The sequence below is a fragment of the Lissotriton helveticus genome, chromosome 1_1, assembly GCF_964261635.1.
Source record: "Lissotriton helveticus chromosome 1_1, aLisHel1.1, whole genome shotgun sequence".
Lineage (NCBI taxonomy): Eukaryota > Metazoa > Chordata > Amphibia > Caudata > Salamandridae > Lissotriton > Lissotriton helveticus.
In genome coordinates, this window is record NC_136057.1 from 101,875,758 (window position 1) to 101,947,846 (window position 72,089).

Consider the following 72,089-nt stretch of genomic DNA (forward strand, 5'->3'; position numbering starts at 1 on the left):
CCCTTGTTTTATCGTCTCTCGATTACTGCAATGGGCTATTCCTTAACGCCCAGGTCAGGGTCACAAGGAAATTACAATCAATACAGAACGCGGCCGCACGTCTGCTATCTGGAATAAATAAATTTGATGCCATAACCGTAACTATAAAAGAACACCACTGGCTTATGATCCGAAATAGAATAAAGTTCAAGTCCTTGTGCATAGTTTACAAGGCACTTAACAATCAAGGACCTCACTATCTCAAGGATCAACTGAAACCCTACATTCCCGGCAGACAGCTTCGCTCCTCCACTCTACATCAACTAGTGATCCCACAATCCAAAACAGTGTCTTGGGGTGACCGCCGCTTTTTAGTGGCAGCACCCAAGCTGTGGAACCCTCTTCCTCAAAACATCAGGACGAGCTCCTCACTTCTTCAGTTCCGCAGACTTTTGAAGACATGGCTGTTCGACCAATAAACCTATTGTCTCCCTACCCTTCATTGTGAACAATTCTGAATTGACAGCGCCGAGACGCCTACGGGTATTTGTTGCGCTTTATAAATGCCAAAAATAAAATAAAATAAAAATAAATAAAACTCAGGCACCAGCCTCATCCTCAATCCAAAAGCCTGCATGCATAGCACATTACACCTGAAAGACCTTACAAAACTCAGCCACCAGTCTCGTCCTCAACATACCAGCCTGCATGCATAGCACGTTACACCTCACAGACCTTACAAAACTCAGCCACTAGCCTCATCCTAAACCCACCAGCCTGCATGCATATTACGTTACACTTTACAGACCTTACAAAACTACGCCACCAGCCTCATACTCATAGCATGTTACACCTCATAGACTGTACACAACTCAGCCACCAGTCTCATCCTCCACCCACCAACCTGCCTGCATAGTAGGTTACACCTCACAGACCGTACAAAACTCAGCCACCAGCCTCATCCTCATAGCACGTTACACCTCACAGACCTTACAAAACTAAGCAAAACACGTCGTTCTCAACCTTCCAGCCTGCATGCATAGCATGTTACACCTCACAGACCTTACAAAACTCATCCACCAGCCTCATCCTCAACCTACCAGCCTGCATGCATAGCACGTTACATCTCACAGACTGTACAAAACCCAGCCACCAGTTTCATCCTCAACCCAACAGCCTGCATGCATAGTAACCATGGGCGTAGTTCGCGAAGTAGCGCTATGCGTAACTATGCGAAGTGCACTTCGCACTACGCCAGCTACGCATAGCACTACGTGAACTGCTCAATACCCTGTTCGCACTGTGCAAGATGCCGTTTTCAATGTTTGCACAGTGCGGACAAGCATCCGGCACTGTGCAATCATTGAAAATGGCATCTTCCACAGTGCGAGCTGTAGTTTTCTACCGCTCAAGTAGATTTTTACCCGAGCTGCAGCTTTCTCAACGCGGACTGATAGTTTCTCATCGCGAGCGATTGCGAGCATTCGCTACTGCTCGCAATGAGAAACCTGACCTCCCCGCGTTGAGAATCTCACTGGGAGGTTTATTTTTCACGCTCGCGATCAGCAACTTGATGTTGCTGATCGTGATCAAGAAATAAAATCTCACCGGAATGTCATTTTGCTTGCTCGCGATCACCAACTTGGCATTAAGGACCGCGAGCAAGCAAAAAAATGACAGCTGCACTACGCTACGAGTGTTTCCACTGTGCTACGTGCAGTTCGCATAGTGCAAAGTAGCGGAAACTTCACCAACTACGCGAGAGTAGCGTCGTGCTTCGCCCAGGGTTAATGTATAGCACATTACACCTCACAGACCTTACAAACTCAGCCACCTGCCTCGTCCTCAACCTACCAGCCTGCATGCATAGCACGTTACGTCTCACATACCATACAAAACTCAGCCACCAGTCTCATCCTCAACCTACAAGCCTGCCTGCACAGCACGGTACACCTCCTAGACCTTACAAAACTTAGCCACCAGCCTCATCCTCTACCCACCAGCCTGCATGGATAACACGTTACACCTCACAGACCTTACAAAACTCAGCCAACAGCCTCGTCCTTAACGTAGCAGCCTGCATGTATAGCACGTTACACCTCAGACCTTACAAAACTCAGCCACCAGCCTCGTCCTCAACCTACCAGCCTGCATGTATAGCACATCACGCCTGGCAGACCGTACAAAACTCAGCCACCAGTCTCATTCTCATACTACATGCCTGCCTGCATAGCACGTTACACCTCACAGACCTTACAAAACTCAGCCACCAGCCTCGTCCTTAACGTACCAGCCTGCATGCATAGCACGTTACACCTCAAAGACATTACAAAACTCAGCCACCAGCCTCGTCCTCCATCTAAAAGCCTGCATGCATAGCACGTTACACCTCAAAGACCTTACAAAACTCAGCCACCAGTCTCGTCCTCAACCCACCAGCCTGCATGCACAGCACGTTACGTCTCACATACCATACAAAACTCAGCCACCAGTCTCATCCTCAACCTACAAGCCTGCCTGCACAGCACGGTACACCTCCTAGACCTTACAAAACTTAGCCATCAGCCTCATCCTCTACCCACCAGCCTGCATGGATAACACGTTACACCTCACAGACCTTACAAAACTCAGCCAACAGCCTCGTCCTTAACGTAGCAGCCTGCATGTATAGCATGTTACACCTCAGACCTTACAAAACTCAGCCACCTGCCTCGTCCTCAACCTACCAGCCTGCATGCATAGCACGTTACGTCTCACATACCATACAAAACTCAGCCACCAGTCTCATCCTCAACCTACAAGCCTGCCTGCACAGCACGGTACACCTCCTAGACCTTACAAAACTTAGCCACCAGCCTCATCCTCTACCCACCAGCCTACATGGATAACACGTTACACCTCACAGACCTTACAAAACTCAGCCAACAGCCTCGTCCTTAACGTAGCAGCCTGCATGTATAGCACGTTACACCTCAGACCTTACAAAACTCAGCCACCAGCCTCGTCCTCAACCTACCAGCCTGCATGTATAGCACATCACGCCTGGCAGACCGTACAAAACTCAGCCACCAGTCTCATTCTCATACTACATGCCTGCCTGCATAGCACGTTACACCTCACAGACCTTACAAAACTCAGCCACCAGCCTCGTCCTTAACGTACCAGCCTGCATGCATAGCACGTTACACCTCAAAGACCTTACAAAACTCAGCCACCAGCCTCGTCCTCCATCTAAAAGCCTGCATGCATAGCACGTTACACCTCAAAGACCTTACAAAACTCAGCCACCAGTCTCGTCCTCAACCCACCAGCCTGCATGCACAGCACGTTACACTTCACTGACCTTACAAAACTCAGCCACCAGCCTCATCCTCAACCCACCAGCCTGCATGCATATTACGTTACACTTTACAGACCTTACAAAACTACGCCACCAGCCTCATACTCATAGCATGTTACACCTCATAGACTGTACACAACTCAGCCACCAGTCTCATCCTCCACCCACCAACCTGCCTGCATAGCACGTTACACCTCACAGACCTTACAAAAGTCCGCGATACACGTCGTTCTCAACCTTCCAGCCTGCATGCATAGCATGTTACACCTCACAGACCTTACAAAACTCTGCCACCAGCCTCATCCTCAACACATAAGCCTGCATGCATAGCACGTTCCACCTCACAGATCTTACAAAACTCAGCCACCAGCCTCATACTTAACCTACCAGCCTGCATGCATAGCACGTTCCACCTCACAGATCTTACAAAACTCAGCCACCAGTATCATCCTCAACCCCCGAGCCTGCATGCATAGCACGTTACACCTCATAGACCTTACCTTTGGAGAGGTGTGGCGCCGCGGCCAGGGCGACTGACGCTGGAATCTGGGGACCACGGTTCGATCCCCGGCTCCGGCGGCAGGTTAGCCCAGCACCATGTGACTCTGGGCAATAGCTCGCTTAATCTTCCCGACGGCCCCCAGCGCCTAGAGACCCTTACGGGTGATTGTGCGCTTTACAAATGTGGACTTTACTTTACTTTACAAAACTCAGCCACCAGCCTCATACTTAACCTACCAGCCTGCATGCATAGCACGTTCCACCTCACAGACCTTACAAATCTCAGCCACCAGTCTCATCCTCAACACACCAGCCGGCATGCATAGCATGTTACACCTCACAAACCTTACAAATCTCAGCCACGCGCTTCATCCTCAATCTACCAGCCTGCATGCACAGCACGTTACACCTCATAGACTGTAAAAAACTTAGCCACCAGCCTCATCCTCAACCTACCAGCCTGCATGCATAGCACGTTACACCTCACAGACCTTACAAAGACCAGACACCAGTCTCATACTCAACCCACCAGCCTGCATGCAAAGCACATTATACCTCACAGACCTTTCAAAACTCAGCCACCAGCCTCATCCTAAACCCACCAGCCTGCATGCATAGAACGTTTGACCTAACAGACCTTACAAAGTCCAGCCAGCAGTCTCATCCTCAACCTACCAGCCTGCATGCATAGCAGGTTACACCTCACAGACCTTACAAAGACCAGCCACCAGTCTCATCCTCAACCCACCAGCTTGCATGCATAGGACGTTACAGCTCACTGACCTTACAAAACTCAGCCACCAGCCTCATCCTCAACCTACCAGTCTGCATGCAAAGCACGTTACACCTCACAGACCTTACAAAGACCAGCCACCTGTCTCATCCTCAACCCACCAGCCTGCATGCATAGCACGTTACACCTCACTGACCTTACAAAACTCAGCCACGAGCCTCATCCTCAACCCACCAGCCTGCATGCATAGCACGTTACACCTCACAGACCTTACGAAACTCAGCCACCAGCTTCCTCCTCAACCTACCAGCCTGCATGCATAGCACGTTACACCATTAGACCGTACAAAACTCAGCCACCAGCCTCATCTTCAACCTACCAGCCTGTATGCATAGCACGTTACACCTCACAGACCTTACAAAGACCAGCCACCAGTCTCATCCTCAAACCACCAGCCTGCATGCATAGCACTTTACACCTCACAGACCTTACAAAACTCAGCCACCAGCCTCATCCTAAACCCACCAGCCTGCTTGCATAGCACTTTACTCCTCACAGACCTTACAAAGACCAGCCACGAGTCTCATCCTCAACCCACCAGCCTGCATGCATAGCACGTTACACCTCACTGACCTTACAAAACTCAGCCACCAGCCTCATCCTCAACCTACCAGCCTGTATACATAGCACGTTATACCTCACAGACCTTACAAAACTCAGCGGCACGCCTTGTTCTCCACCTACGAGCCTGCATGCATAGCACGGTACATCTCACAGAGCTTAGAAAACTCATCGGCACACCTCGTTCTCCACCTACTAGATTGCATGCATAGCAGGTTACACCCCACAGACCTTACAAAACTCAGCCACCAGCCTCATCCTCATATCACTTTACACCTCACAGACCTTTCAAAACGCAGCCACCAGCCTGCGTGCAAAGCATGTTACACCTTGCAGACCATACAAAACTCAGCCACCAGTCTCAGTCCCAACCTACAAGCCTGCCTGCAAAGCATGTTACACCTCACATACCTTTCAAAACTCAGCCACCAGCCTCATCCTCAACCTACCAGCCTGCATATATAGCACATTACACCTCACAGACCTTACAAAACTCATCCACCAGCCTCATCCTCAACCTACCAGCCTGCATGCATAGCACGTTACACCTCACAGAGCTAACAAAACTCAGCCACCAGCCTCATCCTCAACCCACCAACCTGCATGTATATTACGTTACACCTCAAAGAGCTCTACTGACTGCCTATCTGCAAATAAGCATCAGCCTTATGTACCTCAACAACATTATCTACCTGCACAAACCTGCCAGACATCTCTGTTCAGCCAGACTCCTACTTGCCCTCCTCCTCCTTCAGACACAGGACTAGATCAAGAGTTTGCGCCTCATCCCATCTCGCTGATAAAGCCTGGGACGATTGCCCTTGTACGTTAGCTCTTGAATTCCCCAAGAAGCGGAAGCCCTGCCTCTTCCCTTAGCCCCGAGCCTGGCTCGGCCCATATAACTGCAGCTTTAGTGGCAGAATACCCTCCAATGTTACTTGTGTGCTGTACACATAACATAACTAACATAACATGGGATACCACAACACAACCTAACACAACACAACATAACATAACAACATGACATTCCTCTGTGCATGGCACAGCATAACATAACACAACACAACACAATATAATATAACACAGCACATCATAACAACATGACATAACACAACTGAGCTAACATAACTTTGCACATGCAGGGATATGAATTTGATAATGGCAGTGAGGCGAACAGGAGCAGTCCCTGTGGCAGGGAAGTGGTAACTGCCCCTAATTCTAGTCTTATTGACCATGTCAAACCCCTGCAGTCATGTGGAAGCAGGATGGTTACGAGACATTATTTATTCCACTGAGAGGATAATGATGAACACTGTCTGCAGCTCCCAGCCAGCTTCTGGCAAGCCCATGCTGCTGCACCACTGGTGAAGCAGGGAGCGTGCCCACACTGAATTTCCAAGGTTTTACCCCCTCTATGGAAGAGCAGCTAGGGAACCAGCTTCTAATTTTAATATTTTCCCAAACTACCACCAAGTATCCTGTATTTGCAGACATTAAGGTCTTCAGCAGTAGTCACAACGGGCCCGATTCACAGAACTAACTGACGACAAAATCATAAACTTGGTATTCACAGAAGGCATTTAGTAGTAGTAAAGTTAGGATTTTGTCTTAAGTTTGACTTAAGACAAACTTAAGACAGACTTAAGACAGATTTAAGCTAGGATTTTGTCTTCAGCTTGTCTTAAGTCTGTCTTAAGTCTGTCTTAAAGTCTGTCTTAAGTTTTTCTTAAGTCTGTCTTAAGTTTGTCTTAAATCAAACTTAAGACGAAATCCTAACTTTACTACTACTAAATGCCTTTTGTGAATACCAAAGTAGTAAGTTTAGGATTTTGTCTTAAGTTAGTTCTGTGAATCGGCCCCAACATCTCTGCCCCGACACACAAGATAGTGGTTCAGCACTCAATTCTAAAGTTGTTAAATGTGTATAGTGAAACTCGAGTCTATTGTACACAATTTGTAACTTCAAGCAATGTCATCATCTAGTCTCAATAAACAGATGTGAAGATAATTTCTTCTTTCAGTAAATCTTTATTCATCTCCATTTTTCTTAAAATCACCTCAATCGAACAGTAGCCAATGTATTTCGTCCGCCAAGAACTTCTTCAGGGCTCAGTACACATGTTGTCATCATTTATACTTCTTAGTTTGATGAGTTTTGAAGTTGGTTGTTGTATATACAAGTTTAGAGTGCAATTGCTCCAGCTGTTTGCCAGTGTGGCGTCCGGTTCAAGTAAAGGACCAGGGAAATGAGGCAACCTTCTGGCATTGCATCCACGCTGTATTACAGATGCAGTAAAAGAGGCAAATACATAGTAATTGTGCACTGTGAGAAATCAGGGCATGTTTGCAGCGTCCCCCCCACCTTTAGCCCCCATTTTGCCTACTAGGTGCTGGTTTTGTGACTTTGACAGCTCCATGGGCTCTGCTAACCAGCCTCTGTTTGGATTGAAAGTATGTTATAATTCCGTATAATTAGAATTGGCAATGAGAGACCCTGCAAGTCCCTAGGATATAATACGGTAAGGGGGATTCAAACTACCTATAAGTGCCTAGTCACTAGTATATAATGGAGCAGGGAGTGTAGATGCCCAGTAGATTTGCTGCACTGGAGTGTGATTTCCTAATTGCGACAAATAGCACCTCGCAATTAGGAAATCTCTATTCAGAATGCACAGTAGTAGTTGCATCAACAATTTGAGAATCAGTGTTTGTTTGGTGCGCTACTAAGGTAATCGCATTCTTCAACTTCAATAATTGTGAGTTCTGTCAGAATTAGTGGCCGTCGTATTTTGACATAGCCTGATGACCTCACAACTGAACATTGATGCTCAATTGGAAACAGCAGCATGTGCATGCTGGAGATTGTGGACAGTATCCAAACAACATCGACCTGTGTGTGTGGCATCCACCGATAAAGACATCGAATGTCAAGAAAGGACACAGAGAAGGAGGCTGGGGCCAGGAAATGTAAAATAAAATATTCAAGACAAGAACTGTAAATATTGACAGAGCAGTGCGCTGGGCACCATGACAAACCTTTTGGGAAATCATCCCTCACAGTGCCTTTATCACAAAAGAATTAAATATGGAAAGCAATACAGAAAAAATCAATTCTGTTGGTGTGATGTGAAGATCAATTGAAGGAAATCAGAAAACGATGTCAAGATCTCAGATCAAGGTTGCAAACTGTCTAATCGAGGCTAGAGCTACTGGAGGAGGTCCGCCACTGCCCCAAACCAACTGCGATAGATGAACTTGTAAAAACGACTCTGAAATCCGAATCAGTCAATGGATCAGTAAACCTGATGCACCTGACATTCCAGGAGCCTCTCTAGGGAAGTATAAGATAGCATTGTTGCATACAAACATATATGTGGTTAGGCAGTGTCAAATCACATACATTATACAACCTTTTTAATTCTTGTGTGTATATAAATAGGGAATGGAATCCAAATAATAGTGTACATTAAAAAAGCAGTGATTGTTCGTAGTGTATCATGGTGGATGTAGTAAAAACACATTAACACATTAGCTTGAGTACAACAAATTTATGAATCGTGATTCCATTTTCTAACAGATATCCAGGCTCATGGAAGTGATGTGTCAGAAAGCAGAGGGACTTGTGAAATCTCACGGACCAATTAATCTTCATAGCCAGGGCACAGCACTCTAAGCGGAATATATAATTGTCAGAGTCATTGAGCATACACATTTAGTGCAAGAAGTGTGTGGAAGAGACACACAGCGTGTCACCCAGGAAACTGTAGGGAGGCTAAGGCAAGTTCGGTTGATGTGGAGCTCGCACTCGCCATGTTGCCAACACAAAATCCCAACAAATTCTGAGAACTGCTCATAGTGACGAAAATGTGCAACTTTTTGGAGGTTTGAAGGTGTCAATGCTTAAGGTTCAGTACCTGGAATGAAAAGACAAATATGAAGAAAATCATTACATTTGGTTTTCAAAAAATTCAACGTCCTCATGCTTGAACCCAGATTTCCATGAAGGAAAAGCTAGACATTTTATTTGTCATTGGTTATTTTTGGTGCATTTAGTGTAACAACACACATGGTATACCTTTTATTTTATATTATTATAAGGGATGTATGACATTACAACGCATGCTTTTACCACGCATGCCTTTACAAAGCGGTTTTACAACGCAAACCTTTACAACGCATAACGCTTTGGGGTGCTGGATAGTGAATAGTTTAATTTACTATTCCAACTCCAGTCCCCGTGGACACTAGGGAACGGGTTGCATAGTAAATTAAACTTATTCCCTATCCTAGAGCGCCCCCCAGCCCAATGCGTTGTAATGGTTTGCGTTGTAAAAGTTGCGTCGTAAAGGCACTGCGTGGTAAAAGTTGGATTGTAAAGGATGTTTCCCTATTATAAGGCACACATATACGTATTGTACCTTATCATTTACATTTTGTGTTATAGAGCAATGTTAAGTTACTTTGCTTTCATACGTTATCATATCTGAAAGTAAAGCGAGACTATGCTTTACCAACTACGAAGCACTTGTATTATTATGCTAAAATGATTTGGTTCATTTATAACTTACCCTTAGTGAGGCGTCCGCGGCCTTGGGCTGTCCTTGAGTCATCATCTTGTTGAGGTGCTGATGGCTCTTTGCCCTCTTCATCAGACTCTGACTCAGACATCCAAACTTCCAATTCTTTCTGAGTCACTATATTGTGAAGAATTGCACGTGTTGACACCATTTTACGACTGATTTCTGGAGAATATTGCAAGACATCACCACACCTATGGAGACATCAGACTTTGCTTTTTAAAAGTCCAAAGCTCCTCTTGTACTTCTACGTGTTTAAATACAAGGCTTAAGTTCTTCTTTTAATATATCATTGTGCGGCAGGTTTCCTTGATTTTGCGCTGCAGCTATATCCTCACATTCTTGTGTCTGTGTATCTTTGCATTTTTTTCGTTGTGTTTGCAGATTCATTTGCCAAAGGCAATAAGTCCATTGTTGAGGTGGGTGATGGATCTTCCCCGAAAAGCCAGAGATTTTCATAGAGTTCCGATCATTTTGTTTTTTTTTTGCAATGCACTGTAGGCATATTGTTAGAGTGTGACCAGGCTCCAGGTGTGAAATTAGAATGCCCCACGTGGCAAATGTTGGTTTTTGTATCGTAATGCAGTCAAACACATTCTGGTATTATTTTTCCATTGTTATGGCTTTTCTTCTTTCTCCTTTCAATGCAGAAAGAAATGCAATTTCTTTATGGATTCTTCAGAAAACAAAATTGGGACATTCTGGAGATGCGTTAGGAGTTTGAAAATGTTGCCTTGTTCAAGTAATCATGTTCTCTCTAAAGTTGTATTGCGGTTGTAATAGAATTAAAAAAGACTCAAGCTCTGGGTTACAGCTGGTGGACTTGCTGAAAGGGTGTTGACTTTTCTCCTGTTTCACCTACTGGGTGTTCCTGGCACAGATACCGTCCCTGTCATGTGCTGTCTGTGTGATAATCTTGCTGTTGGTTTGGGATACTCCCTATCTCAAAGGCTCGGAGACATGTACAAGTCAGGCGCATCCATGTGTGGGGGATGAAGAGAGGGCTCATCCCCAGATTTAGCTAGTGTTATTTGATGGACTGGTGAGGACTGAGGACAATGCTGGCATAGTTTGTTGAGCTTTTATCATTATGTTAAATGACCCTGAACACGATGTGGACTATCAGTTAGATATCTGCATCTGCTCCGCTGGGCGAAATGATGGAGGGGCAGATGGTGGCTGCAGGGAATGGGGGGAGCGAGGACAAAGCTGAGAAGGTTCCAGTAGAGCTTCCAAGGTCAGAGAGGACACAACAGGCGGGTTGGGGAGGCCAAGCAGTTTTAAACCCAGACAGCAAGGTAGGACGGAGGGACAAGGAGATGGGGGGTTCAGAGGGGAGTTATTCACTTAGCTGCTACCATTGGTCTCAACTGACCGCGTCCACTCCAGAGTCTCAGAGACTCCAGGAGACATGGGAAGCCAGACAACTGGGTAGATCAAGAGGAAAGCAAAGCGTCTCACTATGTATCTAGACAAAGCATGCAGCGGAGGGGGCAAAATAACAGCTTTGACCTGGAATATAAATGGACTTGGGAAAAAAACAAAGAGATGCATAGAGGTTCACAAGTGACATGAAGGGGCAATGTTACAAGAAACACACCAGAAGGGAACCAACTGCGAGGCACTGAAAAGGGGGATATAAAGTGCTGGCACATTTGGCACATGCATCTGACTCAAAGGGAGTAGGACTGCTAATTAAGAAGTCAGCACTCATCATACGTGTGTCGACGTGCAAGGGTGATAAGTTGAAGATTCGGGCTGCTAGGACAGCATGCAAATCAACCTTTGCTCCCTATACGTCCCACCTAAACTCCTTGCATAGACCTTGAAGACGCTGGGCACCCTCCTATTGCGCCTACCTGACTGGGTACTAAATTTAGGCAACTTAAATCTGGTGGTGAGTGATGGAGAGGATAGATACCCACAATGACAGGGACGGGCAAGGGAGATTCCTTTGGTGGAATTCTTTTGGGCCAAAGCTCTATCTAACATCTAGACAACCAGCACACCAGGGCGTGCCAAAAGACTTTCCACTCCAGATCATGCAACAGTTTATCAAATATTGATCATTATATAAATCACTACACTAGACTGATTGCGAACGGGATCTCAAATCACTCACAGATGTGGGCCTAGCTGCAGGACCCATATGTGGATAGAGACATGGCTTGGACTCAATAACTATGGTACCTCAAAGATAGAGGCATCACTCAGGAGTTGAGAAAAGGCACTGTCCACTACTTTGAAGAAAACTTGGATAAAGGAACCTCAGAGCTCATAGCAAGGGAAGCCTACATGGTGGTCCTGAGGGGCTTCAAAAGTATGTAAATAAGAAAGTAAGCCATTACTGAGGGTTCGAGAGCAAGATTAAGGGGACCCGGCTGATAATAAAGAGAGAACCACCACCTTGACCTCGCAGTACTGAATAAACAAGGTAGGCAATAGACCAGGGAGGTTCTTGTATGGCTGAGCAAGAAAGGGATAGAAATTTGGCATAGGAAATCGTCGAAAGAAGGAGCCGCTCGTCAAGAAGCAAACAGAAATAGTGGGAGAAATCGCAAGTTACTATCAAGACCTATATCGGTCAATCATGAGCAAGTTACAAAGTGACACAGGAGGCTTCCGCAAACATATACGCCTCCTGGTCCCGATGCCAGAGGAAACAAATTAACTAGATGGAGACATAGTATAAAGTGAGACAGTTAGGACCATCAAAGACATTCATCTGGGAAAGCTCCAGGGCTAAACAAATTTCCAATAGAACTCTATAAAAGTATGGCTTATCGCCGCACAAGAGTAAGATGTTCCCTGAAGCCAATTAAATAAGCCAGATACCCTATGACCAGCAGTTATCTATGGTAGTGGCAGTCCTGAAAGACAGGAAACCAGCAGATAGTTGTGCCTTTCTATAGGACTATATCACTGCTTAATACTAGCAAAAGTACTGGGCACTCGACTAAGGCAGTTCATCCTGAAACTGGTGCACCTAGACCAGTTGGGCTTCATGCCTTACTAGGCTAAACCTCAAACACCTATATGGCAACCTTACTAGAGTTAGAGATCACTGAGAAGATTTAGCCATGCTATACCTTTATACAGCGAAAGTCTTCAACACTCTGTAAAGGACATGCCTACCTGAAGTGTTGGAAAGGGTGGGTCAGAGGTCAAGATCTGAAACACTCCGGAGAGGACATACCTACCGGAAAGTGTTGGAAAGAGTGGGTCAGAGGTCAAGGTTTTCAACACTCCGGCGAGGACATACCTACCGGAAGCGTTGGAAAGAGTGGGTGAGAGGTCATGGTCTTCAACACTCCGGCGATGGCATACCTACCAGAATCGTTTGAAAGAGTGGGTCAGAGGTCAAGGTCTTCGACACTCCGGCAAGGACATACCTACCGACACGTTCGAAAGAGTGGGTCATAGGTCAAGATCTTCAACACTCTGGCAAGGACACACCTACCTGAAGCGTGGGAAAGACTGGGTCAAAGGTAAAGGTCTTCGACACTCCGCGGAGTACATATCTACCTGACGTGTGGGAAAGAGTGGGTCAAAGGTCAAGGTCTTCGACACTCCATCGAGGACATACCTACCTGACACGTGGGAAAGAGTGGGTCAAAGGTTAAGGTCTTCAACACTCCTGCGAGGACATACCTACCGGAAGCTTGGGAAAGAGTGGGTCAAAGGTCAAGGTCTTCAACACTCCGACGAGGACATACCTAGATGACGGGTGGGAAAGAGTGGGTCAAAGGTCAAGGTCTTTGACAATCCTGCGAGGACATACCTCCCTGACATGTGGGACAGAGTGGGTCAAAGGTCAAGGTCTTCGACACTCCGGTGAGGACACACCTACCTGAAGCGTAGAAAGAGTGGGTCAAAGGTCAAGGTCTTCGACACTCCGCGGAGGACATATCTACCTGACATGTGGGAAAGAGTGGGTCAAAGGTCAAGGTCTTCGACACTCCGGGAGGACATACCGACCTGACGCGTGGGAAAGAGTAGATCAAAGGTTAAGGTCTTCGACACTCTTGTGAGGACATACCTACCGGAAGCGTGGGAAAGAGTGGGTCAGAGGTCAAGGTTTTTAACACACCGACGAAGACATAACTACCGGACACGTGTGAAAGAGGGGGGTCAAAGGTCAAGGTCTTCAACACTCCGGGAGGACATACCTAGCTGACGCGTGGGAAAGAGGGGATCCAAGATCAAGGTCTTCAACACTCGGGAGAGGACATACCTACCTGACATGTGGTAAAGAGGGGGTTAAAGGTCAAGGTCTTCGACACTCCGGCAAAGACATACCTACCTGACGTGTGGGAAAAAGTGGGTCAAAGGTCGAGGTCTTTGACACTCCTGCAAGGACATACCTACCTTACGTGTGGGAAAGAGTGGGTCAAAGGTCACGGTCTTCGACACTCCTGCGAGGACATACCTACTTAACGCGTGGGAAAGAGGGAGTCAAAGGCTTCGACACTCCGGTGAGGACATACCTACCTGACGCATGGGAAAGAATGGGTCAAAGGCTTCGACACTCCGGTGAGGACATACCTACCTGACGTATGGGAAAGAGGGGGTCAAAGGTCAAGGTCTTCGACACTCCTGCGAGGACATACCTACCGGATGCATGGGAATGAGAGGGTCAAAGGTCAAGGTGTTCAACACTCGGGCGAGTGCATACCAACCTGACGCGTGGGAAACAGGGGGTCAAAGGTCAAGGACTTCGACACTCCGACAAGGACGTACCTACCTGACGCGTGGGAAACAGTGGGTCAAAGGTCAAAGTTTTCGACACTCGGGTGAGGATATACCTACCTGACGCGTGGGAAAGTGTGGATCAAAGGTCAAGGTCTTCAACCCTCTGGGAGGACATACCCACCTGACGAGTGGGAAAGAGAGGGTCAAAGGACAAGGTCTTCGACACTCCTGCATGGACATACCTACCTAACGCATGGGAAAGAGTGGGTCAAAGGCTTCGACACTCCGGTGAGGACATACCTACCTGACGCGTGGGAAAGAGGGAGTCAAAGGTTAAGGTATTCGACACTCCGGCTAGGACATACCTACCTACCTGACACATGGGAAAGAGAGGGTCATAGGTCAAGGTCTTCGACACTCCGGCAAGGACATAACTACCTGACGCATGGGAAAGAGTAGGTCAAAGGGTTCGACACTCCGGCGAGGACATACCTACCTGACGCGTGGGAAAGAGGTGGTCAAAGATCAAGGTCTTCGACACTCCGGCATGAACATACCTACCTGAAGCATGGGCAAGAGGGGGGTCAAAGGTCAAGATCTGCAATACTCCGGCGAGGACATACCTACCGGATGCATGGGAATGAGGGGGTCAAGGCGTTCAACACTTCGGCGAGTACATGCTTACCTGATGCCTTGGAAAGAGGGGGTCAAAGGTCAAAGTCTTCGACACTCCGACAAGGACATACCTACCTGACGCGTGGGAAAGAGTGGGTCAAAGGTCAAAGTCTTCGATACTCGGGTGAGCATATACCTACCTGAAGCTTGGGAAAGTGTGGGTCAAAGGTCAAGGTTTACAACCCTCTGGGGGGACATACCTACCTGACGCGTAGGAAAGAGAGGGTCAATGGCCAAGGTCTTCGACACTCCTGCAAGGACATAGCCACCTGACGCATGGAAAAGAGTTGGTCAAAGGCTTCGACACTCTGGCGAGGACATACCAACCTTATGCGTGGGAAAGAAGGGGTCAAAGGTTAATGTCTTTGACACTTCGGCGAATACATACCTACCTGAAGCGTGGGAAAGAGAGGGTCAAAGGTCAAGGTGTTCGACACTCCTGCAAGGACATACCTACCTGACGCATGGGAAAGAGTGGGTCAAAGTCTTCAACACTCCGGGGAGGACATACCTACCGGATGCATGGGAATGAGGGGGTCAAAGGTCAAGGTGTTCAACACTTCGGCGAGTACATACCTACCTGATGCCTTGGAAAGAGGGGGTCAAAGGTCAAAGTCTTCGACACTCAGACAAGGACATACCTACCTGACGTGTGGGAAAGAGTGGGTCAAAGGTCAAAGTCTTCGACACTCGGGTGAGCATATACCTACCTGACGCTTGGGAAAGTGTGGGTCAAAGGTCAAGGTTTACAACCCTCTGGGGGGGACATACCTACCTGACGTGTAGGAAAGAGAGAGTCAAAGGTCAAGGTCTTCGACACTCCTGCAAGGACATAGCTACCTGACGCATGGAAAAGAGTTGGTCAAAGGCTTCGACACTCTGGCGAGGACATACCAACCTGATGCGTGGGAAAGAAGTGGTCAAAGGTTAATGTCTTCGACACTTCGGCGAATACATACCTACCTGAAGCGTGGGAAAGAGAGGGTCAAAGGTCAAGGTGTTCGACACTCCTGCAAGGACATACCTACCTGACGCATGGGAAAGAGTGGGTCAAAGTCTTCAACACTCCGGGGAGGACATACCTACCTGACGCATGGGAAAGAAAGGGACAAAGATCAAGGTCTTCGACACTCCGGCGAGGACATACCTACCTGACGCGTGGGAAAGAGGGGGTCAAAGGTCAAGGTCTTCAACACTCTGGAGAGGACATATCTACCTGACGCTTTGGAAAGGGGCAGTAAAATGTCAAGGTCTTTGACGCTCCGGCGAGGACATACCTACTTGACGCATGGGAAAGAGGGGCGGTCAAAGTTCAAGGTGTTCAACACTCAGGCGAGGACATGCCTACCTGACACTTGGGAAATAGGGGGTCAAAGATCAAGGTCTTCAACACTCCGGCAGAGACATAGCTACCTAACGGGTAGGAAAGAGGGGGTCAAAGGTCAAGGTCCTCAAAACTCCGCCAATGACATAGCTACCTAACACGTGGAAAAGAGGGGGTCAAAGGTCAAGGTCTTCAACATTCCGGCGAGGACATACCTACCTGATACGTGGGAAAGAGGGGGTCAAAGGTCAAGGTCTTCCACACTCCTGCGAGGACATACCTACATGACGCGTGGGAAAGAGGGGTCAAAGGTCAAGGTTTTCAACACTCTGGCGAGGACATACCTACCTGAAGCGTGGGAAAGAGTGGGTCAAAGGTCAAAGTCTTCGACACTCGGGTGAGCATATACCTACCTGACGCTTGGGAAAGTGTGGGTCAAAGGTCAAGGTTTACAACCCTCTGGGGGGGACATACCTACCTGACGTGTAGGAAAGAGAGAGTCAAAGGTCAAGGTCTTCGACACTCCTGCAAGGACATAGCTACCTGACGCATGGAAAAGAGTTGGTCAAAGGCTTCGACACTCTGGCGAGGACATACCAACCTGATGCGTGGGAAAGAAGTGGTCAAAGGTTAATGTCTTCGACACTTCGGCGAATACATACCTACCTGAAGCGTGGGAAAGAGAGGGTCAAAGGTCAAGGTGTTCGACACTCCTGCAAGGACATACCTACCTGACGCATGGGAAAGAAAGGGACAAAGATCAAGGTCTTCGACACTCCGGCGAGGACATACCTACCTGACGCGTGGGAAAGAGGGGGTCAAAAGTCAAGGTCTTCAACACTCTGGAGAGGACATATCTACCTGACGCTTTGGAAAGGGGCAGTAAAATGTCAAGGTCTTTGACACTCCGGCAAGGACATACCTACTTGACGCATGGGAAAGAGGGGCGGTCAAAGTTCAAGGTGTTCAACACTCAGGCGAGGACATACCTACCTGACACCTGGGAAAGAGGGGGTCAAAGATCAAGGTCTTCAACACTCCGGCAGAGACATAGCTACCTAACGCGTGGGAAAGAGGGGGTCAAAGGTCAAGGTCTTCAAAACTCCAGGAATGACATAGCTACCTAATGCGTGGAAAAGAGGGAGTCAAAGGTCAAGGTCTTCAACATTCCGGCGAGGACATACCTACCTGATGCGTGGGAAAGAGGGGGTCAAAGGTCAAGGTCTTCCACACTCCTGCGAGGACATACCTACATGACGCGTGGGAAAGAGGGGTCAAGGGTCAAAGGTCAAGGTTTTCACACTCCGGCGAGGACATACCTACCTGAAGCGTGGGAAAGAGGGGGTCAAAGGTCAAGGTCTTTGACACTCAGGCCGAGGACATACCTACCTGACGCATGGGAAAGAGTGGGTCAAAGGTCAAAGTCTTCGACACTACGCTGAGGACATACCTACCTCACGCGTGGGACAGAGGGGGTCATAGGTCATGGTCTTCGGCACTCCGGCGAGGACATACCTCCCTGACGCGTGGGAAAGGGGGTGTCAAAGGTTAAGGTCTTCAACACTTCGGAGAGGACATACCTATTTGAATCGTGGGAAAGAGGGTCAAGGTCTTTGACACTCCGGCGAGGATATACCTACCTGACGAGTGAGAAAGAGGGGGTCAAAGGTCAAGGTGTTCGACACTCCGGCGAGGACATACCTACCTGACGCATGGGAAAGAGCGGGTCAAGGTCTTCAAAGCTCCGGAGAGGACATATCTACCTGGCGCGTGGGAAAGAGGGGGTAAAAGGTCAAGGTCTTAAACACTACGGAGAGACATACCTACCTGATGCCTGGGAATGAGGGGTCAAAGGTCAAGGTCTTTAACACTCTGGAGAGGACATACCTACCTGACGCTTGGGAAAGAGGCGGTAAAATTTCAAGGTCTTCAACACTCCGGCATGAACATACCTACCTGAAGCATGGGCAAGAGGAGGGGTCAAAGGTCAAGATCTGCAATACTCCGGCGAGGACATACCTACCGGATGCATGGGAATGAGGGGGTCAAAGGTCAAGGTGTTCAACACTTCGGCGAGTACATACCTACCTGATGCCTTGGAAAGAGGGGGTCAAAGGTCAAAGTCTTCGACACTCAGACAAGGACATACCTACCTGACGTGTGGGAAAGAGTGGGTCAAAGGTCAAAGTCTTCGACACTCGGGTGAGCATATACCTACCTGACGCTTGGGAAAGTGTGGGTCAAAGGTCAAGGTTTACAACCCTCTGGGGGGGACATACCTACCTGACGTGTAGGAAAGAGAGAGTCAAAGGTCAAGGTCTTCGACACTCCTGCAAGGACATAGCTACCTGACGCATGGAAAAGAGTTGGTCAAAGGCTTCGACACTCTGGCGAGGACATACCAACCTGATGCGTGGGAAAGAAGTGGTCAAAGGTTAATGTCTTCGACACTTCGGCGAATACATACCTACCTGAAGCGTGGGAAAGAGAGGGTCAAAGGTCAAGGTGTTCGACACTCCTGCAAGGACATACCTACCTGACGCATGGGAAAGAGTGGGTCAAAGTCTTCAACACTCCGGGGAGGACATACCTACCTGACGCATGGGAAAGAAAGGGACAAAGATCAAGGTCTTCGACACTCCGGCGAGGACATACCTACCTGACGCGTGGGAAAGAGGGGGTCAAAGGTCAAGGTCTTCAACACTCTGGAGAGGACATATCTACCTGACGCTTTGGAAAGGGGCAGTAAAATGTCAAGGTCTTTGACGCTCCGGCGAGGACATACCTACTTGACGCATGGGAAAGAGGGGCGGTCAAAGTTCAAGGTGTTCAACACTCAGGCGAGGACATGCCTACCTGACACTTGGGAAATAGGGGGTCAAAGATCAAGGTCTTCAACAGTCCGGCAGAGACATAGCTACCTAACGCGTGGGAAGGAGGGGGTCAAAGGTCAAAGTCTTCAAAACTCCAGGAATGACATAGCTACCTAACGCGTGGAAAAGAGGGAGTCAAAGGTCAAGGTCCTCAAAACTCCGCCAATGACATAGCTACCTAACACGTGGAAAAGAGGGGGTCAAAGGTCAAGGTCTTCAACATTCCGGCGAGGACATACCTACCTGATACGTGGGAAAGAGGGGGTCAAAGGTCAAGGTCTTCCACACTCCTGCGAGGACATACCTACATGACGCGTGGGAAAGAGGGGTCAAAGGTCAAGGTTTTCAACACTCTGGCGAGGACATACCTACCTGAAGCGTGGGAAAGAGGGGCTCAAAGGTCAAGGTCTTTGACACTCAGGCCGAGGACATATCTACCTGACGCGTGGGAAAGAGTGGGATAAAGGTCAAGGTCTTTGACACTCCAGTGAGGACCTACCTACCTGACGCATGGGAAAGAGCGGGTCAAGGTCTTCAAAGCTCCGGAGAGGACATATCTACCTGACGCGTGGGAAAGAGGGGGTAAAAGGTCACGGTCTTAAACACTACGGAGAGACATACCTACCTGATGCATGGGAATGAGGGGGTCAAAGGTCAAGGTCTCGAACACTCCGGCAAGGATATACCTACCTGATGTGTGGGAAAGAGTGGGTCAAAGGTCAAGATCTTCAACATTACAGCAAGGAAATACCTACCGGAAATTGTTGGAAAAAGTGGGTCAAAGGTCAAGGTGTTCAACACTCCTGCGAGGACATACCTACCTGACGTGTGGGAAAGAGTGGATCAAAGGTCAAGGTCTTTGAAAGTCCGGCGAGGACATACCTACCTGATGAGTGGGAAAGAGTGCGTCAAAGGCTTGAGACTCTGGCGAAGGCATACCTACCTGATGTGTGGGAAAGAGCGAGTCAAAGGTTAAGGTCTTCATCACTCCGGCGAGGACATACCTACTTGACGCATGGGAAAGAGGGGCAGTCAAAGTTCAAGGTGTTCAACACTCAGGCGAGGACATACCTACCTGACTAGTGGGAAAGAGGGGGTCAAAGGTCAAGGTCTTCGACACTCTCTTGGGGCCATACCTACCTGACGTGTGGAAAAGAGCGGGTCAAGGTCTTCAATGCTCTGGAGGGGACATATCTACCTGACGCGTGGGAAAGAGGGGGTAAAAGGTCAAGGTCTTAAACACTACGGAGAGGACATACCTACCTGACGCGTGGGAAAGAGAGGACAAAGGTCATGGTCTTTAACACTCCGGCGGGGGCATACCTACCTGACGCGTGGGAAAGAGGGGGTCAAAGGTCAGGGTCTTCAACACTCCGGTGAGGACATACTTACCGGAAAGTGTTGGAAAAAGTGGGTCAAAGGACAAGGTCGTCGACACTCCGGCTAGGACATACCTACCTGTTGCAAGGGAAAGAGGTGGTCAAAGGTCAAGGTCTTCGACACTCCGGCAAGGATATACATACGTGACGCGTGGGAAAGAGGGGGTCAAAGGTCAAGGTCTTCAACACTCCAGTGAGGACATACCTACCTGACGAGTGAGAAAGAAGGGGTCAAAGGTCAAGGTGTGCGACACTCCGGCGAGGACATACCTACCTGACGTGTGGGAAAGAGAGGGTCAAAGGTCAAGGCCTTCAACACTCCGGAAAGGACATACTTACCCTGACGCGTAGGAAAGAGGGGGTCAAAGGTCAAGGTCTTGAACACTCCGGCGAGGACATACCTACCTGATGCATGGGAAAGAGAGATCAAGGTCTTCAACACTCCGACGAGGACATACCTACCCGACGAGTAGGAAAGAGGGGGTCAAAGGGTCAAAGGTCAAGGTCTTAAACACTCCGGCGAGGACATACCTACCTGATGTGTGGGAAAGAGTGGGTCAAAGATCAAGGTCTTCAACACTCCGGCAAGGACATACCTACCTGAAATTGTTGGAAAAAGTGGGTCAAAGGTCAAGATCTTCTAGACTCCTGCGAGGACATACCTACCTGACGTGTGGGAAAGAGTGGGTCAAAGGTCAAGGTCTTTGAAAGTCCGGCGAGGACACATCTACCTGATGCGTGGGAAAGAGTGGGTCAAAAGATTCGACACTCTGGTGAAGACATACCTATCTGACGCGTGGAAAAGAACGGGTCATGGTCTTCAACACTCCGGAGAGCATATACCTACATGACGTGTGGGAAAGAGGGGTTCAAAGGTCAAGGTCTTCAACACTCCGGCAAGGAAATACCTACCGGAAATTGTTGGAAAAAGTGGGTCAAAGGTCAAGGTCTTCAACAGTCCTGCGAGGACATATCTACCTGACGCGTGGGAAAGAGGTGGTCAAAGGTCAGTGTCTTCAACACTCCGGTGAGGACAAACTTACCGGAAATTGTTGGAAATAGTGGGTCAAAGGTCAAGGTCGTCGACACTCCGGCTAGGACATACCTACCTGTTGCAAGGGAAGGAGGTGGTCAAAGGTCAAGGTCTTCGACACTCCGGCAAGGATATACATACGTGACGTGTGGGAAAGAGAGGGTCAAAGGTCAAGGTCTTCAACACTCCGGTGAGGACATACCTACCTGACGAGTGAGAAAGAGGGAGTCAAAGGTCAAGGTGTTCAACACTCCGGCGAGGACATACCTATTTGACGCGTAGGAAAGAGAGGGTCAAAGGTCAAGGCCTTCAAGACTCCGGCAGGACATACCTACCTGACGCGTAGGAAAGAGGGGGTCAAAGGTCAAGGTCTTGAATACTCCGGCGGGGACATACCTACCTGATGCATGGGAAAGAGGGGTCAAAGGTCAAGGTCTTCAACACTTCGGCGAGGACATACCTACCTGACCCGTAGGAAAGAGGGGGTCAAAGGACAAGGTCTTAAACACTCCGGCGAGGACATACCTACCTGAAATTGTTGGAAAAAGTGGGTCAAAGGTCAAGGTCTTCGAGACTCCTGCGAGAACAAACCTACCTGACGTGTGGAAAAGAGTGGGTCAAAGGTCAAGGTCTTCGAAAGTCCTGCGAGGACATACCTACCTTATGCGTGGGAAAGAGTGGGTCAAAAGATTCGACACTCTGGCAAAGACATACCTACATGACGTTTGGGAAAGAGGGGGTCAAATGTCAAGGTCTTCAACACTCCGGCAAGGAAATACCTACCAGAAATTATTGGAAAAAGTGGGTCAAAGGTCAAGGTCTTCAACACTCCTTCGAGGAAATACCTACCTGACCGTGGGAAAGAGAGGACAAAGGTCATGGTCTTTAACACTCTGGCGAGGGCATATCCACCTGACGCGTGGGAAAGAGGGGGTCAAAGGTCAAGGTCTTCAACACTCCGGTGAGGACATACCTACCTGACGAGTGAGAAAGATGGGGTCAAAAGTCAAGGTGTTCGATACTCCGGCGAGGACATACCTACCTGACACGTAGGAAAGAGGGGGTCAAAGGTCAAGGTCTTGAACACTCCGGCGAGGACATACCTACCTGATGCATGGGAAAGAGGGGTCAAAGGTCAAGGTCTTCAACACTTCGGCGAGGACATACCTACCTGACGCGTAGGAAAGAGGGGGTCAAAGGACAAGGTCTTAAACACTCCGGCGAGGACATACCTACCGGAAATTGTTGGAAAAAGTGGGTCAAAGGTCAAGGTCTTCGAGACTCCTGCGAGAACAAACCTACCTGACGTGTGGAAAAGAGTGGGTCAAAGGTCAAGGTCTTCGAAAGTCCTGCGAGGACATACCTACCTTATGCGTGGGAAAGAGTGGGTCAAAAGATTCGACACTCTGGCAAAGACATACCTACATGACGTTTGGGAAAGAGGGGGTCAAATGTCAAGGTCTTCAACACTCCGGCAAGGAAATACCTACCGGAAATTATTGGAAAAAGTGGGTCAAAGGTCAAGGTCTTCAACACTCCTTCGAGGAAATACCTACCTGACCGTGGGAAAGAGAGGACAAAGGTCATGGTCTTTAACACTCTGGCGAGGGCATATGCACCTGACGCGTGGGAAAGAGGGGGTCAAAGGTCAAGGTCTTCAACACTCCGGTGAGGACATACCTACCTGACGAGTGAGAAAGATGGGGTCAAAAGTCAAGGTGTTCGATACTCCGGCGAGGACATACCTACCTGACACGTAGGAAAGAGGGGGTCAAAGGTCAAGGTCTTGAACACTCCGGCGAGGACATACCTACCTGATGTGTGGTAAAGAGTGGGTCAAAGGTCAAGGTCGTCGACACTCCGGCTAGGACATACCTACCTGTTGCAAGGCAAAGAGGTGGTCAAAGGTCAAGGTCTTCGACACTCCGGCAAGGATATACATACGTGACGTGTGGGAAAGAGGGAGTCAAAGGTCAAGGTCTTCAACACTCCGGTGAGTACATACCTACCTGACGAATGAGAAAAAGGGAGTCAAAGGTCAAGGTGTTCAACACTCCGGCGAGGACATACCTACCTGACGCGTAGGAAAGAGAGGGTCAAAGGTCAAGGCCTTCAAGACTCCGGCAGGACATACCTACCTGACGCGTAGGAAAGAGGGGGTCAAAGGTCAAGGTCTTGAATACTCCGGCGAGGACATACCTACCTGATGCATGGGAAAGAGGGGTCAAAGGTCAAGGTCTTCAACACTCCGGCGAGGACATACCTCCCTGACACGTAGGAAAGAGGGGGTCAAAGGTCATGGTCTTAAACACTCCTGTGAGGACATACCTACCTGAAATTGTTGAAAAAAGTGGGTCAAAGGTCAAGGTCTTCAACACTCCGGCGAGGACATACCTACCTGACGCGTAGGAAAGAAGGGGTCAAAGGTCATGGTCTTAAACACTCCGGCGAGGAAAAACCTACCTGAAATTGTTGAAAAAAGTGGGTCAAAGGTCAAGGTCTTCGAGACTCCTGCGAGGACATACCTACTTGACGTGTGGGAAAGAGTGGGTCAAGGGTCAAGGTCTTCGAAAGTCCGGCGAGGACATACCTACCTGATGCGTGGGAAAGAGTGGGTCAAAAGATTCGACACTCTGGCAAAGACATACCTACCTGACGCGTGGGAAAGAGCGGGTCATCGTCTTCAACACTCCGGAGAGCACATACCTACTTGACGTGTGGGAAAGATGCTGTCAAAGGTCAAGGTCTTCAACACTCCGGCATGGAAATACCTACCGGAAATTGTTGAAAAAAGTGGGTCAAAGGTTAAGGACTGCAACACTTCTGCGAGGACATACCTCCCTGACGCGTAGGAAATAGGGGGTCAAAGGTCATGGTCTTAAACACTCCTGTGAGGACATACCTACCTGAAATTGTTGAAAAAAGTGGGTCAAAGGTCAAGGTCTTCAACACTCCGGCGAGGACATACCTCCCTGACGCGTAGGAAAGAGGGGGGCAAAGGTCATGGTCTTAAACACTCCTGTGAGGACATACCTACCTGAAATTGTTGAAAAAAGTGGGTCAACGGTCAAGGTCTTCAACACTCTGGCGAGGTCATACCTACCTGACGCGTAGGAAAGAAGGGGTCAAAGGTCATGGTCTTGAATACTCCGGCGAGGAAAAACCTACCTGAAATTGTTGAAAAAAGTGGGTCAAAGGTCAAGGTCTTCGAGACTCCTGCGAGTACATACCTACTTGACGTGTGGGAAAGAGTGGGTCAAGGGTCAAGGTCTTCGAAAGTCCGGCGAGGACATACCTACCTGATGCGTGGGAAAGAGTGGGTCAAAAGATTCGACACTCTGGCAATGACATACCTACCTGACGCGTGGGAAAGAGCGGGTCATCGTCTTCAACACTCCGGAGAGCATATACCTACTTGACGTGTGAGAAAGATGCTGTCAAAGGTCAAGGTCTTCAACACTCCGGCATGGAAATACCTACCGGAAATTGTTGAAAAAAGTGGGTCAAAGGTTAAGGTCTGCAACACTCCTGCGAGGACATACCTACCTGACGCGTGGGAAAGAGAGGACAAAGGTCATGGTCTTTAACACTCCGGCGAGGGCATACCTACCTGACGCGTGGGAAAGAGGGGGTCAAAGGTCAGGGTCTTCAACACTCCGGTGAGGACATACTTACCGGAAAGTGTTAGAAAAAGTGGGTCAAAGGTCAAGGTCATCGACACTCCGGCTAGGACATACCTACCTGTTGCAAGGGAAAGAGGTGGTCAAAGGTCACGGTCTTCGACATTCCGGCAAGGATATACATACGTGACGCGTGGGAAAGAGGTGGGTCAAAGGTCAAGGTCTTCGACATTCCGGCGAGGACATACTTACCTCACGCGTGGGAAATAGGGGGTCATAGGTCTTCAACGCTCTGGAGAGGACATATCTACCTGACGCCTGGGAAAGAGGGGGTAAAAGGTCAAGGTCTTAAACACTATTGAGAGGACATACCTACCTGACGTGTGGAAAATAGGGGGTCAAAGGTCAAAGTCACCAACACTCCAGTGAGGACATATCTACCGGAAAGTGTTGTAAAAAGTAGGTCGAAGGTGAAGGTCTTCAACAGTAAGGCGAGGACATACCTACCGGAAAGTGTTGGAAAGAGTGGTTAAAAGGGCAAGGTTTTTCGACACTCCGGCTAGGACATACCTACCTGACGCGTGGGAATGAGTGGGTCAAAGGACAAGGTAGACAACACGCCGGCGAGAACATACCTATTTGAAGTGTTGGAAAAAGCGGGTCAAAGTTCAAGGTCTTCGACACTAAGGCGAGGACATACCTACCTGATGCGTGGGAAAGAGTGGGTCAAAGGACAAGGTCTTCGACTCTCCGGCAAGGACATACATACCTCACGCGTGGGAAAGAGGGGGTCATAGGTCAAGGTCTGGGACACTCCAGAGAGGACATACCTACCTGACGCGTGGGAAAGAGCGAGTCAAGGTCAACGCTCCTGAGAGGACATACCTACCTGACGCGTGGGAAAGAGTGGGTCAAAGGTCAAGGTCTTCGACCCTTCGGCGAGGACATACATACTTCACGCATGGGAAAGAGAAGGTCATAGGTCAAGGTCTTCGACACTCCAGAGAGGACATACCTACCTGACGTGTGGGAAAGAGGGGGTCAAAGGTCAAGGTCTTCAACAGTCCGGCGAGGACATACCTACCTGATGCGTGGGAAAGAGGGGTCAAAGGTCAAGGTCTTGAACACTCCGGCGAGGACATTCCTACCTAATGCGTGGGAAAGAGGGGGTCAAAGGTCCAGGTCTTGAACACTCCGGCGAGGACATACCTACCTGATGCGTGGGAAAGAGGGGGTCAAAGGTCAAGGTCTTCAACACTCCGGTGAGGACATACTTACCGGAAAGTGTTAGAAAAAGTGGGTCAAAGGTCAATGTCATCGACACTCCGGCTAGGACATACCTACCTGTTGCAAGGGAAAGAGGTGGTCAAAGGTCACGGTCTTCAACAGTCCGGCGAGGACATACCTACCTGATGCGTGGGAAAGAGGGGTCAAAGGTCAAGGTCTTGAACACTCCGGCGAGGACATACCTACCTGGCGCGTGGGAAAGGGGCGGTCAAAGGTCAAAGTCTTCACCACTCTGGCAAGGATATACATACCTGATGCGTGGGATAGAGGGGGGTCAAAGGTCAAGGTCTTCAACACTCCAGTGAGGACATACCTACTGGAAAGTGTTGGAAAAAGTGGGTCAAAAGTCAAGGTTGTCGTCAGTCCAGCTAGGACATACCTACCTGACGAGTGAGAAAGAGGGGGTCAAAGGTCAAGGTGTTCGACACTCCGGCGAGGACATACCTACCTGACGCGTGGGAAAGAGCTGGTCAAGGTCCTCAATGCTCCGGAGAGGACATATCTACCTGACTCTTGGGAAAGAGTGGGTAAAAGGTCAAGGTCTTAAACACTACGGAGATGACATACCTACCTGATGCATGGGAAAGAGGGGTCAAAGGTCAAAGTCTTCAACATTCCGGCGAGGACATACCTACCTGACGCGTAGGAAAGAGGGGTCAAAGGTCAAGGTCTTGAACACTCCGGCGAGGACATTCCTACCTAATGCGTGGGAAAGAGGGGGTCAAAGGTCAAGGTGTTCAACACTCCGGCAAGGACATACCTACCTGATGCGTGGGAAAGAGTGGGTCAAAGGTCAAGGTCTTTGTAAGTCCGGCGAGGACATACCTACCTGACGCGTGGGAAAGAGTGTGTCAAAGGCTTCAACACACTGGCGAGGACATACCTACCGGACGTGTGGGAAAGAGTGGGTCAAAGGCTTCAACACTCTGGCAGGGATATCCCTACCTGACGCGTGGGAAAGAGGGGGTCAAAGGTCAAGGTCTTCAATACTCCGGCAAGGATATACATACCTGACGCGTGGGAAAGAGGGGATCAAAAGTCAAGGTTTTCAACACTCCGGTGAGGACATACCTACCGGAAGTGTTGGAAAAAGTGGGTAAAAGGTCAAGGTCGTCGACACTCCTGCTAGGACATACCTACCTGACGAGTGGGAAAGAGTGGTTCAAAAGTCAAGGTCTTTGACACTCCTGCGAGGACATACCTATCTGACGCATGGGAAAGAGTGGGTCACAGGTCAAGGTCTTCAACACTCCGGCTAGGACATACTTACCTGATGCGTGGGAAAGAGTGGGTCAAAGGTCAAGGTCTTCGACTTTCCAGCGAGGAAATACCTACCTCTAGAGTAGGAAAGAGGGGGTCATAGGTCAAGGTCTTTGACACTCCAGAGATGACATATATACCTGACGCGTGGGAAAGACTGGGTCAAAGGCCATGGTCTTCGGCACTCGGCTGAGGACATACCTACCTGACGCGTGGGAAAGAGTGTGTCAAAGGCCAAGGTCTTCGAAAGCCCGGCGAGGACATACCTACCTGACGCATGGGAAAGAGGGGTTCAAAGGTCAAGGTCTTCGACACTCCGGCGAGGACATACCTACCTGACGTGTGGGAAAGAGGGGGTCAAAGGTCAAGGTCTTCAACACTCCGGCGAGGATTTCCATACCTGATGCATGGGAAAGAGGGGGTCAAAGATCAAGGCCTTCAACACTCCGGTGAGGACATACTTACCGGAAAGTGTTGGAAAAAGTGGGTCAAAGGTCAAGGTCGTCGACACTCTGGCTAGGACAAACCTACCTGTTGTGTGGGAACGAGGGGGCCAAAGGTCAAGGTGTTCCACACTCCGGCGAGGACATACCTACCTGACGAGTGGGAAAAAGCGGGTCAAGGTCTTCAACGCTCCGGAGAGGACATATCCACCTGACGCGTGGGAAAGAGGGGGTAAAAGGTCAAGGTCTTAAACACTACAGGACAGGACATACCTACCTGATGCATGGTAAAGAGGGGTCAAAGCTCAACGTCTTCAACACTCCGCGAGTACATACCTACCTGACACGTGGGAAAGAGGGGGTCAAAGGTCCAGGTCTTGAACACTCCGGCGAGGACATACCTACCTGATGCGTGGGAAAGAGGGGGTCAAAGGTCAAGGTCCTCAACACTCCGGCGAGGACATACCTACCGGAAATTGTTAGAAAAAGAGGGTCAAAGGTCAAGGTCTTCGACACTCCTGCAAGGACATACCTACCTGACGCGTGGGAAAGAGTGGGTCAAAGGTCAAGGTCTTCGAAAGGCCGGTGAGGACATACCTACCTGACACATGGCAAAGAGTGGGTCTAAGACTTCGACACTCTGGTGAGGACATACCTACCTGGCGCGTTGGAAAGAGCGAGTCAAATGTCAAGGTTTTCGACACCTCGGCGAGGACATACCTACCTGATGTGTGGGAAAGAGCGGGTCATGTTCTTCCACACTCCGAAGAGGATATCCCTACCTGATGCGTGGGAAAGAGGGGGTCAAAGGTCAAGGTCTTCAACACTCTGGCGAGGATATACATACCTGACGCGTGGAAAAGAGGCGGTCAAAGGTCAAGGTCTTCAACACTGCGGTAAGGACATATCTACCTGAAAGTGTTGGAAAAAGTGGGTAAAAGGTCAAGGTCGTCGACACTCCTGCTAGGACATACCTACCTGACGAGTGGGAAAGAGAGGGTCAAAGGTCAAGGTCTTCGACACTCCGGCGAGGACATACCTACCTGACGCGTGGGAAAGAGCGGGTCAAGGTCTTCAACGCTCCAGAGAGGACATGTCTACCTGATGCGTGGGAAAGAGGGGGTAAAAGGTCAAGGTCTTAAACACTACGGAGAGGACATACCTACCTGACGCGTAGGAAAGAGAGGTCAAAGGTCATGGTCTTCAACACTCCGGCGAGGGCATACCTACCAAATGTGTGGGAAAGAGAGGGTCAAAGTTCAAGGTCTTCAACACTCCGGTGAGGACATCCCTACCGGAAAGGGTTGTAAAAAGTGGGTCAAAGGTCAAGATCTTCGACACTAAGGGGAGGACATACCTACTGGAAAGTGTTGGAAAGAGTGGTTCAAAGGTCATGGTCTTCGACACTCCTGCGAGGACATATCTACCTGACGCATGGGAAAGAGTGGGTGAAGGTCAAGGTAGTCAACACCCCGGCGAGGACATACCTACCTGATGTGTTGTAAAAAGTGGGCCAAAGTTCAAGGTCTTCGACACTAAGGCGAGGACATACTTACCGGAAAGTGTTGGAAAGAGTGGTTCAAAGGTCAAGGTCTTCAACACTCCTGCGAGGACATACCTACCTGACGCGTGGGAAAGAGTGCATCAAAGCTCAAGGTCTACGACCCTCAGGCGAGGACATACTTACCTCACGCGTGGGAAAGAGGGGGTCAGAGGTCAAGGTTTTCGACACTCCAGAGAGGACATACCTACCGGATGCATGGGAATGAGGGGGTCAAAGTTCAAGGTGTTCAACACTCCGGCGAGTACATAACTACCTGACGCGTGGGAAAGAGGGGGTCAAAGATCAAGGTCTTCAACACTCCGGCAAGGACATAGCTACCTGACGCTTGGGAAAGAGGGGGTCAAAGGTCAAGGTCTTTAACACATGACATACTTGCCATGAGCAAAGAGGTCAAGAACATACTGGGTTCCCTATCTAATAAGGTTGAAGAAATCAAGGCGCTCTGGGAAAATTGAAAGATTCGTAAAATGGATCACGGTGAGATAATGTGCTGATCCGGAATGTTTCAGAACAGAGGAATGTGATGACATCATCCTGTACCATAAGTCTCTTTTCCAAATTGTACTCAAAGAGGGCCCACCACATAAGATTCCCTTAATCCAGGCACATAGAGTAAGAGCACCACGGGAAGCACCTGGTGTCTGCCCCAGCAGTTTTAGAGTTAAGCGGGGGTCCTCCCACCTAAAGGACATTCTTAATGTGAGAAGTAAATACATTAGATCTGCTCATTTTTCAAGAATATACTCTTGACCTTTTCTAGGATGTTTCACATGTGGCCATGAACAAATGAAGCATGCTATCCTTAGTAACTCCTGAGTTTCACAGCTGAGTGAGTCATATCCATTCAATTCTCCTGAGTGGGAACGGGAGGGTCAAAGAGTTGGGGAGGGTCAGAGGAGTGTGGACAGAAATTGATGCTGGAAGTGTTTTGTATTCAATTCGACTTATGATCTACACTGTTTTATCCTAATCTATGAAAACAAAGAGAAAAAAGAAAGCTGGGGGCAGAAAGCACAATGCTACTGCGTGATGGAGGGGACGTGCCAACAGCCTTGCCAAACTCACGAGGAGTGTCTATGACAGTGGAATTGCGCTACTGGATAGCTAGGAATACTATTCTGCATTGCAATGAGCCATTCCTAAAAGTAGATACAGCGATTCTGGGAAATAGGGGCTACCCAACAGTTTTGTATGGACCCAAGACAATGGCAGCACTAAAGTGTCATACCAAGTCCATGATTCAATCACGGAAGGAGACCACTGGATAAGTGTATGGGAGAAGGAAATAGTGAATCAAACCCTGATATGGGACAGTGTGGCACAGGCTGAAGTGCAGAAAACGCAGAGATCTGAGGGATGGGACTAGACATGTATCCGAGAATTGGGAGCTTGTGCCAAAATGGGAGGCTGATACACCAGGGTTGTCCTTTGGGAGGACTGCCAGGTGGCTGAGACGGAGGTCTTTTTCTAGTTCCAGACACACCATACTATGTCGACTCACATATTGGTGGGAGCATTGGTTGCGAAGGCGCCCCCGCTGAAAGACCACCCTGCTGTCAGAACCCCTTACCAAGAAACCATCTCACTTACTTAGAGCTGCTCGACAATTACTGAAATGCCATAGAGAAGCTAAAGAGGGCGGTGGGAGTAGGCACTTGGCACCCTCGAGAAATAGTGATCTGGGCTAGCTTTTGCCTGGTCCAGCTGCTCTTTCTACATACATCCTACTAAACAAAATCTAGGCTGTGTAAGATGGGGGCAAATAGGGTCAGATCTCTGTTGCAGAGGATGCAGCTGATTGGGAACCTTTCTTCATGCACTATGGGGCGGCCAAAGGCTAACTGGCTACTGAAGGCTGCATGGGCGTGCCAGAGCGATGTCACTGGATTCCAGGGAAAACTGTCTCCCAGGCTACAGGTACTCATCATTTGGAGAGCTTGAACACACCCCACACACACAGAACTCTCACCACCATGGGGCTGACAACAGCAAAAAGGAATGCGGGCAAGAAATAAGGATCTGATATGCCTCAAAATTTGATCCTGGGTAAACAGACATGGATGGGTGCATGTTGGTGGAACAGCAAGTCTATGAGTGGAGAGGCCGCCCCTATAAGTGGGAAAGCACATGGGAGCAATGAAGAATGCACTGGGGACAATAGTGGCCTGGCCCTTGTGTGAGGCAAAAAAGGAAACCACTGGCAGGATAGTGGAGAATGGAAACAACAATTTGGAGCTGCCAGAGCAAAAAGGTTTGGTGTGCTAATCTTGCTGGGTGCTTGAGGTACTCCTTCCCTGAAGAAGCCTGAGGACATGCACAAGCGAGGCCTATCCATGTGCAGGGGATGAGGAAAGAGCTCTTCCACAGATTTAAGTAGCACAATTTGATGGACTGATAGAGTGGGAGTAGAGCTGGGGTATTTTGATGGAGATGTTTTGCACTGTTTTTGTAGTTTTCTTGTGTCTTATAAAAAGGATGCCTTGCAGTACCTGGCAGATTGGAATGGATTTAGTTACAGGAGGTCCCTGTCACGCTTTTTTCTGTTGCTTTGGCTCTTACTCCCCATAATGGGGTCTTGTTGGTTGTGTTCATGATTAAATTGAATGCTTTTTCCATCTCAACCAGTAGATCTTGATGGAGGTGGGTGGGGCTCGGGGTGTTCCAATCTCACGCTCCTCTGAAGATGTTGGATCACAGCTTTCAACATGATCAGTGTATGAATGTGATTGTTTCTTTAAATATATAACAAATGTTTTTTTCAATTTATCATTGTGTGGCTAGTGTCCTTGACTTTCTGTCTGTTGTGTGTTGAAATTGTATTTGCAGATTTGTTTGCCTAAGGCAATAGATTCTTTGTTGAGGTGGGCGGTGAATCTACCACTACAAGTGCAGGCTTTTTCAGTGGGTTTGATAGGTTTTTTTTGTCTCATGCTGTAGGCAATATTGGAGAGTGAGTCATCGCAACACTTGTGAACATTGGTCTGCTGAGGGTTATGTTGGGTGAACCGTAGCTTGGTATCTCTGTCCGGTTTGTTGCTGTTGCAAATTGTGTCACACCAATGTCTCTCAAATCTTGCCTTTGCGTAAGATGGTAGTGGTCTCAGAGAGTCTTCCAATTCCCTCGTTTGCTCTGATTTCTTCAATTTTGAATCAGCGCAATGCTTCCGTTTTACCAATTTAGAGTCAATTTCTGGAGTTGAATTTGGCTGGCTGAGTGGGAGATTCAGTTTAAATGTGCCCAACACTGATTGGAATATTGATTAGGCATTGGGGGCAGGGACATGCCCATGGCTCTGATTGGAATATTGATGGAACATTCCCAATGTGTTAAGCATTGGGGGCAGGGACATGCCCATGGCTCTGGTTTGTCTAATCTTGCGGCCAAATTATTAAGGAGTCTAGATTTTGCAGAATGTTCTGCCCTTAATGCAGAGGTTAGTTGCCTTTCAAACAATTAGATGTCCTCTGGAAGAACTCTAGAGAACTATAATGACAGGAGAAAGGTAAATACTGTAAGTTAACTTTAGTTAGTCACATTAACAAGAGCAAATTCAACATTTAACAACAGTAAATACATCAGCGGCCCTGATTTAACTGAATACGTTTCTCATGGTCGCTCACAACAATTCAGGCTCTCAGCCAAAGAAGAACACTGGTCCAGTTATGGACCCTGTAATGTGCCGGCCTTTGACTGGCCAATAGTAGCTGCTTCCATCCGAGATATTATATGACGGAGGTGGCTACTTTCCCCAGGAATGCAAATGCAGTCTCATTCTTTGTGTAGGGCAGGAGCCAGTATAGGACAGGAATGGCCATGTCGGTTTCATATCAGTCTGTCACATACAATCTTACATTCTTTTCAAGTTAACCATGTGTATGACAATGAACCTTTAAACAGAAGAGCTGCTTGTGTAACCACTGAGGGCCAGGCGTACAAACCTTTTGTGAGGTCGCAAACTTCCCCAATCACAGAATATGATTGCGTCCTCCAAATAACAATTTTTAATGTACAAAGGCCCAATTTGAAATTTAGTAATCTATCACTGAATTGCAAATTGGGTTTGCGACTTGGTATTAGTAAGGGGCGTGTTTAGTGCGTCCATTCCTAATACCGAATCGCAGTGGTATGGTGAATGTTTTGCAACCGACGTAAGGTTGCAAAACATCAACATTTTTCCACCTACTTCAAGTAGGTGGTAACCCATTTAACAGTAGTAATAAGCTTTATTCGATAAAATTGATCATAAAAGCATATACATCCAAAATGTATATATATAAAACATATATGCAATGTAATAGATAAGACCGACTATACATCATATATTTACAATTAAAATTAGGTTAAAAAGTTCCATAAAAACTCGTAGAAAACAAAGATCAAGGTAAGTACATCAAGTGACATGTGCATGGGCTGCCGGGCAGCTATTTCTCGCTAAGAGCTTTGTTCTTGTTAGCCATGTGCAACCCAAAAATGTAGCCACACCACAGACCAGAGTAAGGGAGGAGGTGTCAGTCTTTAAGATGTGCAATGCCACCCAGTAGTTCTTGGAGCCAAGTATTTTACAGACTGGTTTGGGCCACTTGGCTCTAGCCATCCTGTACCCCGAGCACCCAAAGAAGAAATGGGCAATGGACTCATTTGGGGCTGCACAGCCTGGGCAGGGAACAGATGGAGATTTATGCCGGTTCAAGGTTGCTGTCACCTCGTTTAGCGGGAGAGTCCCTAATCTCATTTTCAGATAAAGTGCCCTATCGCTGGGTGTTTGAATAAAATCAAGAAAGGATTCTAATTTGCAAATGGGTTTATGCTCAAGGAACATCTTAGAGAGTTTCCCCATTTTGGGATTGCGCATCTCTTCTTCCTGTACCCATTGCCAGTGGGCCCTTTTTAGGTCCTGCTTGGATGGTGGAGTCTGACTAGCCCAAGCCTCCCCAAACCCAATATCAATTCAAAGCTGTCTGAGGTTGGGGATCCATTTGATCCTATTTCCTATGTCAGCTATTATCAATTCGCTAACGACAGCAGCATAATTGGACAGCTCAGGGGTCCTTCTTTTGCGTGTCCAAAAGAGTAGGGGGCGCAGACGTACAATATCCTTGCTCGAACATCTTCCCAAGTCCTGGTATAGGGACTTCAGCGGGGTGGAGGTTGGAAGAGAGACGAGATCCCTTATTTTCAGATCTTGCCAGTTCAGTGGTGTTCTCGAAGCCCCATAACTCAGCCCCACATAGGGCCGAGGGTAGCGATTAACCATCATAGACCACAATGGCGGGGGCAACTGGCCTACTTACAGACAGATGCTGCTCTCTTATGATAGCCCGGACACCCGTTTATGGCTAAGGAGCATCATGGCCATGTGGGAGCTCCATTTCATCCCTTTTACGTCCCGGATTCCCAGATAGTCAAAAGACTCAATGGTGTCAAGTGGAACGTCATTAAGGGTCATGCCGTTTCTGAAGCGTTTTGGTGGGTTGATTATCATTAACATTGTTTTGCTTGTATTTATTGTCAACGCCCAAGAGTCGCAAAAAAGGCTAAACCTGTTTAAAAATTTCTGAAGGCCGCCCGGTGTTTTGGAAATCAGGAGGGTGTCGTCGATGAACAGGAGGGTGGGGGTTTTCTCCCAGGCCAGAATTGGAGCGACAGCTGGTACCTCTCTAAGATGATTTATTTATTTATTTTATTTATTTATAGGATTTTTTAATGCGCAGCTAATACCCGAGGGTGTCTAGGCGCAAAAGATACTCTAGGATACGATGATCAGCGCACAAACTTATTGGTTGAAGAGCCAGGTCTTCAAGGCCCTACGGAAACAGATGAGAGTGGGGGCAGTTTTGATGTTTGGAGGGAGGGAATTCCACAATCTAGGAGTTGCTACCAGGAATCGTCTGTCTCCCCAGGTAGCAGTTCTTGTTCGGGGAACAGATAGTAGGCAACTAGCTGCTGATCTTAGGTTCCTTATAGGGGTAAATACCTGAAATGCCTCCTTTAGAAACTTCGGGCCAGTGTGATGAATGGCCTTATAGGCAATGCATAAGGCCTTAAATTTGATCCTGCTCTCCACTCTTAGCCAATGAAGATGGCGTATAGCTGCCGAGGTGGACTGGCGCCTTGGAATGTTGAGAAGGATTCTGGCTGCCATATTTTGAACCGATTGAAGCTTGTTCAGAATATATTTATGGGTGTTGAAAAAGAGGGCATTTCCGTAATCAAGCTTGGAAAACACCAAGGTGGTAATTAGGGTTTTTCCAGCTGATGCTGGTAAATACGGTAGCAGTTTTTTAATCTTTTTCAGCATAAAGAAGGCAGCTGAGACAACCTTATTTACATGATGTTTGAATGATAGTTGTTTATCAAAGATCACTCCAAGATTCCTGACCTTTGCGACTGGGACTGGAGGAGGACCCATCTGAGTCGGCCACCAAGTCGGAGACCATTCTGGAAGGATGTTACCGAAGGTCATAACCTCCGTTTTCTCCGCGTTCAATTTTAGGCAATTACTATGCATCCATGCTTGTATCTCTAATATCCCCTCCTGAAACTTAGCTGCCACCGTTGGTCCGTTCTTATGCACCGCCAGCACAAGTTGGGTGTCATCAGGGTAGGTAGTTAAACGCATCCCATGAGATTTTATGACCCTTGCCAAGTCTGCGACATAATTGTTAAAAAGCGCAGGACTTAGCGATGATCCTTGGGGGACCCCGCATGGCAGTTTAGAAGTTGATGAATAATAATTGCCCAATTTAACTGCCTTTTTGCGGTTAGCTAAAAAAGAAGCTATAAGATCTTTGGCCAGATGGTTGATCCCCAGGGCTACGACACGGTCGACCAAGATAGCATGGTCGACCGTGTCGAAAGCCGCCGAGAGATCCAACAGAATGAGCACTGCTGCTCCTCCCGAATCCAAGATTTCTCTAATTTCATCGGAGGCCTTTATCAGCGCTGTTTCGGTTCCGTGTCCCCTCCGGAAACCGAATTGCGTGTCATCCAAGAGTTTGTGTTGTTCAATGAACTCTGAGAGCTGCTGGTTCATAATGGCCTCTACGATTTTAGCGGGAAAGGGAAGGCAAGCAATGGGTCTGTAGTTGGCCGCAATAGTAGGGTCTAAGGAAGGCTTTTTGAGCAAAGGTTTTACGATGGCCTTCTTCCAGATCTCTGGTTAGACGCCTGTCTTGAAGATAGCATTACAAATGATGGTAAGTGGCTGAGAAATGATATTATGCAGTTTATTCATTATATCTGGAGGACATGGATCAAGCGGAGAACCTGATTTGATCTTGGCAGCTAGCATCTACCGTTCATAAATAAAGAGAACAGGGTCGGGGCCAGGACGCAACCATGGCGCAACCCCCTGTTCAACACGACCCTCTCCGTCAGCTGCCCCTGAGAGCCCCACCTTATTCTGGCAAAGTTGTCCTCATGGAGAAGTTTTATGAAATTGAGAATCTGAGGGGAGATGCCCAGTTCATGCAGAACCTGCCAAAGCTTGGCGCGTGGCATGAGATCGAATGCGGTCTTCAGATCTATGAACACCAAATACAAACTACCTTTCCCAATCACCACTGCTTTCCAGTGGATCATGAAAAATCTGAAAACCTGGTCTATCGTGCCCACCTTCTGTCTAAAGCCTGCTCGATAGTGCGAGAGGATATTCCCGTCCTCCATCCAGGACCTCAGCCTCATAAGGAGGACCCTGCCAACCACCTTCTGAATCGCATCGATTAAACTAATCGGCCTGTAGTTGGCAGGGTCCTCCCTATTTCCCTTTTTGTAAATTGGTACAACCTCCGCACCTTTCCATGACTCAGGGACACCAGACCCCCATCTATCAAATTCATTAACAGTAAAAATAAAATTAGCCCAAGGCTTCGGGTCATGGAGCAGCAAATCACCTGGAAGGCCATCAGGTCCGGCAGCCTTACCCGGAGAGATGCAGCTTATTGCTAGCTCCACCTCATATAGATCAAAACAGTCAGGTAGCAAGGAGGCACCAGGGGTAGTTGTGTGAATCTCAGTCTGGGAGCACAGGGGGCCTTCGTCTCCCGAATAAAGGTTGGAGAAGTGATCCTGCCATTGTTGCCCTGTAATGTGGTTCAGGATTGGGTCAGATCCCTTTCTTCTCCCACTATTAATTAGCTCCCAGAATAGGGTAGAGTTCTTTTGTTTGGAGGCGTGTTTAAGCTCCTGCCAGTGTGCCTCATCCCAATTTTGTTTTGCCTCCTCTAATGCCCTGGAGTACGCCTTTCTTGCTGCTCTGATTGCCAGGGAGTCTTTCTTTCTGACAGCTAAGACCTGCCTCTTCTCCCTACAAGCCGGTGAGTACCATGGGTTTGTGGGCCTTGCTGAACATCTCTTTCAAGCCCTGTTCCCATCTATGATAAAAAAGGAGCCAATCTTATCTAGAGTTTCTCGATAAAACTGAGGAAAAGAAGGTAAGTTCTCCGCTTCACAGTGGAACGTTTCAAGCGCCTTAATCTTTAAATCAAGAAGTTCCCTAATGTTTTTGGAGTTTACATTCTTGCTGAGATAATTTGTGCCATTTAAGGCGTCTATTGCAGTTGGAGGGGGTTACCTCTCTTGTCGACATTAGAGAAGGGGTTGGTGCCTTTGTTGCGGAGGGTGACCAATCGTTATTGATTTGCATACATAAGGGATTATGGTCGCTATCCAGAGAATGTTTGACAACCATATCCAGGATGCCCCCATAATCACACATCTACAAGTATGTAATATATTTGGGATGGAAAGCTCATCCTGTTAAAAGTATTTGCCCCACTCTGGTCCGAGCATGTCCTTCTGTTTACCGCTCTTAAATTGTATTCCAGTGTCAGGGCATTAATTTGAATGGCCCTCTGTGACCACTTCTTGATAGGAGGAATAGTAAGGGTCGGAATAGCCCATTTAGCATCTTCTTAATTTGTTCCCAAGAGGTCCTCCCCGCTCAGAGGTTCGAATGTGCAGTTGAAGTCCCCGGCTACTATGGTGGTTAAATGAGGCAGAGTGCGGGATAACTCCCACTCCAGTGCTGCTATGGTTGCTGATGTTTGGGCGCCAGGAGAACCTCTAGCATATATATTAAATAGTTGTCCTATTAGCTGGCCCACTAATGGTCAGATGAAGAATGTCTCGTGACGAGGAGGTGTGTGTGACGATCGACGAATTTAGCGAGATATTAATCCAGATGTGCAATCCCCCAGAGGGACGACCCTTGCCTGAACTTATTGCTGGAATAACATATGTGGAAAAGCCAGGTTTGTATAGAGGCGTTAGGCTCAAAGTTTCCTGGAATAGGCACACATTGAACTTTTCGATGAACTCATTCCACTCAGGGAGGAGTAGTTTCTTCTGAAGCCCCGCTATATTCCAGGAAAGAAATTTGAGGACCTTCAAATTGGACCCTTCCGCGGGGGCTTTACTGTCTAAGGTACAGGCGAGGGCCCGTGCCTGGTCAGCAATAGGTCTCTCGCTCTTTGATCCTTCTATATGCTAGGGATAGAATTAAACTCCCTGCATCTGTCTCCTACCGGGATGTTAAAGGTATTCTGAATTAAACCCCCATTTAGTCAGTCAATTGCGTTTAGGCCGGACCCACTTCCCAGTCTCCCTGGCACATCATGCTGTGACTGTCTAGATCATGGGTACTCACAAACTTTCTCTCAGGGGCCAAATTTACAGTGTGGTTTGTGTTCGAGGGCCGCACTAGTGGGGGCGGGGTGAGGGGCGGAGGGGGCGAGGCTAGAGCAACAAAAAAAACTGGTACCATGTGGTTGATCACTGGTCCCTCCAGCGGACGCCTTCGTTCACTGAGACACTAGACCCGGCATACACACATCTCTCTCTCTCATTCTTTTTCAGTCTCTCTCTCTGTCTCCCTCCCGATCTCTCTCCCTCTTCCTCCCTCTCTCTACCTCTCTCTCCCTCTGTCTCTCTGTCTCCCTCTGTCTCACTCACTCTGACTGTCTCATTCCCTCTCACTTCCTCTCTCCCTCTGTCTCACTCACTCTGACTGTCTCACTCCCTCTCTCCCACTGTCTCACTCACTCTGACTGTCTCACTCTCTCTCTGTCTCCCTCTCCCTCTGTTTCCCTCTCACTCTCTCTGTTTCTCTCTCCCTCACTCTATTTCCCTCACCCTCTCTCTCCTTCCCTCTCGCTTTACTTCCCTCTCCCTCCTTCCCTCTGTCTCCCTCTCTCTCCTTCCCCCTCACTCTGAGGTCTCCCTCACTCTGAGGTCTCCCTCCCTCACTCTGTCTCCTTCCCTCACTCTGTCTCCCTCCCTCCCTCGCTCTGTCTGTCTCCCTCCCTCCCTCGCTCTGTCTCCCTCCCTCGCTCTGTCTCCCTCCCTCTGTCGCTCTGTCTCCTTCCCTCGCTCTGTCTCCCTCCCTCACTCTGTCTCCCTCCTTCGCTCTGTCTCCCTCCCTCGGTCTTTCTCCCTCCCACCCTCTGTCTCCCTCGCTCTCCCTCCCTCTCCCTCGCTCCTCTGTCTCCTCTGTCTCCCTTCCCCTCCCTCGTTCTCCCTCGCTCCTCTGTCTCCCTCCCTGTCCCTCACTCTCCCTCTGTCTCCCTCCCTCGCTCTCCCCCGCTCTCCCTCGCTCTCCCTTGATCTCCCTATGTCTGCCTCTGTCTCTCTCCCTCGCTCTGCTTCGCTCTGCCTCTCTCTCCTTCCCTCGCTCTCCCTTACTCTCTCTTGCTCTCCCTCGCTCTCCCTTGCTCTCCCTTGCTCTCCCTCGTTCGGCCTCGCTCTCCCTTCCTCGCTCTCCCTTCCTTGCTCTCCCTCACTCTCCCTTGCTCTCCCTCGCTCTCCCTCTATCTGCCTCTGTCTCACTCCCTTGCACTCCCTTGCTCTCCCTCTATCTGCCTCAGTCTCCCTTGCTCTCCCTCGCTCTCCCTCTATCTGCCTCTGTCTCCCTCCCTCGCTCTCCCTTGCTCTCCCTCTGTCTGCCTGTCTCCTTCCCTCACTCTCCCTCTGTCTCTTTCCTTCGCTCTCCCTCGCTCTCCCTCTGTATGCCTCTGTCTCCCTCCCTCGGCCTCTGTCTCCCTCCCTCGCTCTCCCTCGATCTCCCACCCTCGCTCTCCCTCGCCCTCCCTCTGTCTGCCTCTGTCTCCCTCCCTCACTCTCCCTCACTCTCCCTCTCTCTGCCTCTCCCTCATTCTCCCTCTGTCTCTGTCTCCCTCCCTCGCTCTCCCTCTGTCTCCCTCGCTCACTCTACCTCTCTCTCCCTCCCTAGGCCTCTGTCTCCCTCCCTCGCTCTCCTCCGCTCTCCCTCATTCTGCCGCGCTCTCCCGCACTCTCCCTCGCTCTCCCTCGCTCTCCTTCTGTCTGCCTCTCCCTCGCTCTTCATCTGTCTCCCTCCCTCGCTCTCCTTCGCTCTCCCTCTGTCTCTCTTCCTTGCTCTCCCTCTGTCTGCCTCTGTCTCCCTCCCTCGCTCATGCTGTCCCTTGCTCTCCCTCTGTCTGCCTCTCCCTCTGTTTCCCTCCCTCACTCGCCCTCCCTCGCCCTCCCTCGCTCTCCCTCGCTCTCCCTCTGTCTGCCTCTCCCTCGCTCTCCCTCGCTCTCTCTCTGTCTCCCTCCCTCACTCTCCCTCGCTCTCCCTCTGTCTGCCTCTGTCTCTCTCCCTCGCTGTCCCTCTGTCTGCCTCTGTCTCTCTCCCCCTCTACCTCCTCCCTCTCCCTCTGTCATCCTCTTCATCTCACCCTGCCTGTGTGTGCCCTGGCTGAGACAGCTTCCGGGCACACACACACAGACGCACACGAGCACTTCTCAGGTCTTTAAAAGACCATTCACTTGTTAATGAGGCTTTGTTCGCCTCTTAGGCCCCTGCAGCTCCACTCTGACTATGGCGGAAATCGCCCGCCTCCACAGAGCAGCAGAGTCTCCTGAGTCGCGCTGCCGCAGGGGTGTTTGCTGAAACACTTTAAAAAAAATAATATTTAAAACACGGGTACGATGTTTGCACGGTCCGCCAGTGAAGGCTTGCCGGGCCACTGGTCGCCCACGGGCCGTACTATGAGTACCCTTGGTCTAGATGGTAACCAAATTGGAGAGCGTCTAATCTGGATGGCTGAGTGCTCTGGAGATGAAGTACGAAACTCCAGAGCCAATAAATTCTTGGCGAGTACGGCATCGGTTAACAACATCTCGATGCAGTCTGTCTGGGAATTGCTTGATGAAATCCTCCTTACTCTAATCATGTCTTCACGAATTATAGACCTGCATCCCCTCACACTGCGCAACCAGTGTATTGCTTTGTTACGCAGGGAATCACTGCTTTCAAAAACTTGCCTAGGAGAGCATTTGGGAACTTTGACCATATAGACTGTTGGCGAACTATCCCCAAGGGGGTTGCGGTTCCCATGAAGGGCGAGTCTATCCTGCACAGCTGTATTAGAAGAAGTGCGTGGAACCCCCGAGGCTTTTGTGGAATCAGCATAAGATCTTACAGCACTGAGAGGGGGACCTTGGAAGAGGGGCCATTGCCTTGATTGTGTAGCGCACTTTGAATCCTATCACCCACCCCAGGGAAGCATCAGACAATGACATACTTGTTGATGTAACAGGTGCAGGGGGGAGGCTGAGATGGTGGCTTGGTAGCTAGGGGGAGGAGCTCAACCCTACGATTTAAATGCTCCACCATTTTCTTTAGAAATGCCACCTCCAATTGGAGTGATTCAACTTTATGAGCCAAGCCCTCATTTCTAGATCCACAATTACATCTTGGTGCTGAGTCACTAATACCAGTGGTAGATCGTTTGTTTACTCAGAGTGATGTGCTTTAGTATTGCAAATCTGTTTAAACAGGGGAGCTGCTCGTCGACTAAACTGTTGTAAGGGTCCCTTGAGTTGATTAAGATTGTTGATGGTGAAGCGGGTGCATCTGAGGCAGATTCCTTTGGGCCATCAGTCCGTGTACTGTGTACAGTAAGGATGGGGGATTTACGCGATGGTTTCTTAAAAATCGATAGAATCGATGGAATTACTTTTTCCACCTACTCCAAGTAGGTGGTAACCCATTTGCAAATGGAAAGGGGCCCCCTCTGTGAGAATATTTGCGAAAACATTTTTAAGAGCTGGCAGAGGTCCCACGCACCACTGCCTACTCTTAAAAAATTAAAAGAAAGCTTTTTTTTCTTTTTGAAACAAATCCCATTTCCATACCTGTAATGGACACATGTAACTGCAACAACTCCATGAAAAGTTCCCGCTAAAATAAAATCCCATATCTCACATACAGTGCAATCTGCCAACAGACAGATTGCATCATCTCTCTCACATCATTCAACAAATACAGTGGACTCTCACAAGCAAGAGTTTACATTCCAACATCGAATAGCATTACAACTCGCTGCACATTTACTCACAAGTTAACTTTATAACTATTTGATAAAGTTCTAGCAAGTAGTGTAACATTAAAAATTCATCTTATATTAGGGCTAATTAAAATCTGCTATAACATCATATTGTTACATATGTAAACATAACAGCCTATTAAACTTCTATCTTATCATATGCTGGGACAAAATCCTGATCAATAAAATCAACAAAACATCTACCGATCAAATTAGTAAATTGAATCAGAAGAAATCAGCAACCTGCAATCTTGCGTCATGGAAAGCAGCAAGATACTGGTATCTTGAATCACGTCCACAAATGTTGTTACTGTTAATGCTGAATAGGTCACTGTCACTGTGAGAAATGCATCATTGAAGTGGAGAAGTGTAGCTCAATGGTTAGAGCGGCAGACCCTGATGCAGAGGTCTAGCCCGGGACCGGGGTTCAATTCCCGCCTCGGCGGGTCTTGTGCTCAATTTCCTCGGACCTGATAATACTCGCCTCGGTGCCTATTCTAATCATTGGTCCCACTCTGCAACTCTGGGCAATAGCTTGCTTAATCTTCACAACGGCCCCAACAGCGCTGGGATGTCTGGCTTCACCTTGGGGGTGCCCAGGAGTGGGCACTTCACAGGGAAAAGCAAGGAAGGGTTCCACAGCGGTATGTGTACAAGCGCCAAGATACCCTCATGGGTCGATTCGTGCGCTATACAAGTACTACTACACATCATTCACACTATGACATCACCAAACATCTCTCAAGCTTCGGACTTGCAGTGCATGTGCGCTAATCTCATGAACACGAGGGAATACTGGTTCAAGAAAGTGCACCTATTTCTAATCAATAATTAGACAATATTTCTCTTCATATCTAGTATCAATTTATAAATTACTGTGCACTACTCAAATTAATTTAGGATAAACCTTTCATACATTTCTTAACCTGTTAGAGTTGAGGAACCTGCCACCTGCCAGACTTTATACAGCCGTCAGTACCTTCTGCAGCATGATGGGGTAAGTACAATTTTCTGCTAGCCTCCCTCCGCCCATGGTGGGGTTATGTCATCCATAAAGTTGTCTTTGTGGTCCTGGGGTAGTGTTATCATGTGGGTATATAATGTTTGGTTAAAACACTGGAATGCCTGTATTATCAAAGCATTCCCCCTAATGGGTTCTCCGTTGGCTGTACACAGGGATTGAACCACCATTCTTGGTGGCACCCCTTTCAGTATCAGCAAGAAGACACTCCCCCCTCCACGTAAGTCCCGGCCCAGGTATGTGTCCCAAGGTAGACCATTTCTCTAAATTCTGGAAACAGGAAATCAATTGGGAAAGTGCGGAGGCACCGAGAGAGATATTGTATCATCGTTAAGCTATATTTAACGGTGTTGAAACAGAATATAGAGGACAAAATGTTGAGGTGCACAAATACCAAGTTCGAAATATCGTGGGTTAGAAATATCGACAGCAAAAATATAGAGGTTAAGAATATCGAATTCAGGTAAATAATATCGATTTTACAAATATCATTTGCAAAAATACAGTTGTTAAAAATATCGTTTTTTTATGGTTATGTATTTCAGTGTATATTTTATATGCATGTGATGTATGTTGTTTACAAGAATTGTTTGTATTTTTTATATTTTTAGTAGTTATAAAAAAATTATCTACATTTTGGCACTTTTAGTTCTGTAGCGAGTTGTGGGTTTAGAGGGGCATAGGGTGGGAGGTAATTTAATTATAATAAATGTAGTATTATTATTATTTTTTTTAATATGAATTTTAATATGAATGTTGTGCTTATAATTCCATAGCAAGTTGTGGGTTTATAGCGGAATAGGGTGGGAAGAAATGTAATTATATTAAATGTATTAATTTGTTTAAAATGAATTTTGCGCTTTTAGTTCTGTAGCTGGGTTGTGGGTTTATGGGGGAATAGGGTGGAAAGTAATTTCATTATTTAAAATGTATTGATTAATTTGTATTAATTAATACTTGTATTTATTGATAGTTTTTAGTGTTAAATGTATATATCCGTTTATTATTAATTAATTAATATTTTATTGTCAATACAATTTTTTACAGTGTTTTAGCCTGTTCCCTCATCCTACTTCAACCTCCCACCCCTAACTCCTCGTTATCCTCTTATTAGCTTTATATCACTCCACCCTCCCTCCTTTCCCCCATCTCCTCCAACCTTTAGACCATCATGCTTCACCTGAGTCCCAATCCCACGTCTCACTCCAACCCCGCTCTCCCCTCCCTCACCAAACATGGCCCCAACTCTTGGTCCATTCTCTACCCTCCCAATATTTCTAAAAATGCTAAGAAAAATTTCAAACATAAATAACTAATCCGGCATCCCCAAACCCTAATTGTAAATACCTACCACCGCCTCACGTCCCCTATAATAACCAACTACATTTTCTATTCTAAGCGCCTCTCCAAATGAAAGAGCACCTTCCTACGCTACCTCCCAGTTACTAAATCTATCAATATTCCTTACGGTTTCAAACTATCTACTACTCCTTCCCCTATTTTCCCTGGTGAAATGGACATCCCCATCTTCAAAACTGGAAATATCCTCATACAAGCCTCTGAACACCACCTCAACATCTTTGAGCATCATTTCAGCACTCTGTACCGCCAATTGCCCTTACCTACTCCTCCCATCTCTACTCCCCATTCCCCCGGAAACAACCCTGTGCTCCCCTGCCTCCACGACAAATACCCTTCTTCCCCTAGACATCTCTAACCTCAAGGATATATCCTATTCTATGACTTCCTTTCCACCACCCAACCCCGTACCCCCCAAAACATCTCAAACTCACTCACCATCCCCCAAACTCCCATGCTCTCCAACAACCGTTACCTTCTGACCCCAAGCACCACTGCTAACCCCTCTCCTTCCCCCCAAACTCCCCTCTTAGCCCACACCACCACACCCCTCCTGCCTCTACTCCCCCTCCCTGAATTTCCCCCCACCCCAACTCTGATGTTGCCTCTCCACTCACCCCTTACACTCTCTCTTCTCCTACTATCCCGTCCCCAAACCCCTACAACTATCCCACCTCTCTCCATGCCTGTCCCTCCCGCACACTGCCAGATCACCCTTCTCTCCCCCAGACCTCCCCTATTCCCACAGCTTCAGCCCCCCGCTTACCACCCCCAGGCCTCTCACCCTCTCTCATCCACCCCGTCCAACTACAAACACACCTCCTTCACTCCTCCCCAACTTTTCCTGCCCCAACTACCTCTTTAACTATCCCGTCCTTCCCCACGTACATCCCCCAAACCGCCACTCCCACAACGTCAGTGCCGTTCTTACCCCCCTAGCCCTCTCCGAATGCCAGAACACCTCCCCCGACCAATTCAGAAAACACCTCCCCCCTCCTGCCTCAACTACGTCCCACCTCACTCTTTTAACTCAGATACTTTGCAACATTGACTGCAATATAGCTTCCCTCAACCCCAAAACCCGCCCCTTCTGGTCCACTTCACCATACACTGGTCCTCAAAAACCCATAAATCCCAAACCTTGGAAAACCACACCACTACACACCCATACGCATAGACCTCCTGGCACCTTAGGTGACCACTCCGCCACTGACCTATTCGACATCTGCAACTCCTACCCACCAATAACCTTACTTAATGATACAGCCGTTACTCACTCCAACATCCCTGTTATTATAGGGACCAGCAGAATCCCCTCCTCTCCCAGCTCCCCCAGACCCTCTCCTCAACTTTCCACCACCCACTCGGCCCCCCCCCCCCAAAAACAACTCTAAGCCCCTTTCCTGCATGCTCGTGAACTGCCGTTCGGCGGTTCAACATGCGACCAAAATTTCCGATACTATCCTTAGTGAAGATATAGATGTCGCCTTCCTCACGAATACCTGGCTCAATGATCATTCAACACCCATTCTTGACTTTATCTCCCCCCCCCTGTTACTCTATCATCAGGAAAGACAGACCAAAGAGAATAGGAGGTGAATTAGCAATAATCTTCATAAGCGAACTCCAGCTCTCCCTAGTCAAAAACAGACTTTGCAACCTTTGAATACCTAGGAGCAGAACTTAAGATGCAAGACGCTCCCCTAATACATCTACAAAACCTCTTCCCTTCGCTGAGGAACTATCTGATCTTCTTACTCAATCGTCACTTTCTAGCTCTAAAAATCTCTTTCTAGGAGACTTAAACCTTCCCTGGAACATGCACGAGGACCCTACTATCAAATTTCTCAATAACCTTCTTGAGATTAATGACCTCAAACAACTCTGCCATTCCACAACTCACTCTAAAGGGGCTACTCTTGACACCATCATTGCAAACAATGATTTGGCATCCCTATCCAACATCATCCTGTCGATTGGTCTGACCACCACCTCATACTGTTCATGATCTCCTCCTTACCCCCCGCCCCCACCTAAAAACAACAAAACCAAAATTTCTACCAGAAACCTTAATCTTATCGCCCATGGTGTACTGGAGGCCAAACTCCAAGCTCAACTTAGTCGTACCCCTCCCTCGCTTAATGCAAATGAGCTCACTGAGCACTAACATAAAACTGTCTCAGAGGTTTTAGATTAACCCTGGGCAAAGCACTATGCTATGCTCACATAGTTTGTGAAGTTTGCGCTACTTCGTACTACGTGAATTGCATGTAGCACAGTGCAAACACGAGTAGCAACGTTCATTTTTTGCTTGCTCGCAGTCCTCAAAATCAAGTCTTCTAACCTTGTCCAAGACCTTAAGCACATCATTGTACATTATTGGACCAAATTCATCAACTCCTCCCTTTCCTCGGGCTGCATCGCTGTCTACCTCCAACTCGGACAAGGCAACCCCATTCATAAAACCCTAAGGCTGACACCAACAACCCTAATAACCTCCGCCCCATCTCAAACCTCCCCATTCTTTCAAAACCCCTTGGAAAATGTGCCCTTCTTCAATTGGATAAACGCATTGACAATTACAACTTACTCGACCCTCTGCAATCCGGCTTCCGTAAAGGCTGCAGCACTGAAACTGCATTGCTAAATATAGTTGATGACATCCACCATGCCCTGGATAATGGTGAGACCTGCCTACTCATTCTCCTAGACCTCTCTGCGGGATTCGATACAGTTAACCATTTAATCTTACTCAATACACTTAAACTTCGTTTTGGATTTAATGGCACTGCCCTGAACTGGTTCACCTCCTATTTCCAACACACAACCTAGAAAATCAAAATCCAAAACTGCCTCTCCAGCCCCACTTCTGTCTCCCTTGGTGTCTCCCAAGGATCTATCCTCTCTCCTGCTCTATTCAACTTATTTATGAAACCCCTTACCCTCATACTTAAATAAGCCAGTATTTACTATCACCTGTATGCCGACGATACCCAACTGTACTATAAAATAAAATCCCACTCAGATTATCTACACCTTAGCACTGCCCTGGCTAATATACAAACCTTGTTCTACTCAAATCATCTCAAACTCAAACCAAACAAAACTGAAATTATTCTTTTCTCTCCTAACAATAACCCACTCCCCATCGAAACATGGATCTCTGACCTTAATGCCCTGAACTGATCACTCTCCTTATCCGAATCAGTAAAATCTCTTGGCATCACCATTGACAGTAAGTTAACGCTCAATTCCCTTATAAAAAATTCGGGAAAAGGAGCCCTTTTCACGCTCCATCATCTCAAAAAAACCAAAACTTTCATTCCACTGGAAGTTTTCAAATTTGTTGTCCAATCTCTAGTCCTCTCGAAAATTGACTATGGCAACGCCCTACTCGCTGAATCTCACTCAAGTCCAGCTTGCCCCCCTCAAATCTGTTCTCAAACTAGCTGCCAGGCTTACAACTGACTGCAAACGCTGTGACCACATCTCGCCTGCGCTTAAAACTCTTAAATCGCTTTCTATCAAAGGCAGATCCTCCAATAAAATAGCCTGCATTACGTACTAAGCCCTTCATCAAAAGACCCCACTTTCAAACAAACTCAAACAGTGCCCAATCGAAGAGAAGCACCAACTGTCTCCTCCTCATCCCCCTTTCTGTTAAAAAAGAAAGCTGTGCAATCTCGCTCCTTCTCTGGTAAGGCTCCCAGCATCTGGACTGCCCTTCCTAACGAGCTACAACTCAACCCTTCATACACCAGTTTAAAAAAATGCACCAGCTCAACAAATATCGGGGTCCTTAATCCTTCCATTACTATACCTGTTATACTCTCCCCCTTCTTGAAACCCCATCTTCCCCCTCTCTTCACTCCTCCTGTGTTGACCCCACCTATTCACCCCCTTCCCTACCCATCTTCACCTTTTCTGCCACCCTACCACCCCTTTCCGAACACTTCCCATCCCCCTCTTTCTCTCACTTGCACAACACTTCCTTTTTCACAAAAAATGAGTCCACCTCCTTTATACTGTGTAATAATTTCTAATTACTCTCTTCACGTGTTGATTTGTAAATTGCTACTTCTTTGCATTTTTTATTAAGTCAGGCTATGTTACTCAATGTGGTTCTCAAAGTCCGTCATGTCTGAATGCTTCTTTTGGATACCACTGTTTTGTATCCCATGTACCCTTGTCATTCCATTGTAAAGCGCTCTGATACCGCCGGGTGGAGCCAGCGCTATATAAAACCTTTTAAATAAATAAATAAAATAAATAATAACTCTTAATCACTTAATTATTAAATAATTATGCTAATTATGTCTTTTATTTTAGGTGTGTGTTGTGGTGTTTGTAAGTATAAATGGTGGAAAGTAATTTAATTCAAATTTATGAACTAATAATTGGTTGTTAATTACATTTTATTATTTGTAAATTAATTTTGGTAGTTGTCTAATTTTAGGTGTGCGTTGTGGTGTTTGTAGGTGTAAACGGTGGGAAGTAATTTGTGTTTAATTAATATACACTTGTTAAATAATGTTAATATATTCATATTTTGGGTAATTTTAAAATATCTTTTGTTATATTTATTTTTAAAAGGGGTAAAGGGTGGGTATTAATTATTAGTTGTTTAAAGTAATTGATTGTTTTTTTAAGATACTTTCTAAATGTGTTTTATTATTTGATAGTTTAGTTTGTGTTGGTCAAATTATAGTGTTAAAGTGTGTGTAGTAGATCAATGTTTATAATTTTGTTATTAGTAAGAATGTTTTAATTGTTTATTAATTATGTAAAATATGTAAATGCATTTAATTAAGAAATGTGAAGTGTTTTATTATTAGTATGATGTTATAGGTTAGGAAATTATATAAATACATTTATTTTGTCATTAATTGATTTTTTTTGTGAGTATTTTAAAATAAGTATGTGTTGGTAAATGTATTTGTTATTTTTTTGATATATAGTATTTGTAAGTTTTTGTTAAATGTAATTACTATTGTTATATATGTTCTTTTTATATGTTTTAAACATTAATTTAAACTATTGATTATTAATTTTTATTATATTATTTTATTATATTTTGTATTTTTAATATATATATATATATATATATATATATATATATATATATATATATATATATATATATATATATATATATTACCTACTGGCGGTCGCCAGTAGGTATATATAGTTAGGATTTTTTCTCTATGGGATTTTTGAAAATTCTATGTCTAATAACTTTGGCGTTTGTGGACGGAATTGGCTGAAATTTTCAGGAAAATGGAACATTTTGTTTCTGAGCAGCCCCTGAAAATTTGGGGGGGTTTTGTCAAGGGGGGGCCGAGAAAAAAGGGGGGTCCCAAAACGTGTTTTTAACATTGAGTTTTCCATAGGGCGGTTGGCCTCACTTTTAGCCCGAACGGCTGAATGGATTTGCACGAAACTTGGCAAAATTGTAGGGACTGGTAGCCCGATGTGCCTTTTGTAGGTCTCAATATATGTGCTCCAGTGGATTTTGAGAAATTAACGTTCAAAAAAAGATATATATCTGTAACAGCGGACCGGGCAGCGCTCCGGTTCGCGGACTTTTCGCGTTACGGAGCTTTGTGAAGCGAAGCTGATTGGTTCTCCGGCATCTGTAAACATTCCAAACAGTCCGTAGCGGCCGCCATCTTGTCTCTCGGTAGGATCGAGAGACAAGAGGAGGCCAAAGCGAAGGGGCAAATGACCATAAGGGGGCATAGTAGATCCTCCCTGACCCCCTAGGTTTGATGTGGAGGTTTTAAAAGGGCCCCGCGGGGCAAAAAAAAAAAAAATAATAATAATCGAACGGCTGAATGGATTTGCACGAAACTTGGGGAAATTGTAGGTACTGGTAGCCCGATGTGCCTTTGCTAGGTCTCAATATATGTGCTCCAGTGGATTTTGAGAAATTAACGTTCAAAAAAAGATATATATCTGTAACAGCGCTCCGGTTCGCGGACTTTTCGCGTTACGGAGCTTTGTGAAGCGAAGCTGATTGGTTCTCCGGCGTCTGTAAACATTCCAAACAGTCCGTAGCGGCCGCCATCTTGTCTCTCGGTAGGATCGAGAGACAAGAGGAGGCCAAAGCGAAGGGGCAAATGACCATAAGGGGGCATAGTAGATCCTCCCTGACCCCCTAGGTTTGATGTGGAGGCTTTAAAAGGGCCTCGCAGGGCAAAAAAAAAAAATATCGTTTTTTTAGTTCTTTTGCGTGGGGAGCGCCCGGTTCGCGAACCGGGAAGCGTTCTGGGGAGCGTACTTTCTTGAAAATTAGTGAAAAAAGTTAGAGTAAAATAATAATTGTGAGTGATCAGATGTAGGGTAGCTCTGAGAAGAGCTTTTGGGTTTATGGTACATTTAGGTACTTATAAGTAGGTACCAATGCACAGTCTTAAATTCAGAATGAAAATTCTGTTGCCCTCATCTGAGAAGTGAACTCCATCTCCTCTGTAGATATCTTGCATGTAGTAACGCAAGTTATTGTTGTACAAGGAGCCCATTCCATGGTCTCTCATGTAAGCTGAAACAGATTTGTTTACATGCTTCCTCGACTTCTCAATTTGTGGACAAAATTGGTTCGACCACCTCCATTTCTGTCTTTGGCATATATTTGAATATACCAAGGCAGTCTGAGGAAAAAGTGCCATCAATTGCTCAAAGGTGTCCTTTAAAAGCATTTCCAGACCTACCCCAGTCAAAGTGCCCAAGTCATTACCTCCACAGTGCACAATTAACAGGTCAGGTTTTGGCAAATGCATAAAGGTTTTCACCCCCTCACCCCGTCAATAAGAGGATCACTTTCCGGCTCCTAACCCACGCACACAAAGCACTCTACGAAATCGGACCCGAATGCCTCAACACACGACTATCCTTCTACACCCCCTCCCGCCAGCTACGATCCTCCAACCAAGCCCTTGCCACTGTACCTCGCATCAACAAAACCACCATGGGAGGTAGATCCTTCTCCTACCTAGCAGCTAAAACTTGGAACTCACTTCCCACTCACCTTCGCCTTACTCAGAACCACCTAGCATTCAGAAAGCAACTCAAAACGTGGATATTCGACAAGTAACTCCCCACCCTTCTTCAAGCGCCTTGAGACCCTCTGGGTATGTAGCGCGCTATACAAATCATCTGACTTGACTTGACTTGACCAATGGTATCAATTGGTGACATTTTAATCCTCTGTGGCCAAACCACTTAATTTCCACATCTTGTAAATTGAGGTTAGGTAAATTCCTGTTTTCAGCGTACCTCTGAGCCCAATAGATGTAACTATGTCCAACAATCCAGACAGAAAGCATGGCGAGAGAAGGTTCTGCTGCAGTCAGATGAAGTGTGGCAATGAAATGGCAGTTGAAAAAATAAGAGTTTAAAATGAAAAAAACTGTGGAGTTTCTGTGTTAATGAAGCAGTAACAGTGATTGGTGGATTTTGATTGCTGAAAACAGAAAGTTAGGGTGCATGGATGAGTTCGTTGAAAGATGTATTTTGAGTGGCGAAGAAAAAATCATTAAATGGAAGAATGCACTGGATATGCAGGTGCACTGAGAGTTCAGAGTTCAATTGCAACATTGTTGTGTGAACTTGCAAACACCAGAGGTCTTGCAAGAGGTGGTTGCTATGCAAAAAAGCAGAGAGGGCAGAGGGGGGAAGGGTTTTGATTTGAAAAAAAGTGAGGGAAGAGTTTTGATTGGGTGACATGAGAGATATGTGTGAAGAATTACAGCATTTCTGTGCTTTTGATAGCTGCAGACTCTTGAGTGCATACCTTTTGCTCTGCTGAAGACAAATCGGTGTGTTTCTGAGACTGTTTTGAAACTCAAAGTATTTGCTAAGGTGAGAAAAGATTTCTTTAATTTAGATAGAAAATAGTGTGCTTTAAGGAGAAAATTATGAAGAAAGTTGTGTTTTTCAAATGTTGCTTTGTCTCAAGTGTTTTACAAATAGATTTTGTTTCTTTGAGAAATTGTAATTGGAGAAAATGTGAAGTATTAGTACTGACAGGGTTTTTATGTGCATAGGAGCTGTGGAGTGTTTTCAAATTATGACTTGAAAATCGTTTTTGAGGAAAAGGAATGGTTTTAATACTATTGACAAGGACATAATGGTGTATGCTTCTTTATAAGGCAATTGAGTGTCTCTGATGTTATTTTTCCCATTTTAATGTAAGACGTTTCCCTGTGGAGCAAATTGCTTGTAAATATGCTCCCACCTGTGCATGGCAAATTTGATTTTGAATGTTTGCGTTACATAGGCATGTTAAAGGTGACCGAAACATGCTGCAAAGGCAATCAAAAAACGCTTTCATGTGTCTTAAGGACATTTTAAGTCATTTCCCCATGTGGAGTGTTTTTAAATTATGACTTGAAAATCGTTTTTGGGGAAAATGAATGCTTTTAAAATTTATGACAAGGACATAATGGTGTATGCTTCTTTATAAGGCATTTCAGTGTCTCTGATGTTATTTTTGCAATATTAAATTAAAAGACCTTTCTCCGTGGAGCAAATTCCTTGTAAATATGCTCCCACCTGTGCATGGTAAATTTAGATTTTGACTGTTTGAGTTACTTAGCCATGTTAAAAGTGACCCAAAAGTTGCAAAGGCTTTAAAAAAACATTTTCATGTGTCTTGAGGACATTTTAAGTCATTTCCCCGTGGGCAGTGTTTTCAAATTATGAGTTGAAAATCGTTTTTGAGGTAAAGGAATGTTTTCAAAATTTATGTGCGCCATATGCCCCCAAATTTCTTTTTCAGGGGTGCAGCAGGGTGTTCTTGAGACACCCCTGCACCCTCGAAAAAATTCGTAATTTGCGATGAGCTAATTGCTAACCGCAAATTGCACGTTCATTCCTATGGGCCTCCTGCTCCATGGAAATGAATGGGTAATTTGTAATTAGCAAATAGCTCATCGCAAACTAGGAATGGTAAAGAATCGCTATTTATTCCTTGAAGTTCGCTATTTAGGAAATGTAAAAAACTTTGATGATACATATGGCGGTTCATCTCTAACAAGATAAGAAGCTTAGGGATAGATTTATGATGACTGGCGTATCATCAGGGATGTGCCAGTCATCCAATCGCGGGCCGTGGAGGGAGTTACGGTGGGGCAGGGAGGCGGGGAGGGGGAGGGGCAGGGTGGAGGGACCTAAAAACTGGCATATGGATAATTGCAGGTAAGTACACAATTTAATTATTCAAACGAAATTCGTAGCGCGCACAGCATCCCATTTTGCGATGCAGTGCGCGCTACGAAATTCGTTTGAATAATTAAATTGTGTACTTACCTGCAATTATCCATATGCCAGTTTTTAGGTCCCTCCACCCTGCCCCTCCCCCTTCCCGCCTCCCTGCCCCACCGTAACTTCCTCCACGGCCCGCGGCTGCAGTCATCCTGTGCCGCTGTTCCGCCACCCATGGTGTGCTGCATTTACAATGCGGCGCATCATGGGGTAAAAACAGCATAGATGCGTGACGCATCTGTGCCGTAAAGGTGGCGCATTGCTGGAGTTGTATCGCAAGTGTGATGAAGCTCCAGCAAGGCTCAGGGGTGCCCCTGTCGCAGGGTTTCTGTTCTCACACAGAACTGTGCACAGAGGATTGGAACCTCGGCGAATTAGGGTGCCCCAAAACTCACCTTAGTACCGAAAAACCCCTTAGCAAGCTAGCTACAGTGTCACATTGGATATAACAAACTCTCAATGTTTAGACAATCCAGAATATGAACTTACAGTACCTCAGGATACGTGGAACTCATGAACACTCGGTCGTTATATATTCATTACAAACCAGAACATGGAGGTAAGAAGAACACATGTGTATTTGAAATGTTTATTTACTAATGCCGTCTTCTCAGGCGTAGTATCTTAGATAATACAAGTACACATCTTCGTCGCCATTGTAATAATGTGAGAACGTACGTCTTTAAATGTTTTTTAGTTATCTTTATTCCGGAGCGCCGGGGCTAAGCTGTTGCTCAACGGTCGGCGCCAAGCAAACAATATGGCTGCCTTCCGCTTTCTGTTTCCCCAAATCCTGTTTCTGTGCAGGAACACTAGAACGCTACCACAATTATCAGTAGCAAAATTACCAGCATAGTTACTAGTACATAAAAAGCGAATGGTGACAGTATGTTAACATGCTGTAAATGAATAAGAGTTAGCAACACTTATATCTCACCCTGCCTAATACACATATTATATTATTTGCTAAGAAGGTCTCTTTGGGTTAGTTTAGGGCGTGCCTATACTTTAGTGTCCTAGATTTGAAGGAATCACATCAGCATACACCAGCTCTCTCTTCATGTGAACCGCATCAAGTGTTGTGTATGTGTGTGTTCGGTAGAGCAATATAAAACCCGCCTCATGCCCAGAATTGGCAGAAGCTGCACTTATGTTATGACTATGAAGTCGTGGAGATCAGACCTCATAACAATTCTGTATCGTGTTGTTCTTGAAACTTCAGCACTCGCTGTACAGATATAGTTTAAGAAGCAAAGCAGATAGTAGAGCAATAACATATTATTGTCATGTAAACCATGAGGAACTACTAGGTTGAAAGCTAAAGCAACAACTAAGTGTTGTGTGCAGAAGTTGCAAAAAAGGAAAAATGGCGTTTAAACCGGTAATGAGCCCATGTTAACTTAACACGGTGTAAAGATATCCAGGATCTACATGACACCTCTCCATGATCCGGAAACGAACAAAATAAGGTAATAGAAGTGCCATCTCATGAGAGCAGATTGCAACTTTATATGTGCACGGTCCGCAAGGTAAAACATTAAAAACTAGCAACATTTAATGCTAAGAAAAAATAAAACAGTCAACTAGTTTATCGAGGCTTAAGCCAATAGGCAAGCTAAATAATAAAAACTTGACAAATAAGTCAATGAATTGTCAATGAAATGCTAGTACTCAGCATATCAAACATGAAAAAGGTCTATGACATAATTGTGTATGCAAAATAAGCTGCAACAGCCTCCAATAGGAAGTCACCGTCTTCACCCGAAAAGAGTTCAGCCATCCAATTTAAAAGCGGAAAAGAACATGCGTGCTCTCCCAGCACCGGATCCTCTATCACCATCAGAGGACAGCTCGGTGGGTTTTCAAGAAAGCTCTGTTCCAAGAAAGACTGTGTTGCCGCCAGTAAATTCCAGGGACCAATTAGTCCATGCATCAATGCCACAGCCATAATCCTTTCGCCAGGACAAACCAACTCGTGAGCAATGATAGGACTCATCAGCTGATTAAAGTCGACGTCAGGAGAAACCGGTCCGCAGAGACACAAATTAATGGCCCAATCGAAATCACAGGTCAGGCAGTGAAATACAGGCTGGACACAGGTGAAGTAGGAGAATCGAAAAGATAATCCATATGCCGTGCTTAATATCGCCAACGGCATTGTGCCATAATATTCAAGCATGCGATTGCGGAACAGCGTTAGCAGCTGCAGGGCGGGACCTTGCACAGGAGGGACATCCATATTTAAAAATGTAAAAAAGCACAAGAGCGTCCGGTGCTAATGCAAGTAAAACTGGGAATCCACCAAACAAAGTGGAAAAAATAGAATGAAAGAAAGCAGGGATGACTCCAAAGATTTTCTCAAATGAAGTCACGAGACCACTGCTAACAACTTTAAAAAAATGCGCCAGGGCCTTTGTGGAGGACGCGTTAAAGATAGTCCGAACCATCTCGCTGAAATGCAAAGGCGAATCAGTATTTAAAAGGGCCTGCACCTCTGTACGGGTGTTCGCTATGTGAAGCACGAAAGTTTCACGGGCCAAACTCAAGGCCACCTCTCTCTGAGACAAAAGAGCCCTTATTCTTGCCATGCCGTTGAAATCTGCTCCCAAGGTTGGTATTTGTGGCCAGATTGAAAACTCCCTATGTTCATGTGTGGGAGGAAATAGAACATTTCTGCAGCAAATAACCCGTTCACTTACTGTTACGATAAAAGGAATACTTTTAATTAACCCAGAACAATCTTCATTATTGAGCATCAAATAACTACCATTTTCCAACAACTTGAACGTGGGGATGATAGCAGGAACTGGCGTGCCTTGCAACACGCAAGCCATATTTGGTCGGTCTTTGTTGCATGAACCGTGTAACTGTATGTGCGTACACATTAGTGAATGATCTGGCGTCTCAGTGCATTCCTCTCCATTCAGATAAACTTCTTGATCATCTTTGAAACATCTGTATGTGTATGGAAGCGACCAGATCTCATGAAGAAAACCACTACCTAAAGGTTCATAACGACCTATTGGTATATATTTCATACAATTTGAAAACTTATATAAAGCAAAAGGCAGCGTTATTAAACCGTGGATAAGGCACGTTGCCAAAGCAGCCAACCTTTTGGATTTATACTGGAAATGTTAAAGGAAGAATTACGGAGTAGGGCCTGTAAATCACTAATGGACAACCGAGTAAAATGACTCCAACCATCATATTCCTCTAACTCCGGGATAGTAGGGGTGTTTAATTTTTTAGAAGTAGCCAATCCAAAGCATTTGGTCTGGGAAATTGTTTCATTCACAAACAACATATGATTTGGGATGAGACATGCACGGTGCAAAGCCTCAGTGCCTTGTACCTGCCAGGTTCGTGAACCCCAAACTGATGTAGATCCTGGATATCTTTACACTGTGTTAAGTTAGCATGGGCTCATTACCGGTTTAAACGCCATTTTTCCTTTTTTGCAACTTCTGCACACGACACTTAGTTGTTGCTTTAGCTTTCAGTCTACCTGCGTCAAGATCTATGCCTGCTTCAAGCAGGCGCAGGGTTTTGACGCAGCTTTGTCCTATCTGATTGTAAATGCGGCACACCATGGGTGGCAGAGCAGCGGTGCACGTTAACTGGTGCATCCCTGGGGATGTGCTAGTTAACATAAATCTGCCCCTTTTATTATTAATTATGTGCAGGGGACACAGAGTCAGTGAGGTTTATCCAAGGTTAAGAAGAGATGAGTCCTGTTCACTGAAAAATTGGACATAGGCTTCACCTCCTCACAGCCGCGGGCCGTGGAGGGAGTTACGGTGGGGCAGGGAGGCGGGGAGGGGGAGGGGCAGGGTGGAGGGACCTAAAAACTGGCATATGGATAATTGCAGGTAAGTACACAATTTAATTATTCAAACGAAATTCGTAGCGCGCACAGCATCGCATTTTGCGATGCAGTGTGCGCTACGAAATTCGTTTGAATAATTAAATTGTGTACTTATCTGCAATTATCCATATGCCAGTTTTTAGGTCCCTCCACCCTGCCCCTCCCCCTTCCAGCCTCCCTGCCCCACCTTAACTTCCTCCACAGCCCGCGGCTGCCTCCTCAGCATCGCTGGACATGGTTAAATAATAGCTGCAAAATGTTACTCTTGTTAAATAATTTTACTATTATAATCTCTGAGATTTGTCTCTTACTCTGCAACATCTCATTGTTGTTATCTTTCTTTAAAGATAAAGACAACATCAACATGAGCGACAATCAGCAATTAATTGATTTCGACCTCATCATTGAACTCGTAATTGAAACATCAGTGGATGTTGATCCTTTGGATGATTTAAATCCTGAGGATGAAGAAGAACGTGATGAGGATGCAGATTTGTCAGAATTGTATGACATAGGATGGGAAGCTGACGTGCTTGAGCCTATGGAACTATAAACATTTATTTTATAAATTTATAATAAATAAAAAGTAAAAATGTAAACCGTTTAATTTAAAAATAAAGACACCTTCAAAAACAGGTTATGTGTAGTGTCTTCAATAAAATATTAAAATATGCTCATAAAATTAGATCAGATTCACATATAAAACAGCACAGGTAAAATGAATATAAATTCCATTTCTTTTCTGCTATTTCTGTATTCTAAATTTGCCATGCACAAAAAAATCTTCTATGTAAAAATGTTAAGTAATGTGTTAAGTTTTTGATGACTGTTATTGATTTACTGTTGGGTAATAGTGGTTAATAACATTTTTTATTATATTTTACCACAGTTTCAACTGCAGATCATTTCAAGATTTCAGCATGCCAACCAAAGAAAGAGTGAGAAAGGCTGCAAAACGTCAAAGACAGCAGCTGAATGAAAAAAAGCAGAAGTCCTCTAACAAAAAGATTTGTCAAGTCACCAAGAAAGCACCGGGTAAGAGTACAAAAACATTCATAAGAAATATCTGTGGACAGAAAATGTTTCAGTCCAGAAAAGGAGAAGCAATTCAAACGGAAAGGAAAGGCCAATGAAAAATGTTACTGCTAGAGTAAGAGATAACTCTATGCATGAAAGTAGAAGGAAACAACAGTTTAGGGACATTCGTAAACGAATGTTCCGCAACAGGATAATTGGCAATTTGTTAAAAAATATTAAGAAAGGTCAACAGAAAGTGGTTTTTTATAAGAGAAAAAAAATAGTTGAGAAAGTTATTGATCAGGCATTTGAAATTAAACGTAAGTTATTTATTTTGACAATCAATAGAATTAGGAAGCTAAACAAGGCAATTTATGATTTCAAAAGAAATAGTAGATGGAAGAGAATAGTTAATCGTAGTAATTTTTGTGAAGTTTTTTCTGGAGAATGGATGCATAGTTCAAGCTCTGAGGCATTTTTTAATGAGGAGAGTTATTTCCAGGATAATGATTTGGTGCATGCAGTTGACACCAGTGGTCGAGCTTATGAAGTGAAAGATGGTTGTCCAGTTGAAAAAGAAAAACTTGTGACAACAGAGATAGAAGAGGTGTTAGGTAATGAGGTTTTAGGGAGACGTCCTAAGGGTCCTGTGTACACCTGGAAGTGTAGTAGTATTTGCAGTGTACGACAGGATTCCATCAATTTGCTTTGTGATTTTATACGGTCATTTAATAAGAAAAGTTTGAAGCAGAAAATGAAGTTGTTGCAAGAATTAGATCCTTGCAGAGTGAGAGAAGTGATAGGTTTGCATGGTCATTCACTGGCTTGTCTTTCCAGGAGAGTATGCCAGAGTGTTTTTCATCATTTCAGGATGCTAGCAGTGCATCATAATAAAGTGAGGAAATTAGTTAGAATGTTGTATTATGCTAAGAGTCCAGCAATTATGCTTAAACAATTATGCGCTGCTCTTTTGCATGGTTCTGAAATAGATGTGAAGAATATATGTGAAGAAATTGAGTTTTGTTACTTTGGAAGTAAAGAGGAGAATGTTGAAATTGACCAAGAAGAAGAGAGTAATGTGGAAGATAGTGTACAGGTTTCCAGTACAGATCATTTCCAGAGGGAAATTGCGACGTTTGAGGTGAAATCAAGTGAGAGGCCAAATTTCAGTTGTGTGTGTTGTCGACGCACTTATTATAAGAATCAGACTAAGTTAGTGGATTTATATGCAAAAAGTGAAAGGGAAAATAATAGTGAATGGAAGGATTTTACAACATACTTGATGGTAGAAAATTGTTTTGATTTGGGATTGGATCAACGTGTGTGTACTTATTGTTGTAACAAATTAAATCAAAACCAGATGCCTGCTAGAGCAGTTCATAATAATCTGGAATTGGTTGAGATTCCTTCTGAATTGAAGGATTTAAATACTTATGAATCTATTTTGATTCAAAGTATCCATCCCTTTCAGGCTATTGTAAGAATGGAGCCAAAGACAGGGAAATTGCCTCCATCAGATTTACAGAGAGGATTAAAGGGAAGAGTTGTTTATTTGCCTCTAGATTTCAAGAAAAACATTAACACAATTGGAGTAGAAAAAGTGGAAGAGGAACCTCTGGTTATCTTAGTTAATGGGGTTCCGACAAAGAATAAGAAAATATGGCAAGATTTAGTAGATGTTAGGAAAGTCAAAAGGGCAACATTGTATTTGAAAAAAAATAATAAATACTATAAAAATGTATATGTTGCAGAAGAGGAAGTAAGTGAGGAAGAGGATAGCGATTTGTGTGGTGGTCAAATTGAGAAAGTAGAACCCTGTACTAGTGAAGAAATATATGAACATTATAGTGTTCATCCTTTGCATTCTAAGGAAGTCATGGGGAATGCTATTGAGTTGTTTCAAATGAAACAAGCCAAAGGGAGTCCCATTAGTGTTTGGGAGGAAAGTTTGGAAGCTCGGTGTTTCCCACAGCTTTTTCCAACAAGTCAGGGAGGAAGATATGATGAGCGACCTCATCAAATTCCTGCTTCTGAATACAGGACTTTGCGATTGTATGCAGGAGATGCTAGGTTTCGACAATGCATTCCTTATTTGTTTCATCTCCTGTTTGAAAGCAATCTGTCTGGACTGTCATATGCAGTGAACCACATCTTGAAAAGTGGTATACACATGCAAAACATCTCGGCAAGTGACTTTATGGATAAAGTCAATGTCCAAGATAGTATTTTGGATTCTCACCTGATTAATCTCATGGCGTGTCAGCGTGGTACTAATGAGTACTGGTACCGTCGTCATGGTGATTTAAAATGTATGCTGAGGAACTTAGGAACTCCCACATGGTTCCTCACTCTGAGCTGTGCTGAGTATGGCTGGGAAGACTTACTTGAATTTCTACGAGAGGCAAATGCTAACGTAGAAAACATCGAATTCAAGACACCCGGAGAACTGTGCTCTTTGGATCCAGTCAATGTATGTAGGTACTTTAATCATAGATTTGAAGGTATGATGTCTTTCATCATGAATAAGAAGAATCCACCTCTTCGAGAGGTGTTGGATTTCTTCTGGAGAAAGGAGTACCAAGCAAGAGGTGCTCCTCATATACATATGTTGCTGTGGATCAAGGATGCACCTAAATTTGGAACGGATCCAGAAGACTCAGTGATGAGTTTCATAGAACAGTATTCTACGTGTGCTGTTCCAAACGCAAAGGAGAAAAAAAGCCTAAGAGAAAAAGTTCTACGTTTCCAAAGCCATCGATGTGGAAAGTACTGTCGTCGTAAATTCCGAAACAAAGACAAGTTCTACACCAAATGTCGTTTCGGCTTTCCACGACCGGTGATTTCTAAAGGAAGAGTGAACAGTTTGATGTCTTCGCTGCGACATAATGTGATGAAGAAATCACCTAAAAACACATACAATTTGAAGAGGAACGAAGAGTCTAAGTACATGAACGACTACAACACGGTGATTTTGTCCATGTGGAATGCTAACATGGATATACAGTTTGTGGCTAATAACTGTATGGCTGTGGCTTGGTATGTGACATCTTACATCACCAAAAAAGAGAAGACAGAATTGAAGGATATGTGGGAGGACATTTCCCATGAAAAGAGCCTCAGCAAGAAGTTGTACAGTTTCAGTCTGAAGATGTTGTCGCATCGAGAAATCGGAGCTTACGAATGTTCTGACCGGTTGTCTTCAGCAAGTCTCTATGCCAAGTCCAGGAGTATCGTTTGGGTGAGTCTTGGTCTTGCTGCAACGCGTAATCGAGTTCTCAAACCTGTGCGGGAAATTGAGTATTTGGCGGAAAAGGAGCCAAACAGTACCGACATTTTGAAGAGCAACATGTTGGATACATATTATCCAAATCGAAGCAGTCACCTCGAGAATGTTTGTCTGTATGAGGTTCTGCAAAATTACATATTCAAGAGGAACATCAAAGAAGATACTGAGAAAGGAGTGTATGCTGTAATAGGAAGTGAGGGATGTCTGGTGAAGCAAAGAAAATGCCACTTGATAAACCATCGAAAATTGAGTGGCGAATCTCCTGAAAAAAAGGAGTTTTTCTATTTAGCACTTTTGCAACTTTTTAAGCCTTGGCGTGCAGAAGAGGAACTGCTTGGAGATTTCCTCTGTTATGAAGACTCTTTCAATGCTGCCAAGGAGACCATAGAATGTCCTGCTTTTCCCAAATATGTAGAAATGTTGAATGTGGAAATTGAGCAGGAAGCAACGATTGCAGCGGAGATTGCCAGAGACAGTTCTCAGGACAGTCAGATTTCTGCTTCATTGAGTCAGGATCCACTAGGAGGACCTGTTATCGAAAATGAAGCTGCCACTGCTATGAATGAAGTGGAAAGAGCAATGGCACATGCTCAGGAGGATGCGGTTAACTTAGAAGAGTTGGAAAGACAACTCAACGTTGAGCAGAGGAAAATATATGACGCAGTTACCATGCAAATTGATCATGGATTAAGTCATGACAAGAAAGAGTGCTCATGTACGTCGTTGAAGCCTGTTCGACTGTACGTGAGTGGAGAAGCGGGAACTGGAAAAAGTTTCCTTATTAAAGCAATTTCATGTTATTTGCAGGAAAGGACAGAGTCATCGATGTCTTGTGTTGTCACCGCTCCAACTGGACTGGCAGCACATAACATTAAAGGGATTACTTTATAGGCCTGGGCGAAGCACTACGCTCCGCTCGCGGAGTTTGCGAAGTTTTTGCAACTTCGCACTACGCGAGCGGCACGTAGCACAGTGCGAACATGCGTAGTGCAGCGTAGCGTAGTGCAGTGCTCATTTTTTGCTTGTTCGCGGTCCTGAACGTCATGTTCGCGACCGCGAGCAAGCAAAATGACATCCCGGCGAGATTCTCAACGCGAGGAGGTCAGGTTTCTCATTGTGAGTGGTTGCGCATGCTCGCGACCGCTCTCAATGAGAAACTACCTGTTCGCGTTGAGAAAGCTGCCGCTCGAGTAATAATCTCCTCGAGCAGCAGAAAACTACAGCTCGCAATGTGCAAGATGCGTTTTCAATGCTTGCACAGTGCCGGATGCTTGTCCGCACTGTGCAATCATTGAAAACGCATCTTGCACAGTGCGAACATGCTACTACGCAGCTCGCGTAGTGCTACGTGAAGTTCGCGTAGTGCGAAGTGCACTTCGCGTAGCTTCGCGTAGCGCTACTTCGCGAACTACGCCCACCCCATTACTTTACATCGTTTACTGATGCTGCCAGTGGAGCATGACAACAAATTACAATATCACAAGCTATCGGGAGATGCTTGTTTTGAAGTTTCAAGAGTCTTGAGGAAAATGAAACTTCTTATCATTGACGAAGTAAGCATGGTTTCCAATGTCATGCTTGCCTTTGTGCATTTGAGAATGCAAGAAGTTCTCAAAACAGAGTATGATGTGTTATTTGGTGGCAAACACATCATTGTTTTCGGAGATCTTCTGCAGCTGACACCAGTGAAAGGGCAACCTGTGTTCAAAATGCTCACGCATGAAGATACCAGGAAGTGCCTAGGGAGCATTGGCAACGTCAATATATGGTTGAACTTCAATTATGCTGAACTGCATGAAAATATGCGTCAGGCGAAGGATGAAGTTTACAAGACTATTCTACAAGATGTTAGAATTGGAAAAGTGACCGAGCATGGGAAAGAAGCTTTACATGCACGATTACTGACAAATTTATATCCAGACCAAGATGTTGTGCCTGAGAATATTTTTCAGAAAATTACTGAGAAGAAATCTGGAATATGTTTGATGCCAACTCTTGCAGAATGTGCCAAATTCAACAACAAAATGTTGCATTTAGAAAAGCAAGAGATTGTGAAACTGGAAGCTATTGACAGAGTAGAGCATATGGGATCAACAATTATTTTGTCTGAGAATCTGAAAACAAAATTGGATTCATTAGAGAAGAGTATATCTAAAACTGCAGGTTTTGAAAAGACTCTGAATGTGTGCTTGAACTGCCGTATAATTTTAAGAAGGAATTTACATGTTGAAAGAGGTCTGGTAAATGGATCAATGGGTAATGTTGTTGATTTTGTGAAATACAGAAATAGAGATGGAATTGAATTTTAAAAAATTAAATTTGATGGTATTGAGGAAGTACAGCTAATTGGTCGTTGTTCTGCTAGATTTTTGCTTGTAAAAGACTTATATGTTCGTCATAAGCAGTTTCCTGTTTGCTTGGCATATGCGGTGACAATCCATAAATCGCAAGGTTTAAGTGTAGACAGTGCATTGGTGAATATTGGCAGTTCTGTGTTCAAGGAGGGTATGGCATATGTGGCATTGTCACGAGTTAGAACTTTATCGGGATTGTACTTGATTGAGTGTGATGTCACAAACATTTGTGCCGATCTAGATTGTGTTAAGGAATACAATAGGTTAAGAAGAGAGTATGCGCCACATTTGCCTCAGTATCCTTTGTTTGAGAAACGTGTGGTAGGCCGGAAACGAAGAAATGTGACCAATATTGGGGAGGTTGTAGCAAAAAGACGAAAAGTCGATGAACCTGAAATTATAAGCAGAAACAAAAAGGATTCTGTTGAAGATGTTGTTGGTTTTCAATTTGAAAACAGTTCTGGTGTCAACTGCTATGCTAATGTAGTGGTTAATGTTTTGTTTTCTCTAGAAAATGTAAAAGAAGAGATTGTGGTCAATTCTGATCAAAGATTTTTCAGTTTGTTAAATTCTGTGTTAGAGAAATGTAGCACTGATAGAACAAACATAGAAAGTGTGTCTGAAATTCGAAATCTGTTAGACAGATGTTCAGGCCAAACACAATTCTCTCAAAATAGTCAGCAAGATTGTCAGGAGTTTTTAATGTATATGCTTGATATATTGCATGATGAAGGTGTAGATGTAGATCACCTGTTTGGGCTTTCTTATCAATGGCAGCATGACTGCGAGAACTGTAGGGTATCAAGTACTACTAGTGTAGACTCAGAAAGATTTATATATTTAACTTTGCCAGACAGTAAATCAGTCTCTTTTAATAAGCTAGTAAAAGGAGCTGATCACAACATGGAGTGTAGCCAATGTAAATCTGAAATGATGTCCACATTATTTATACGAACATATGGCCAGTATGTCATTTTAATGTTCCAACGATGTAGGCCTGATGGAACTAAATTGACAACTTTAATTAAAAATTGTGTGGCTTCACAGTTGTCAATATCAGGAAGGACTTTTGTAACTGTAGCAATTATATATCATGACGGTCCTTCAATAACATCAGGACATTACACAGCTTATTTAAAGTCTAGAAATGGCTGGTCATTCTGCAATGATTCTGTTTTAATTTTCAAAAAAAAATTGCCGTATGACCTTAAAAACTCTTACCTGGTGTTTTTAAAACCAAAATTTTAGGGAAAGAATCTCGGGATGGGGTCTGAGGAATTTAAAGAAGTTCTAATGGCTCCTACACGATTTGGCCTTGAGGATAAGTGTAGTACAGAGACATAACTTCTTACCATAACACTGGACGTCATGGAGAAATACGTGCACTTTGAATGAGTTCAGAAAAACTGTTTCTTTTTATAAGCTAATTGAAGCAGCCAATCAAAACATGGAGTAGAGGGAATGTAAGTCTGCAATGCTGTCTACTGTTTTACATTGCTTTGTGATTAAAAGTGATGTAGAGAATTAAATAATTGTAGTAGTCATAAAGGTAGTGTAAGTCTGCTTCATAGTAAGCAGTATCAGTGTCATAGGAAATGTAGAACATGAGTGAGCAAGAAGGGGAAGATATTACTAGTCCAGGATTGTGAAAATGATCTTGAACATTTTAATTGTGAAAGTTGCGGAAATACAACATGACGGGATTGGCTTACAAGAATTCTAAGAGTTATAAATGGCTCAGACACGATTTGGCCTTGTGGAAACGTGTGGTAGAGAGCGAGAAGTCATTTATTGTATGTAACATGTTTTTGAAAACAATGGAGGTTTTCTTTCAGAAAGTGGCGGGTTGAAAGTAATAACAGCACAACAGAGTGTAAGCTGTTCATAGGACATCCTTCGCCGTCATGGAAAGTAAGTTAACTTTAAGGAGTTCTGAATTCTGATTTGTTATGTTGTATGGGTTTTTTTAAACACAATCATTTTGATTGTGTTTTTTTTTCCCCGCTGTTATATGATGAATACCTTCAAGTCACTGTTTTAGTGAAATTTGATACATTCTGAGAACAGCTAAAATAAACCATTTAATATGTATAATTAATTCTGTTCTGTTTGCATTTATGATGTACATGTAGAACTGTGTAGGAGGCATGGAGAAGGTGAGGCTTCTGTAAGTGTCAAAGTTGTTGCATACAGTGCTCATATTCTACGTAGTCTTTCATAAGATAGACTACATTTCCACAATGAGATACCTAAGCAAAGGAAACACAGGTGATATGATTGTGGAATGAGGAAAAAAAATTGCACGTTTTTCAATTATATTACCTGTGTTTGTTAACATTACACATCACATTGTGTAGATGAGGTTTAGGCATGTTCCTGGAGACAGAGGAGGTCTAACATTTGTCCAAGAGTGCAGTCGACATGACACACTTGGTTGGTAGGCCTGCACATGTATTTTCTTCTCTGTATTCTTCAATAAGTGTAAATTTGATCTGCAACCCTGAGTAGGCCTCACCTTAAACAAACCTCTGGATAGGCCACACCTTATTGTCATCCTGAATCAATTATTTAACATGTTAGGGACAGATTTATGATAGGTGTATGCCTCTTTTGCGCCACTGTGCGTCACTTTTGTGACGCAGTCGCGGTTGAAAAGATTTGGTATGAGGCAACAAAATTATAAAATGATGAATCTAGGCAGATGTGTCATGCTGTAAAAAAACAATGCCACATGAAACCGATGCAGCAGTCATGGAAAAGATGCACAATGTTGCAAGATAGGACTCACTTCATCTGCATCAAGATACTATTAGTTTAAAATGTATATTTTTAGGACTGTGTAGGGGCATGGAGAAGCAGAGGCTTCTGTAAGTGTCAAAGTTCTTGAAAAACTATTTGTCCTTCAATCTTTTCCCTTGTTTTTTCTAATTTATTAAAAACATGTTTTAATATTTTTCAAATGTTTGTTCTCTCTTTCACAGATTTTTTAGTATAAAAAGAACAAATGAGTAACTTAACGACAATTATAAGGTAAATGTTTTGTACTCTTTTTGTTATATTTCTATCACATTTAACTTCTATTAGTTCCACTGCTTTATTTCTTTAAGAATCACTTTCCTACCTTTGCTACTTCGCTCATTCCTGTGTCTATTACTTAATTACTCTACTCCTTCACTATTTTTCTTAGTCCCTCTCTTCTCATACTTCTTCACTCTTGGTCACTCACTCTGTCTCTATTACTTTCACTGTTTCTGACTGATCTAAAACATTTTTTTTAAAAAGAACAGTAAGTATAAGGGAAGGAAACAGACAGTTATGTTAAAAGAAAGACAGCTATTGGGAGTAAACTAGGGATACTGTTACCCGCAATCCTCTGCTGATGATGTCACTGACCATGTCATGAATGATGTAATATGTGACATCATCAGCAGTGGATTACGGGTAATAGTATCTCTAGTTTACTCCCCTATAGCTGTCTTTCTTTTAACATAACTGTCTGTTTCCTTCCCTTATACTTACTGTTCTTTTTTTGAAAAAATGTTTTTTGGTTCGCTCCCGGTTCGCGTACCGGCGAGCGAACTGGGAAGCGAACTAAGAGAAATAGAGGTTGGCAGAGTTCCAAATATTCTACCAATTTTTTAATAACGGGGAGGTAGTTCTGAAAATAACTTTTTTTTTATTGTTTTTGTTGTTTTATATTTTTTTTATTTTTTTCTGAACATTTTTTTACTTTTTTTGAATTTTTCTGAACGGTTTTATATTTTTTTGGGTTTTTTTTGGGGGGGGGGAAACGAAAACGATTCATTGTAAAGGTCTCAACAGGAGCAACAAAAAAAAAAGAATTTATTGTTTGCGGCGTTTCGGACAAATTGGAAGATGATAGTCAATAGCTCTGTTGATCAGAGTGATGCTACTTTCTCTGTAGCAAATGAATCCATTGCAAAGTACGCAGACTTGTTTTACTTCCCCAAATCTCAGTTGTATATTTGGCACCATCTCCCTGCCCTCTGGTCCCGTCACTTCGGGTACAACAGATCTTCTGGCCATAATAGGGGGATTATCTAGTTCGTTACGAAACTGTGCAGCACTGTAGTTGTTAGGATGCCACCTAGTCATATGGCGATGCATTGTGTAGTTTCCGTAACTGTATTTCTTCTCGGTCCCTCTGGACAGTCTATCTTGACATATAAGGCAAGTTACGTATCTTGCATTTACTTTTTTCTCGCCTTTGGGAAATTTAAAAAATTGCCAAATGAAGTTTTCTTTCCGGTGAGACCTCCTGGGCTCTTCAGGCAAAAACTGCCTCTCTTCCTGCTCTTCCTCCTCTTCCTCTTCTTCCTCTTCTTCCTCCTCTTGCTGAATGATAACTTCAGCAGGTGGTCCTCTCTTCCTTGGATGTGGTGGAGGTGGTGGGGAAGCACCAGCTGAAGCTACTAAAGAAGCCATTGCTCACTGGTAACAAAGGGTCTTTCTCTCACAAAGATGAAAGTCAGAGTGAGGAAAGAAGGAGGGGTTTTCATCATTTGGGAAAAACAATAGTTCTCAACCAATGAAAAGTGTTAATTTTATATTACATGACCTAGTGTTACATCATTAGGAAACCAAAAGTGAAATGAACCAATGAAAAGTGTTATTACCAAGTCACATGACCTGCTGTGTTTACGTTACGCGCTTTGCGCCGCCTCCCGGTTTGCTTCTGGGAACCTGCGCTTCGCGCCTCGCTTCGCGTACCAGTTCGCTAACGTAGCACGTCATATGACGTATCACGCGACAACGTGAAATGTCATGCGGACGCGAGGCGTCACGATGTTTTCTAACGCGGCAGTTGCGTTAAAGGAACGTTTACCGGTTTGCGGACTATTTCGCGGCATCAAGGTCAGCTAACGGGAAGCTTCCCGATTCGCAAAGCGGGAGGGAAGAAAAAAAAATATTAAAAAAAAAATTATTAATAAACATATAAAATATATTTTTGGATTTAAAGAAGAATACATTTTACAGCTACAGATATTAGCTTTTAAAAAACCAATGAAATTCACTGAAAAAACCATAGGTTATAGACCATATATAGTTAGGAATTAGCATTTACAAAACCTTGAAAATTCACTGAAAAAAACATAGGTTATAGACCATATATAGTTAGGAATTAGCATTTAAAAAACCTTATTTTACTCACACAAAACCATTGAAATTCCATATATAGTTAGTTGCACTAACTATATATCGCGCACCCGCAATCCACTGCTGATGATGTCACATATTACATCATTCATGACATGGTCAGTGACATCACTGATGACATCACTGATGACATCTCAAATGACATCACTGATGACATCACTGATGACATCTCATTTGACATCATTCTTGTGCTAATACGATAAACCTCTTCAGACTCTAATAAAACCTTAGATACACTCAGTGTATACAGACACTCACACACTGTTACTCATCCATGGAGTTACTCACACACCTAGTCAGTCATGCAAAGAATCAATCACACCTCTATTTCCTCAACTATACAGTTATACACACCTTACTTATTCAAACATATACTAACACATATTTACTCTCTTATACAATCCCTGATACAAGTTCACAATGATCCATACAGCCACTCACACATTCAGTGGCTCTCATGCACAGTTATTTATATATGCCAACTCTCACATGTACTGTGTTTTACATATGTACTTAGTATGACATGTAGCATTGACATATCCATTCACTCATCAATACACTCATGCACACAGTCAACCGCCCATGTAGCTGTTTCCACATGCACTCTTGAACTCATACACCTAGTGAATCAACTGCTCACACATCTATGCACAGAGTCACACACCTCCCAGCCACCCCCACACAAACTCAATCTCCCATACAAATACTTGGGCAACCAATCAATAACATATGTAGCCTCTCGTATAGCTAATGATCCACACATGCAGCAGTTTACATCACAACAGACATACTGAAGCAAACATTCAGACAGTTTAGTCACTAACCCATGCATTTAGTACGACACATTTATTCACTCACTCATACAGTCAGTCACGCACCTACTAAATCCTTCATCGAGACACTTATACATCCACTCATTCTTCAATATATCTAACATATTTAAACTTTACAGAAACACACAGTCACTGGATGATGTCATCAGTGATGTCATCAGTGATGTCATCAGTGATGTCACTGACCATGTCATGAATGATGTAATATGTGACATCATCAGCAGTGGATTGCGGGTGCGCGATATATAGTTAGTGCAACTAACTATATATGGAATTTCAATGGTTTTGTGTGAGTAAAACAAGGTTTTTTAAATGCTAATTCCTAACTATATATGGTCTATAACCTATGGTTTTTTCAGTGAATATATATATATATATTTTACTACGGTATTCAGCCCTTTCCCTATTGTTGCACTCACTAGAGTGGGAATAGTCATTTTAACCCCTTCGCCACCCAACACTTTCCCTACTGTTGCATTCTTTGGAGTTGGAATAGTAATTTTTACTCCTCCACTATCCAGTACGTTCCCTACTGTTGCACTCTCTGGAGTGGGAATAGTAAAATTAACCCCTTCGCTATCCAAAACATTCCCTACTTTTGCATTCACTGGAGTGGGAATAGTAATTTTTACCCCTGCGCTATCCAGCACTTTCCCTACTG